Source organism: Glandiceps talaboti, chromosome 15, assembly GCF_964340395.1.
Source record: "Glandiceps talaboti chromosome 15, keGlaTala1.1, whole genome shotgun sequence".
NCBI classification, from domain to species: Eukaryota; Metazoa; Hemichordata; class Enteropneusta; family Spengelidae; genus Glandiceps; species Glandiceps talaboti.
This window is the reverse complement of record NC_135563.1, coordinates 5,050,564-5,122,652: the sequence shown is the minus strand read 5'-3', so window position 1 is coordinate 5,122,652 and position 72,089 is coordinate 5,050,564. Positions and strand designations below refer to the sequence as shown.

At 36.2% G+C, this 72,089-nt stretch overlaps 2 protein-coding genes across 3 annotated transcripts in view; both read right to left on the bottom strand.

Annotated features, from left to right (window-relative positions):
- The window catches only part of LOC144446136 (peroxisome proliferator-activated receptor delta-like), a 93,751-nt gene extending 75,700 nt beyond the window's left edge, over nt 1-18,051 (bottom strand). The window contains exons 1-2 of the mRNA XM_078135855.1: nt 17,940-18,051; nt 11,826-12,018 (exon numbers count right to left, since the gene is read on the bottom strand). Of these exons, the coding sequence (XP_077991981.1) occupies nt 11,826-12,018; nt 17,940-18,023 (277 nt within the window). The 5' untranslated portion in view covers nt 18,024-18,051. The remainder of the gene's footprint in view (nt 1-11,825; nt 12,019-17,939) is intronic.
- Nucleotides 18,052-25,429: 7,378 nt separating this feature from the next.
- On the bottom strand, nt 25,430-42,613 carry LOC144446675 (uncharacterized). Of its 2 annotated transcripts, none has more exons than XM_078136494.1 (7): nt 42,348-42,613; nt 33,012-33,357; nt 32,527-32,583; nt 31,947-32,090; nt 31,267-31,395; nt 30,295-30,427; nt 25,430-26,851 (listed from the first exon to the last, which is right to left on the bottom strand). In XM_078136494.1, exons 2-7 carry the CDS (start codon nt 33,333-33,335, stop codon nt 26,217-26,219), a joined length of 1,422 nt encoding a protein of 473 aa, XP_077992620.1. In that variant the 5' UTR covers nt 33,336-33,357; nt 42,348-42,613; the 3' UTR covers nt 25,430-26,216. The 2 variants fall into 2 exon arrangements, with proteins under 2 accessions (XP_077992620.1, XP_077992619.1); XM_078136493.1 differs by lacking the exon at nt 42,348-42,613 and adding an exon at nt 41,841-41,853.
- Between the last annotated feature and the right edge of the window lie 29,476 nt (nt 42,614-72,089).

The window sequence follows — 72,089 nt, the reverse complement described above, 5'->3', positions numbered from 1 at the left end:
GATATGACAATGAAAACATACCTAACTCTTTTTTATCTTGCTTGCAGTAATTTACAAGATGAATTCTATGTATCCATGTAGGTCAGGACATAGTGGTTCACTAGTTCTTTTTCGTTGTGGTATTTTTAACTGGTCACAGGAGTGTCGCAATTTGATTTGAAACTCCAATGTACATGTACATGTATACTGTACATGTACATGTATGTGGTTCACCAGTTCTTTTCTGTTAGTAGCTACATGTATTTTTGACAAAGAGATTGTCACAAGAATATCACTTTGAAACCTGAATTTTCATGTACATGTAAAATGTACTTTGTGATTTACCAACACTTCTTTTCTGTCGTCCCGTTTTGACCAAAAGAGAGGTCACACAAAAATCAAAATTGATTTCATACAATAGTCTATTGTAACTTAATTCTGTACAATGATTCACTGTGGAAAACCAGTCATTTTCCTGTTTTGTGGTATACATGTACATTTTTGTATCTCAATATCACATACATGTTGTAAATTGTATGTTTGCATGAAATTTATTTTTTGAGGCCATTGACCTAGTTTGCCTCCCAGATCAAACACATTGTTGACAGTTGTCATGGCCATCATGGTTGATGTTAAAAAGGGAGATTGTACACATGCATGCTAAACATCAAAGTTTGCACCTTTAACACACATGAACTTGCTCCAATAGATCAAAGTTTGCACCTTACACACATGAACTTGCACCAATAGATCTACATGTATTTCATCAAAACATAACCACTCCAGAATGAAAGTTATGTTACTATGTACAATTTCCAAGAGATATTTTGACTCTGTGAGTAGAAATTTCATTACTACATACATTGTATAAGTATATGAACCCAGAGTCCATGAACATTCATTTTATTACATATGCAATATTTATTGACTTCATATCGTACTTAGCAGCGCAATGCTATATTATAATGAAAACGATAATCAAAGCTACATTTTGTACCAGCGGCCGGGGTACCACATTTTATTTAGAACACCACCAGACCCAAGATTCTCACATCCCGGTCTTTACAGGAGATGTTACTGGTCACTAAAGCCACCTTGTGAAAAGAAGTACATGTATCCGAGTGAACGAAGATGTACAAGTAATTATAGACATAAAAGTACAACACTTCACTGTGTAAACTGCATGGACATTTTCAAGTCAAAATACATTGCTAGTTTTGTTCTTGTCAGTTCAAAATATAAACAATTTGAAACAGTACAATGCCACAAAAAACCTTATCCTTTCATTCATTGTTTGGTGTTGGTCAAATAATGTTAGTTTTGTCAACAAATATGACCACTGACTGGCCATAATAGAAAGGAGGCTGAGCGTTATCATTACCACTTACAAAATATAGTGATGTGCATATATTATGTCTCCAATACTGTCTGACATTTGTGCCAAGTTTGGTTGAAATTGAGCTGGATTAATAATACTAGTAGTCATTCCAATAGCCACCTACATGTACATGTATATCATGTCAATACACAACTGCATTCTACATGTAGGATGACCATTTTCTCAGTACCACCTACATGTACATTGTACATTGTAACAATGGTCAAACACACCAGCACTGAGTGATATTTAAACCAAGACTGCAGTGGTATGGCTACCAAAGAAGCAAACAAACGAACCACACAGCCACTGCAAACCCTGAATTGATAGAGTCTGTATTTTTATTAAACCTCAGTGAGCACTATTGTGATTGAGATGCACAGTGTACATAATATACAATCAGCAGGCAATGTATATCATATTGTGGTATGCCAAGTTACACACTTCAATAGGTGTATACTCAAATAGTCAATAAATTGGGGTTCAGCTTTTTAATTACTATGGGATCCTGATTACACAACATTCTTGTTAGGGGTTTCTGAAACCAAGACAGAAAATTAACTTGATAAGGAGAAATCTACTTTGGAACTCAGACAGTCAACTTTGATGTATGCGATTAACATTGTGTATTGTTAGAATTTCCTAAGGTTAACAGATGGATTTAGAATACAGGTAATTACCATTTGGTTACTAAATTTAGAAAAGTGCAACTACAATGTACACCAGCACTACTGTTGAGTCTATTTTACTGATTGTGGTCTGCACAAAAGAAGGAAATTTCAACCTATGATTTTTTTTTCACACTGAAATTTATTCATTTATCATATTTCTTAGGTGACATATTTTAGTTAATCTAGTGCTAATCCCTTTTCATTTACAAGTATATTTTATTCTACATCAAATTTCAGTAACAGCTTATCATAGTACCATTTTTATCCTCATTGCAATAACTTCCCATGAAGGCAATACAAATACATGTAAACTTCGTCATTTTTTAAACTTTGTTGTAAATTTTGAATACTGCCATCAGAACACATATCATACCCTGGTGTATGCAAAACATTGTTTGACATTTGCAACTTGTTTTATTGAAACAGGAATTGTGAGTTTCTAGTAGAGTTTTACTTTCACCCTCTGTACAACTGAGATACATCATTATCCTAACTTAGTTTTGAAACTGACTTAACAAAGGATTCCCACTCCTGACGACAAAAATAACTTCCATCAGACACTTCAACTGTGTGTACTTTATTTCACCAATCATTATTCTTACTTAGTCTATGATGTTGCCAAGAGACAAGACAACCTATTTTAAAGAACTACTTTACAGCATCCTGGTAGCTACCAGTAGTAGCCGAAGATAAAGGTATCATTAACAAACACCTATCAGTATTACCTGTCTATTCAAATTGTTATCTGCTTACTACATGTTTCAGCATATTGTACAGTAATGCAAACAAAACCACTGTCATAGAATAGAAATCCCTCGATGGGATAATTCGATGACGTTTGAGCAATATACAAGAAATTAAGTCACTAATTCAACATAATATCCACATGAGCACAGACAATTGTAGAATACGACTTACATTCTTTTCCTTCTTGGATCATTCATGATACTTTGGATTTTTCATTTACAAAATAGCTTGGCCCCAGGCTATTTCAGTATAACAATGTATTACTACATCATACAGAGATAAATATAATTTCTCTTTTTCTCTAAATATAAACATAAAAAATGCGAATACATATATACTACTTTTCTCTATTATTTCCTCTTTTCTGCAAATACAATTTACAAATTACATGCACAAGTCTCTGTAGTTCCAACATGCTGTGCCAAATGCATGAACAAACTGTACCAAGTGTTATTAATCCAATTTCAACAATTTGTTTAAGTTTTATTTTCTCTGCTTGTAACAAGTATATATGCTTGTAAATGCTTGCCTGTCACTGGTTGTAATAGATACATGAATATGAAGTATTTATAGATACATTCATTACTTGTAGCTTCCATTCTCTTTTCTATAATCTGTATGCACAATAACCATATGAACACAAAGTGTTTATAACTGTATTTTTCGGTTTTCTTTAAATCTAAGCATTAAAAATGTGAACACATATATTTTGTAACTTTCTTCTCTATTTCCTTTTCTTTTGATAACAGCCACATGAACACAAATAAAGGATTTATATATAATATATTTCTTGGAAGCAAATCCCAGATTTTCGCTGACGTTTCATCAGCATTGTCAGGAGGTTTATACTACAATGGGCTGGGAAGATGCTGATGAGACATCAGCGAACATTTGGGATTCACTTCAATTTTTTGACTCTGTGAGTAGAAATTTTTATTCCTAAGTATGAAGCTGAAGTACAATGAACATTCAGTCTTGTATTTATAGATATACAAAATGTACATTACTTGTAGCCACTATTCTCATTTCCATAATCTACATTGTGTATATGTACATGCATAATAACCATTATTACATACATGTATGTACCACAGATTACTTGCACTGGTGTGTGCGCATACTAGTGGTATTTGTGATGTGCAATACCAAAAACATTATTGCATACCTGAATGCAAATGATATGCAAACAAGGACGAGATAGTTCACTACAAACGAAATCGCATCATCACACTGTATGATTTTTATGGAAAATTGCCGTTTCAGATAAACATATATAATAATAACAGAACCCTTTGATACGTGAGTTCCAGCGTGGGTACTCACGGATATTTGCACTCGTACTTGCAGTGTTTTCAACTTGCTAAGCTCATGAATTTACGAATGCAAAGAACACTGCAAGCACTCATGCAAATACCTCAAGTACGTCACACTTGCGCTCACGTGTCAAGGGATTCTGTCATATACATGTGCATACATGTATGACTACAAAGTATCTATTTTCCAAATTTTTATCTCTACCCATGACAATCATGTGAACACACATACTGAAACTGTCTTTCTGTTGATAATAGCCATGTGAATACAAATAACGTATATTTATATATACATTACTTGTAGCTGCTATTCTCGTATGCATAATAACCATGTGAACACAAAGTGTTTATAACCATGATAATCATGTGAACACATAACTGTCAATTCCCCTATTTTTCTCTTATCACGATGATAACCACATGAACACAAAACATTTGAAGTATTTATAGCTGCCATTCTCTTTTCTAAAGTGTCAATAACTGTCAATCTCTATTTCCTCTGATGTATGGAAACCATGTGTAAAGTCTATAACAACAATTGACTTGTACATGTATAATACCAAAATGAAGTGATTCCAAAATGTGACAAATAGAATTTCTGCTAGCATGTACATGTATATGTTCCTGTGTACATGTACAGGTGTGTATACCAGTTCAAGTTGACAGAATTTTTCTCATTTTGTCATCAATAAATTGAATTTACATGTAGTATAATGCATGTGAATGCTTTCAAATTGTCTTCATGAAGTACATGTATATGTAGAGCTCTGCATTACATGTAGTAGTAACTGTACATATGACATGAAGTTGTTGAGGAACTGTTAGGAAACATAAACAACTGATGCAAACATACATGTACAATGTACATTTATGCTGGCTGGTGTAAACATATGGAAATAAAAAAAAACCTACATAATGTACATGTATGCACATATATGTACTACATGTATATCAAAAATGCATAATTTGTTATAATCATATGAAGTCACTTTGGAGACTGTTACATGTACAAAATGTACATGCAGTCACGTAACTTGTTATCAGCTCTAAACTAAACTTTTACCCGAGAGATCAACACACATTTTACATTCTATATGGAGAATGGGATTCTGACAGTGTCCCTCAGAGAAAGAAGAGGCCGCAGGAAAGAGGGGCACTGTCAGAATTGCCTCTGGATTTACTCCATCTGCGAGCAAGACTACATTTTGTATCACCCACAGAATTGTCTTGGTGTTAGTCTCAAGAATTTCTCCATAGTACTTCTAGAAGAATAGTAACACCAAGACAACTCTCTTGGCCATATTTTGTCTAACACAGGGCCAACCACATTTCCCCCTAACATGTTGCTGAAGGGTCACTGTCAATTATTTTATGCTGATACAGCATTTACCCAATCAAGTATGGTAAATTATTCACTGGCCTCAACTATAATTACACACAGCTATAAATGTTCTTACATTTATGGCTCCCCACAGCCCAATCCTGAACTGAACTTTACGACTAGCATTTCTAGACTTTTCTAAATACTGCAATAATGAATAGTTAACTTTCATAATGTTTGAATGATACAGGCACATTGGCTCCCCAGTGTGTGATTAATTTCCTAGGTTAAAAAGTCAGATGAAATATACACACTGCCAGTACAGGGCAGCTACAACAATGTAAATTGTACAGCATACTCTAAATTACCACATGCCAGTATGCAAAGATCACTGACAGTGATAACGAGATTGAAATGTGCAAGACTTATCAATAAAATGCTTTGTCATTTAATATAACAGTACATCATGTAAACAGGTACATGTATACATGTTGTATATTACGGTAGCAGTCCTTTTTCTGTGGCCTTTCACTTTAGTGGCCTTTGTCAAACAGTCATCCCCACAAGAAAGTAGTCAATCCAGGAACATGAGATTCAAATATTGAGTTTTAACATTTTATGATTCAAGTACACTAGCTAAGTTATAAATGAGTTTTATACGTACTCCTCTATTAATTATTAATATACATATACATGTAGTGGTCATATCGCCAAAGACTGTTCTTTATTAATATACATATACATGTAGTGGTCATATCGCCAAAGACTGTTCTTAGAATACCTGTACATTGTATGCAAATCATTGAATAATGTTAACATAGATTATCATATACTTATTAAGCAACTTTGTATTTATGTTGCTTCATTTGAATACTGTGATGTAATGTAAAGTGCAATTTGTTTTGACATCAATTTCTGGCAATTTTTACATAATTTGGGATTTTTAAAATATGTATCTATATATTAGAGGCATTGGTAAAAGCATGCTGTTATGGAATCACCATCCATGTCAGTGCACCACCAAAATCCTGACAGAACTGTGAATATAGCTGAGCTGTGTAGGCATTGAGGACTGACAACCAGTATGGAGTTACCCTTTCATAACCTATCACATACATTGTAATGTGACATATCCACTGGCAATACAGTACTAACTTTTTTCAAGATCAATTTGAAACAAAATGCAAACACCGGAAAATTGACACCATCGTACAGGTACATTGTATGATGGTGATTAACATTCCATTTTTTAAGATATTTGTGATATGTTTGTTAAATCTGAAATTACTTCTCGGTACCTGCAATACATGTAGCTTTCACCTCATGCTAGAGGGTCAAGATAAAACAAGCAGGTTGACTAATTTTCACGCACACCTATAGTAATGCATGTGGAATGCGTGCAGCGGAAGTTATGGTCTTGACCAAGAAATTGAATGTTCGTAATTTTTATGATGCACCTAGGGAGTAATATCCTATTTCAAGTACAGAAAACTCATATTCTATAGAGTAAATGATAATAGTAGAAACTGTGATAATACAATGTACTACACCATACATGTAGTTTACAATTAACATCATACAATACAATGTTACAAAACTTTCAGACATTGCCATTAAGAATGATATTAGATTATTTCAACTTTCATTCTTAACAGCTTTTTAGATTCATACATTGTTTCAAGACAAAACATTGAAGTTTCCAAATAACACATTTCTAACTGCATATTCATTATAGTTATCGCTAATAGTACTGTCAACCTGGAAATTTTTGCTAAAGATTTATTTTTGCTTATTTTGATGGATAGCAAAAAAAACACAAAAATAAGTAGTGACTGAATGCCTTCTTGTACCAAGTTGGTAATTAGTCTTTGAGAACTACTGACTAAAAACGCAAAATATTTTAGTGGCAAAAATATCAAAGTTTATGGTAATCTGCTTTGATGTCTTTTATTTGGTAATATGGTGTTCACAATATGTGAACAACAGATGGTTTATAACAATTTCAATATTCTAGCCAAAGTGACCATGACTAAGCATATTATGAGACATTGCAATCCCAGAAGTATTATTAATATCACTATCAGTGTATTCATCCTCTGACAAACAATATTACTAATTTTAAATTGCATATCACTGGATAATTGTGACACCACTTAACACAAAATGTACATGTACAATTAACAAAGCTGCAGGTACCACTTCTTTGGAATAAGGGTACATTTGTAATTACGTGAAGTGCCAGGGAAATGTGTCTATGCAATATTTTTGAAACCCAACTCCCATCCTTATTACCAACTAACTGGTGATGAAGTAAACCGACACCACTTTCACTTGGACCACTTCATTATTCAATATTCTCATTCTCTGAAAATAAAAGTACCACTCCCTTAAAATGCTATGAATACAGTGTTGGAGAATGCACGGTGCAAACACCATCCTTGCCATCTAGGCCGCCATGCTTGGCAGGTTTCTATCGTGCTTCAAAAGTCTCAAAATGACAAAATCATAATAATACTTTCACATGAAGAGAAATGGTTGATCCCCAATGTACATGTGAGTATGTGTTAAAATAAACATGTCAGAGTTTGTTCCAGTGTTGAAGTTATACATATGCTGATCACTATGCAACCCCATATGCAAATTACCACATCATTTATACATGTAAATTCATATGCAAATAAGCCACATCCTTGCTATCAATGCTGGGGAGAACACTGGATTATGATTTCATTTGCAATTAACAATTGTTGCTGGTGCCATTTCTTTGTATAAAGTACATGCCAGTCTCTCCTGAAAAGTGTGGTGGGAAACTTAGCTATTAATGTCTTATTTTGGGAACAAAAAATGAAATCACTTAGAGTGGCATAGTTTGCTAACCCGGCCATATTTTCAGCTCCAATCAAAGTACAGGGTTTGATATACTCATAAATAATTTGTACTATTTAACTGCCAGTTTTATTAAAAAGTGAGACTTTTATTCCCTCTCGTCTTATAAATGGTCACACTTATATTTGCAAAAACTGAACACTTAGTTCTTTAGTGCATTATAGTGTATGTAATGAGCCTAGACTATGTACACATGTACCTTATTTGATATCATGACTCAAGAACATTCAGCTCATTTTGGTATGCTAACAGTTCCACAAGACCACATTTTGCACACTCTGGTGTGTACAAAGTGATTAGGTTTGTTTGTCGGTGTGTCTGTGTGTTTTTTTCCTTCTGCCTTAGCCCACAATCCACTTTTGCTTTTGCCCTACCACATCTGGCATTTCGCTAGCATCTATTTTTGGCCATAAAGAAGGGGCAAAATTCATATTGGGTTTTTAATTTTTCCCACTGTGAAGTCATCAATAGCATAACCACATGCTTAGATGCAACCATCGACAGGGAGGAATTTCTTCCGTATCTGTAGGCCAAACTCAGAGGGTTGATTTCTAAGATGTACAAATTATTACCATATTCAAATCATTATCAATACAGGAAATCATAATCTAATTTTAAGTTTGAATAAAAAGCTACTAGCAAAATACCAGGCGTGATAGCACAAAGCAAGAAATCCCTGCACGACTGGATTCTACGCTATTTCCTCCTAGATTTCCATGAAAATCTATCTTGGGACACTTTTACAGTATGTTACCTTTACATATGTCGAGTGAAAAGTATGTGAACTGACTATTACAGTTTGCTATGGCCTATACACTGTACATTGTATGTCTAAAGTTGAAACTATGCATTTGACGTCAGCTAATACTATATATTATCTTATCGTTTCTCATACACATTTCGTTCTATGTTACACTTTTGAGGTCATTTGGGGGTCACTTCGACAGTTTCATTGCAGGCACTTTGATTGACATGTTGATGCCTGAATGGTTGTAAGTGTTTGCTTTCTTTTTACTTGTTGTCACAAAACTTTGAACTGGGTTACAAGTTTCTGGGTCACTTTGATTGCAACGCCATGATTGGGAGTTGAAACATAAACACCTGCGATGCAAAGGACTTTGGAACAAGTACATTGTAGTACTAAGAAGTGAAGTCTATTTTACACAAGTACCATTAGTTAGTAATTGTCAATGAACCTGCTACTACCGGGGTACTCCTGTTTAAATCAATGAGTTGCAAGTGTACACACAGTACAATTCACTACCCTATTCCTACTGCCAGTCTGGTCACTTGTTTGCTAAAGTTTTGACTTTGTATATACTACACAAAACTGCAAATAATGAAATCCCCAGGCTTGCACAGCAATATCCACAATACATTTTGGGGTACACCTCCAGTTTCAATCAGAAATTGTTACTTTTTCCAATAATGTCCATTTCCCAGTGAGGCTAAACCATGGAAGTATCACCAACACTTCCATGGCTAAACGTTTCACAGAATATTAGTAATTGAACAAAACAAACGAAAATCCTTTGGACAACACCCAACTATAATTAATATTTTAAAACAATAATCTGAATTAGAATATTCATTCATCATATTAACATTCTCTTTTTTCAAGTATTCAGATGTTTTCTCATTTTATCAAAAATAATAAAAGTGGTACTTTTGTTTATTTGTTTTACAAGATCACCATTTATTTGCACGATCAGTGCTCTGCATGCCGCTCTTATTTGTTTGTAAATTGGTATCTATGTAACAAAAGGTGAAATTTAAAAAAAAAACAAAAAAAAAACATACAAACAAAGCTTTTTGTAGTGATTTGAAAAGTCTTTGATGTGGTTTACACCACCAACAAACAGTAACTACTTGATACTGAAGTTACTTATTTTGTTCTACTTGTCAAATCTACCTTTGAACTTTTACTAAATAAAGATGAAGTTTACTTCTTCTTTTTTAATTATTTGCACTCGACTCCTTGTGGCGACTCTTTCTACATTATGTAAGTATATTCTTGTAAAATTAGTGGAAATATTATCAATGCTGAACCGTATGCATAACCATAAACAAAAGATGAAGTTTTCTGCGGTTTTTTAAAAAAAGGAGAGTTTAATTGTAATGATTAGAAAACTCTTTGATGGGATTCTCACCACCAACAATACAATTACTTGGTTCTGAAGTTGACTGTTTTTATTGTACTAGAAATCTAACTTTGAACTTATACTTAAAATAAAACAAAAACAAATGAATGCAACTCCAATGCCTAGACACTGCCCTGCTAAGATACATGTTAAGAGGGGTAGCAGAAAAAAACAAGGGAATCTGAATTTCTGTCTGTTGTTTTCAATTCAATTCACCTCAAAATATTACATAATACCGGTGCTTTACCTAGTGGATGTTTTGATCAACCCTTTGTTTGTGTTCAAATGTAAATTGAAAACTAAACTACCACAGAAAAGACCTAAGAAGTTTGTCAAATACAAGTTAATGTGCTTTACTGCCATAAAGTCAATAGAAATCACCCTCTGTAGGCAAATTATTTACATACTAAACACAAGTTATGGGCCAACATGACATCACTAACAAGTTATGTTATGTAACTTACATATTGTGTTGATAGGAAACCACCCACCAATCTCTTTTCACTTTTCTTTTCACAAGTGTTCAATACATACATGTAGGTCAGTCTGTCCTTGGACATGCTAAGTTAATTGTTTAGAACAGTTACTTTCATTTAAACTCCAGGAATGTACACAAATTGTCACATGGTGGTCAGGTCTGAGTGAAAGGGAAAGTGTCGCTAAAGTAAAAGCATGACGAAATGTCAACGGAAATGGCCAAGATCCCGGAAATCGTTTCCAAACTGTCGCAGTTTGTACGAAATTCTGATGTATCGAGTTCCTCGTCATGATCTCAGATCAATATGACCAACTTCGAAACATAATTACATGCAGCCACACTCGTAATGTGGAGTTCATGAACTGACGACGAAGGAAACGGCGACAAATTTGGCTGACAATCCCGGAAACCATTTACTGTGTTTCTGGAAACATCGCCTGTGAATGTGTGAACTGTCTTGTAATAATGTATCATTCGAGCATCACCCACCCGTAGGTGTGAGCGAAAAGCAAAACCCTGTCAATCTAAAATACTATAATATATTGTATGCTAGTCACGCTATATATTACTAGTGTGATCATCAATGTTTTCGATATCGCCAAGGAATGATCCATTTCTTAAAAATAAACCACTTTCCCAACAATGCAAGTACGTAATCAATGCCTTCAAATGTACACATTTGTCTGCAGGGGTTGCGAAGCAGTCGTACGATTACAGGGGCCCTATGCGTTCACGTTCTATTTCAACTGTACGTACCTCTTACACACAATAATATCATAAACAAACTCCAAAAGTCGTCTCCCTGTAAGTCTTCTACCCTGGGAGGACGGTAAAAGTAGTTACACACCATAAAGCAAACTCAAATGCCAATTTATATTCAGAGATTCCAGACATAAATGAGAACCACATACCACATGTTTGTTCGTCTGTCCCATTCACTTCGGCGTCTTGGTCTGCGGAGTTCGGCGTTTTCTCTTCGTACAAATCGTCCTCACTGTCGGCAGTATCGCCGTCCAAATCGAACTCACTCGCCAGTTGCTGCCGAGCAGCTGCTTCAACTTCTTCCATCATCTTTCTTGGCCACTCAGTCCATGAGCTATGACACTTAGCAAGAAAAAGATGACAAAGTCGTTAGTGCAATGAAAGCGTGGGTACGGGGCAATCGAAGACGTGTTGTTGTGTCACTGTGAAATGCAAACAAGCGAAGTTGAACTCGCACCGCCTTCTGCCAGGTACGCCGCCATTTTGAAAGAGACAACGAAGGGGGCGCACTAGCTGCTAGAACTTAGAAGAGAAATTGACTTGCACTCGATCGTCCTTGCATTCACTCAATACATCTTTGCACTCAACGACTCGTCGAGACTCCTCGTCGCGACTCTTTCTACTTTAATATTCAAGTAGATTCTTGTAAAGTTAGTGGAAATATTATCAATGCTGAACCGTAAGCGTCAGACAACTGATAAACAGCAACATTAAATTGGAAAAACGTGCCGAAAATAATCGAAAGTTCCACGAAATAAATTTACTATGATAAGCTTATATAAAGCGAGATGCATCTCGTAGAGATAAGCTTAACGTAGACTCATGTGTTGTTGTTGCTGTTGTTGTTGTTGTTGTTGTTGTTGTTGTTGTTGTTTTGTTTTTGTTTTTGTTTTTTTTCCTTAGAACAAAACTGCCGTACGCGTGAATATAATGTAGTGGTCTATATCCATCAATCTGCATATACCATATATTCCACTGAGCTTTGACTGCACTGACCCCGGTAAGCTTACGGATTTTGATTGTTGGACTTGTAAATAACACAGCCATAAATATAACTAAATACAACGATTCACTGCATCGGTCGTGCTGTAATGATAGTATTTCAATGTTTCTTTGATATGTCCCTGAATGCGAAGGCTGATATATATAGAAGAAGAAAAAAGTTGCCGCTGATGCTGGCCAGTTTCATGATGCGGATGTAATCGGCAATCCTTTAGCTATAGTGTAACTAAGTACACTGTGTGTGTGACACTAATTGACACGGAGGCTGAGATGGGCCAGGGGTAACTTGTCTCAGAGAGTGGTTGGGTGAGGGATCAAATACATTTAGTCGGAATGTCATCATTTTTGATAGCGCTAAACGATGGAAATCCACAACTTTTTTTTCCGACAATAGGGCATGTATTTAACATTCCATTTCGATAAATTATGTTTGGAGCTAAAACGCCCACCATGGCGGATAAGGGAGCGCTGTTAGTGTCACTGCAAATATCCCGACCCCCGGGGTAATTGGTATATCATGTATATGAAAGTACAGTAGGTCCACAATGGGGTTTAAATTTATCTGGAACACGGACCACTCTTACCCCTGGTCAGGCTCTCACTTTACACACACAGGTTTTCGTTTGATTTACAAAACACTCCAAGGATATTGACCCGATTGGTATGTATTGATAAAAAGTTTATTGAAAGATTATCAGGGTGCCTAGGAAAAGATAGTGCAATTTACTATGGTGAAATTCAAGGGCTAGCCATAACGTCTTCACGTGAGATGCCGAGCAAGCGTAAAACCCGACAGTATACTCGGGTACATTACGGTCTGTGATTGTGTATAAAAACAATGATATGATTAAAAGGTAAGATAGCATCTCCCAAACACTATGACATTAACACCAGTACTTCACTACATAATTTTGAATGCTAGTGAAATTTTCATTGTATGACTAATTATCTTTATTTTTTTTAGCTATATTTGCATAACACTGGTAACTTCAACATCAGATTTACTAAAAAATGATTAATTTAGAAGTTTCTTTCTACCTAGGTATTGTAGCACAACAATCGAAAATAATGTATAATGTCTCAATTCGGCGATTTCTGGAGTCTTTGTCCTCCCGATTTTGATAGTTCCAAAACGTGCAATTTTTGACATTTAAATGATAACGTCATCACCAAATTTTGCATACAGAAAAAATTTCACTAGCATTCAAAAGAATATTATGTAGTGAAGTACTGGTGTTAATGTCATAGTGTTTGGGAGATGCTATCTTACCTTTTATCCATATCATTGTTTTTATACACAATCACAGACCGTAGTGTACCCGAGTAGTAAAACTTGACAAAAACGAATTGGCGAAGCGGAGCGAATCCGACTCACGACGGAATCGCAAATTTTGGGACAGAGGGAGAATCGTTCTAAAATTGTATTCAACATGTAGCACAACACTATACTCGACATTTCTAAAACGTATTTCACTCAATCTTCTATTTCAGTTTTGCGAACGAGGTGGTAAACCTTAGATATTTTCAAATTCGTGTCTTAACTATCGATTCTTCGATCATGAGGAAGAAGTCAACTCACAGCCACAATTTTATGTCACAAGATATAGTTTCCAAGCACATAGGGAGTAGGCCCTAATTTGATCATTTCAAATGACTGTTGACAGCTAGAGTCCACTCCATCAAACGCCCCCACCCCCACCCCCACCCCCACGACAGAAATTTGAGTCTTCAAGTTTAAGATTGGGATTACAAACACGGAGTTGCCGATGATGTTAAAGGCGATTGAATTGCGTGATGATCGTATAAAGCGCGCCATCAATTTTTTCTAGTGAAAACCATAATTTTGTAACATAAGTTTGTCGATGTGCAAGTATTTCCTGATTCCATTTCTGTGGAAATTTTTAGTCATTGGTATTCAAACGCATATTCTAATCACTGCTTTCTGCAACGTTGTGAAACGAAACACTTCATGATTGAATAGTATTAAACTGTCCAAGAAATTGTATGTACATAATTGAATGAATTCAATTTTTGTCTATACGCCATATTTATGCACTTTAAAAACATGCTTTCTAAAACTGAGTTTACTGTACCAGTAAATGGGTCGGTCACAATTCGTGGCGTCGAGTCTTAAATAGCAACACCACTGCAGAAGTTGACTGTAATACTCAGTGAATTCCTATTTATCTGTACGCCAAAAGTGATTTTATTTCATTCTCATCTGAACCGTTGTCGCCAAGGTATACTGTCGACAGTCGCTCGCGCCTTTTTTCCTACGTTTGATCTAAACTTAAGTCGTCGCCGTGCTCCGATCCGGCGCAATACTACTATAATCGCATACTGATATCGAGGGCCGAAGGCCCGAGCCCAAGTCAGTAAGTCAGTAAGTAAGTAAGTAAGTAAGTAAGTAAGTAAGTAAGTAAGTAAGTAAGTAAGTAAGTAAGTAAGTAAGTAAGTAAGTAAGTAAGTAAGTAAGTAAGTAAGTAAGTAAGTAAGTAAGTAAGTAAGTAAGTAAGTAAGTAAGTAAGTAAGTTACGTGGGTAGGTAGGTACGTCAGTCAATCAGTAGGTAGGTAGCTAGATAGATAGATAGATAGATAGATAGATAGATAGATAGATAGATAGATAGATAGATAGATAGATAGATAGATAGATAGATAGATAGGTAGGTAGATAGATAGGTAGGTAGGTAGGTAGGTAGGTAGGTAGGTAGGTAGGTAGGTAGGTAGGTAGGTAGGTAGGTAGGTAGGTAGGTAGGTAGGTAGGTAGGTAGGTAGGTAGGTAGGTAGGTGAGTAGGTAGGTAGGTGAGTAGGTAGGTAGGTGAGTAGGTAGGTAGGTAGGTAGGTAGGTAGGTGGGTAGGTAGGTAGATAGGTAGGTGAGTAGGTAGGTAGGTAGGTAGGTAAGTAGGTCAGTCAGTTAGTCAGGCAGTCAGTCAGTCAGTCAGTCAGTCAATCAGTCAGTCTGTCAGTCAGTCAGTCAGTCAGTCAGTCCGTCAGTCAGTCAGTCAATAATTAAGTAATTGTGTAAACTGTTGCTCCCATGATATGAAGGCAATGCGACAAGAATTTAAAATTAACTGTACATCGCCACAGTAGCAGAGAGTCACAGATTGACCTGTTCTTCGTCATGTGCCGTCGTGTCACATATAGTACAATCCAGCAATTATTATTAGCTTGAAGTAATACCCAAGTATTCTATGTATTTTCCTCCATCTTCACAGCATTCGCTTATTCGAATGGGAGGTATGTTCGCTTGCAGTTGGGATCAAGAAACACTGAGATATATAGTTCTGCGTCTGCGCTTAGCTTGGGTCAAATAAAGTTTAACCCTTTATTTGGAAATTAATTAAATTCATTTCAAGTTAAATTAGAAATCACATGTATACCTGGCGTGTAAACTTAGCGCCCCTAACTTTGTGGTTAATTAGAGTGACACTTGTTGATGCTTGGCATCGATGACAACAAACTCCCACGCATCATGCTATCCATTAGCACTGTGACAGGAAATGTAGTTTTTATGTCGTGATAAGATTACTCTAGTTCGATAACAATCGTGGGTTCAGTGATCACGATATATCTGTCAGACATGCTGCTCAGGCTCAGACAACCAACACTCAGTGTATCAAACACAACTTTCTTCAATGAAATGTTTCACCTCCGATGACAATACGACTAGCATTACAAAGTTAACGTTAATTTTTCGTCCCTCGAGTATCGTTTAACGTAGCTTAAAATCATCATCAAACTTGTTGAGTGATCTAGACAGTATGTCGTTGAAACCTCCCCCACCCCCAACCCCACCCCACATAAACGATACTGTCAAGCAACAACTGTTACAGGTTCTAAGTTACATCATTCTTCATATGACAAGGAAAAAACTTTTCAGTGATCAGAAGTATGTAATGTACAGTGCCGTTACGCGGCCGACAGATGGGACAAGCATGCACATGTATCGGACCCAGGTGTCTACGTACTGGTACAGTGGTAATGTTCATTTATTTTCGCCATCGAGTCACATTAGATATTATTGCCGAACTTTTTAGCAATCGGGTAACATCATCAGGCGCGGTTAGAGTTCATTATCATAATTATTTCATCATTGGTAACATTGGCCACTTGTAAACAGGGTAAATAGCTGTTTTATCAATCCATTTTTCGACTACGTTTCATAATTATTTAATCATGACGGTTAGTAGAGTTTGCAGGTCCAAACGACTAACGTGTGTATGATTACGACGAGAACAATATATAGACAATCCCTAATACAATGTACTTTACACGGGAATTTCACCATCTTGGGGGACAAATAGACCTACCGCTTTGACATGTTATAGGTACATACAATGTCCGATGTGAAATTGCGTGAATAATTCTCGCAAGGAATTACTAAATATGGTATCGTATGTTCCTGAAAATGGTGCAAAGGTGTGCGTGTGCGTGTGTTTTCTAGTCGAGAATGATATTATACTCTTTATCAGGAACACTGCGTATTTGCTGTACACTAGATATTCATGCCAGAACGTAAACGGTCCCTGCTTGTTGGAGGCTCAGTATATATGTAAGCTTATATAGCGCGATACCACAGTCACTTGTGAACTAATATGCCATTCCAGGATGGTAAAATATTCTAGTCTTGGATCATCATAATACAAAATAATGACGTTATCGTAGGTATTTACGATACGATACCGTTATGGGTCACTGTTTCTCACCCGAAACAGTGACCCGTAACAGTATTTTCTGAATATCGTAAATACCTATAATAAAGTCACTATCTGAATTATATTATGATCATCCTAGACTAGAATATCACCATCCTGGAATGGAATATTACATGTAGTTCACAAGCGACTGTGTGCGATACCGTAACATAGCTGAATTTGAATTACCATGCATATGTCGTCTGCCTGTACCGTACGGTCAAAATGAGTGTCACCGTGTTAGTCTAATGATAACAGTGGCATCTCCATTGTCATGTGTGTTGCCTAATGAACTACTGAAACTCGTTGGGTAATTTGACAAGGAAAGGTGCTTCGTTCACTCAGCGTTATTTTGGGAAGAGGCGGAATGAATGACATTAGCTAGAACTCGAGGTCGATCAAGAAACACCGTCTGACGTGGACATTTGTAAACACCGTACATACATGCCGTCACTTCCCGCAGTCGACGGAGTTGTTTGGTTACATCATGCAATATGGCCAACACTCACGGTCAACAAAACACAACGTTTTTCTCTCCTCTCACACATCTTTGTCACTCACCTGGTCACTCATAGGTGTCCCCGACAGTCGACTGGCGCTATCACCATTGAAGAATTTCCCCTTTCCTGGTAGTGTTTGCGGCATTTTTGGAGGTGAATGGTGGACGGACGTGCCGAGAGCAACAATGTACAACGATTGGGTCAGTAACTACGGGTCAAAAGTTATATTGACTTAGGATTGGAGTTACGCGTTTAGTGTTTATATTATTATATTTGCGATCTACATGTTCCAACACTGTAGAGATATTCCCAGTTAAGCTTCGTCCTCAGTACGGAAACTCTTAATATGGAATCAGTCATAGAACAGAAAACCATGGCTTTCCCTAATTACTAATTTATATATAAGTACGCTTGCAGTTAAATCATAAAAAGTGCATTGCGTACAATACTTGACTGGGTGTCCGTCTCTTTATTTTTACAACATGTCATAAATAACAGTGACAGATGTCAAAAACTGATACTGATATTCTCAAGGTATATATGATAACCATTCACGTGTTACATGTGATATGAAAATAATGGTTCACGCGACAACCTAAAATTATTTTCATAATAACCTACTTATCGGAATTATCGCTTTTACCGCCAATGTAAACAGAGCTTTGAGTCGAAGAAAATAATTTGCCGCCATCAAATTGAAATAAAAAAGAACAGAAGGTCGCCACAACTACAAAAAAAATCTGCGTCAGCAATCTCCAGCTGTTTCTCAAGATACCCCAAAACTTACCTGTGAACATTTTTGGGCCACTTTACGGAAATTAAGTGAATACTGGGAAAATAACATAGATGTTGTTGTTTTATTTGATTTATTTATTTACAATCATAATGAAGGATCCTAAACGTAGAGTTTGGTATTGAATATAAAGCTGATTAACTCCAATACGTCGAACAATCAACGATAAACGTTATATTCTTGTATGCATCGAGTGACATGAATTCTATATCATGTCTATTGTAGTCTAGTCCATATACACTATCGTTACGATTTATACCTTCACTCACAGTTGGCATTCAGACTATGTCTACTTCCATGTATTGATATGATAACGGGAATTTTGGATATAAACCCGCCACGTCTTGTGTTGGTTGTCTGAGGTTTCGCTACTATCTGCACTGAGGTATGCACAGATAAGGCAATCATGTGCTAGTATTGACTTAATAGAGTTTCTATAGTAATCAACAACAGACGGTGTTATTAGGATCTGGTGTGATTCTTTAATTCTTTACACAGACTTCAAGTTAATACAGGTACTGCCATTCCCATACATAGTACATAGTGAAGAGGTAGGCATGAGACGGTTTATAGGTAATTAACACGATTACTGTTCGATCTAATCACATCTCTAGATATCAGACACTTGGCATGCAGTAATCACTTTGATTATGGCTTCTATAATGAATACTATAGCATTTCCATATAGCTCTTTTTAAGTACATAATCCAATATATATATATATATATATATATATATATATATATATATATATATATATATATATATATACACACACACACACAACTCTCTCTCTCCTCTCTCTCTCTCTCTCTCTCTCTCTCTCTCTCTCTCTCTCTCTCTCTCTCTCTCTCTCTCTCTCTCTCTCTCTCTCTCTCTCTCTCTCTCTCTCTCTCTCTCTCTCTCTCTCTCTCTCTTCTCTCTCTCTCTCTCTCTCTCTCCCCATCCGGCTCCAATCTCGCCCCTCTATTACCCTAATGTGGTGTGAATTTCCCGACTCACACTCTCTATATATCCCCTCTATTTCTGTGTGTTTCGTTATTTCCCTGAGACTCCGTCAATCTGTGTACTATGTGTATCTGTCTGAACATGTTAAAAACTGTTTCATTATGTAAAGGTACTCGTAGAAAATATAGCAATGATTTATTGCACATCGCTTAAGCTTGACCAATATATTCAGAACAAGTCTAATATTATAGTAATTTATCACTTTTGAAAACGAGTCCACAAGATTGCTCTATTCGGACATTAACCTACCTAACCTCTGTAACCCCTGTCTTTGTATCCATTTTATATCAGTCTGTCTGTCTGTCTGTCTGTCTGTCTGTCTGTCTGTCTGTATATGTCTGTCTGTATGTCTGTCTGTATGTCTGTCTCTCGCTCTGTATGTCCCTGTTACTCACCCAGTCTAACCTCTCTCTCTCTCTCTCTCTCTCTCTCTCTCTCTCTCTCTCTCTCTCTCTCTCTCTCTCTCTCTCTCTCTCTCTCTCTCTCTCTCTCTCTCTCTCTCTCTCTCTCTCTCTCTCTCTCTCTCATGTTAATATAAATCGTCCAAGGCCACTATGACATTGTAACTCACTGCTAGTGTTATCATGAAGTGGATATCATGTGATATTTGTCAAGTGTCGGCTAAATGCAAAGGAGTGCCGTCGTAATTTAATGCATTCCTTTGTAGAATACGTGTACATGTTTGCCTATTAGATTAGTCTCAAACACAGCTTTTTTATCTGTGACTCCGTTGCTCCTATCTTTCAGAATAGACCCCAGACCACTACACAACTGCAACAAAAACCAGACTGACAGTATATTGGTTTTCCTCAAATTAAGTTATCAAATTAACCAATGTCATCGATTTTTGACGTAAAAACATTGAAACCACTATCATAGTCACAGACCAAGTAAATTTGTACATTTTTTACCAATGGGCATTGCTTTGGACGTACGTACACGTGCATATCAAATCCCTTTCAATTGTCAGCTTATACATCAAACTCGTCTGGCCAGTCGTCTTAACTGGTGACCGGTTTTATGATGTTGATGTTTATCAACTATACTGGTGTCCTCACAAATGACGTCATTGATCTCCACCATCAGGAAGACATCCATAAAATTCGATTAACATGTCATAACTGATGATGACAAGAGAGGAAATATGTTTACCATGATAACGGTTTCTTCAATAGTTTTTGATAGCATTGAATTGCAATATGTTTGTACATCGTTGCCGAAAAAGTGCCTGGCTCTTACTCCCATTTTCTTTCTTTCCTTCTTTTCAATTGTTTCTTCCTCTGTATGCCAATATAATTTTGTCATAATCGTTAATTTTTAACGTCGGATATTTTCTGCCTTCTATTAATCTGAGTGCTACAAGTAGTCGGCAAATGAACGTACACCTGTTAATAGTATTTCCTTATGATTTATGATAAGCCGGATTTGGCAGTATAGGCCTACTACAAATCTAGAAAGACTATAGAGTTTCAATTAGGCGGGAAGATGTTTTTTTATTACTAATTACATAAACAAAACACAGACACTGATAGGGTGCATACACATGGAATGTTACATTTTGTCTCACTGTGAACACGAAATAAAAAAAAATGTGTTCGTTTTATATGACAGTGATGTTGATTTATGTCCACAGTGAGATACAATGTATCATTTTATGCTTGTGTGCTATCTGATCAGTATCTGTATTTCAAATAATGTAATTTTGTGTGAGAAGTAAACAAAAACAACGTGCTGCCTTATTGGTATTCTATATAGTCACTCTGGTTTGGTAGTAACAGGATATTATGCCGGTGGAATTTCAAAATGATTCGATCAGGTCTTTGCCAAATTTCAAACTCAATATCCAAGGAACTCGATTTTTTTCTATGGCGGACTTTACTATCATCTTAAACGTTCCATTTTCCATTATTGGAGCGCATTTTCTCCTTCAATTTATTAAATGTTTCAAACTTTCCTTTGAGCGAGAACTGTAGACATTCAAATCGTCGCTGGCGCACTTACATATCATCGTTGCTCTGTTACTCAAAACCTGCAGCTGCCTCCTATAGAGTCCCTATAGCTATACACACACGCATGCGTCCTTATAAATGTTTTAACAAACATCAAACTTTTCGGAATAGTTTCGTCCAGCAAATATAAATGTGCTGTATACGTATATATTCTCCCTGGCCTTATTTTCCGTTAATTATCAGAAGAATGATATTCACATCCCTTTTTCTTTTTCTTCTCTACTGTAATGTATTTTTTGTGTGCGATGGACTGAGGCCTTAGCATTTGTTTGACATAAACATATGTAAATGTTTTAACGTACCCTGTTATAATACAATGCAAGGGAATAACAGTGGGATTCTATGCCAAAAACCACAGATGGACCTCGTGTGATTACTGTTCAAACCACAGGTCGTTGGGCATAAAACGAAAGATATGTGATATCCCGTCACTAGGGGAAGTCACTCCGTCATCATTTTGTTCAGCCGTGTTAGGCCTAAGAGGTTAGACACTATTATAATATGCTGGTATAACTGGTATAAGCAGTAAATAGCAGTAAATTACAATGATGGCGTTGTAAGGTTAAAAACCAGTACATTTAAATGCTGCCAATTCAGTTTGATTAGGCCATAAATCCCTATTTTCTAACTTTGAGGTCAAAAGGTCAAGAGTCTGTATGTGTAGTCGTTATATTGTGACCAGTAGTAGCGAGTAAAACGAACTGGTCGAAACTTGAGTTAAAATCGAGTACTGCAAAGAGTCAACATAGACGGTTAGTCTGCAATGTTTTATCTGACCAATAAGATACTAGGTCTCGTGTCACCCTTTGGGTCAACGAGGTCATCCTTTGGGTCAAAGTTGTCACGCAATAAAGTATTATATTATATTAAATTATTTGGACGTACTGTGGATTAAAACAGGAGTTCTAACGTCGTACATTTTATGAACACTTATAAAACACACTTTAATCATGATTGATTCTGGTTGATACTCCACTGATGTTTAATAGAAACACTAGAGCTGATCTAAATTCTCGCTAGCCAGAGCAGAATTTTTCCGGCGCTGGCGGTGCGAAATTCACCAGTCGATGCCGCTAAGAGGTCTGAGAATTTTACGATGATGTCATGGTGTTGTTAATGACATTTTAATCCGAAAGTCAATAAATTGTGCAATATGAGTATCGTTTATCTATATATTTATTTATTTTGATTTAAAAAAAAACGTGTCTGTGGTAAACTTTGGATCCTTAGAGCGAACTGTGTCGTGATAATTACCCGATAATCTTGAAAGTAAGTAGTTCGGGGCAATTAATTTGTTTAAATTCCGCAGGTCACTTATATTGTCGTTAGTTGTTCGATTTGATCATACATGTATTACCTTACCTTTATTTGTTTTTCTTTGTGATCCGTCTTCTTCATTACACCTCGGCCGTCTCGCTTCTGTGTAATGCAGTTAGGGGCGAGATCAAGAGTTCAGTGTAGGGGGGGGGGGGGTCCTGAGGCCTAACTAAAAGAATTTAATTTTTTATCCTACATTGAACTATTGATCTCGCTCCAAAGTGTATTACACTTGGCATAGATTAGCAAAGAGCTGGCATATCTTAGTTGTCTTAGTACTATCAATCGGTAGTAGCACTTTATCTTAACTTCACGTGTAATTAAGGTACTGTGTAACATTTAGAGATATCCAAGGTGTAGGAATGGATCAACCGTAACGCCCCCATCAAAAACGATTACAATCTGTCGTGACGAATTCTTACAATTAACTCAATGTTCAAGTTGAAATCATGAAGTATAATGGTGTTGTTATCCAGAACAGACAGCGCTCTTTGACAAAGCGAAAAATAGTTTGGTAACTTTAAATCAATGCATCTGTAAGCTTACAATGAGACATATTTACTTCCTTCCAAACACACGGCTGCTGGCTCAGATAATGACGAATGTAACTAGCAAAGCCATATATATTTAATAAATTTGTCATATGAAAACATTACATCTATCAAATGAACTATATAGCCCTTGTCAGGGAAACACAAATCTTCGAGAGTAAGGCAGACACGAATTCGGCGCAGACTGACACCTGTTGCTGTTTTGAGCTGGTTGATGGATAGCGCCACCTATCGTTTCTGCAAGTGATAGCAGTAACTACGAATTTATTCTTTTATATGCAATGAAAAAAGTTTGTTTCCGACATAAATATGACTTCAGAAAATAGGGTAGGTAGGTCGGGAATTTCTTTCTTTTACATTTTAGTAACTTGGACCCAAAGACAAGATACTAGTTGGTTACAATGCTTTCATAACAGTTGATGAGGTGTAAAAGAAGTAAATGAACAATTGTGATTCAGAAGTAGACAAACACAATATGCAGACTTTTCTGTTATAGGCTGAAATGACAACGTGATTTTTAAAAAAGTAACCAAAGGTACTTTGGCAAGAAAACCTACATGTGTTTTATTAAACGAGAATCAAATGAAAACAAGAAACACGTGTTGAGGTCAATTGATTTATGAGACAACATGATAAGTCGGGTCATGTTGTTCTATGTCATTATGTAGAGGTCACGGGTCATGTTGTTCTATGTCATTATGTAGAGGTCACGGGTCATGTTGTTCTATGTCATTATGTAGAGGTCACCAGTGTCAAATTAAGTGATAAATTATACAACTTAGATGTTATCAACCGCTGTATTGATATGGGTGTTATTAAGCTCTTGTTTTCTGAATCTAATTAACTGTATTTTATAAACATTTTCCTAAATTGGGATTCAAAGGGATTGCTTATTAACCATATAGGGGGTTCACACTGGGATAGTATTTATGTATTATGGAAAGAGATTCTGTTTTTAGATTTGACTAAAATGTGGAATTTAGATAAACACGAGGCTAGTTTTATTTTGGTCAGACATGATCAGACTTGGAAGGAGGCTGTTGGAATGAGCTCCTTGGTAACAAAGAGGCGACCAGGGCAAATTCACATACGAAAGAGAGCATTGGTATTTGACTGTAAGTAACTTGAAGAACTGAACTGAAACTCTCTCGTGATCTAGTCTGTGTATATTTACTCCCATCAAACGTAAATCTTGAGTTGTAGTGAGTTTTTCCCCAGGTCCTAATGAAGATTCCGGTACCGAGAGTGTGGAATTCAGTGTGGAATGTGAACGTTTATTATTGGTATGGACAAGCTTAGGCGAGCCTAGACCAACATCCACTAATAATGGGTTTGAAGTCGGTGGCATACATAGTACTAAGAAAACAAGAGTCAAAAGTCTACAAGAGTCGAAAAGGGGGGGGGGGTCAAAACCCTTACTATTTGAGCACCCCTCGCCGGGCCTAATGACGTATATGATAAAAGAGAGTGAAACAAAATTGTAAAGCTAAGATTGTAGTGCATTGTATCGCTCAGTCGACGTCGCCCTCAATTGAAATGGGTTAGCCAATCCGTGAGGGCGCCCCAACGACACGGTCACCTTACAAACTAAGCATAGTTTGATCATTGGAAACTTTTCATTCCTCCGTCTTAGTTGTGGCGGGCTATAAGTTATATAGTTGTCAATACATAGTTACAGTGGCACAGTCTAGTCACGACAATAGACTGGTCTACAGAAAGATTTCAGAAAAAATATACTCTTTGGGTGACCATAAAAAACGTTCTGCAGTAAACATTATATACATTTATTTGATACATTTTAGAAAAATAGAAGCCGAATATACAGGTGTATTATTGTAAATTTGTATTGAAGAAAATTGCTGAATGTTCGCCATCTTCGATTCTTCAAGATGTTATTTTTTTCTGAGTAACAGAAATAAAATGTTATTGATGTATGATATGGACAATTATATTGTATGTCATCAGTTCTTGGTTATATTGCTTGGCTAGTTCATACTAGCCAGTACTTCCAATATTTAGTCCCCAACTACAGTCTGACGCGCACGGTTCCGGCTACAGTTACCTACTGTAGCTATTCACCTATTATGTTATTTTTGGAAACGGGGTCGAGTGTCGTCAAATTTTGCGAGATCTAAATACTACCCGTTTCATGTTTGTGTTCACTGGCTATTGAGCCACACACAGAAACCAACAAATTTACACATGATACAAAACCAGTTCTTTTGCGACATTTTGTCTAAATGATATGAATTAATGTGATACCATACCATGCAGACATCAGCAAATGCAGACATCTAAACATTGACGCCAGATTGTCTGCAACTAGTTACTGTCTTGCACAGTGTAGAATATGTAGTTTTACAGTTATTGGTGTCTGCGTGGTTGTATGAAACAGATATCCGGTTAACACTATTATGAAAGCGGTGGTACATGATATTCGATATGCATTATTTGGATAGGCAGTTCAGACATTCAAGTATTCCTCACGTGCACCCGTCCACTGTTTTCTTTTAGTACTTGAAGTCCTCGTTGCTGTTATCATCATCGAAGTGTTGTTGCTGGGATCATAGTCGATTAATTTTCCGTCTGATTTGCTTGAAAAGTTGACCGAGTAAATAATAACATTATGCACTACAATTTGACCTTCCCCGTCTAATTCTCTACACCAGTTCCTGTTCGTCTAGCAGTGATGCCTTCATATCAGTTGTTACCACTCTCACCGGTTCGGTGGCTGTATCGTCGCTTGAGGGCGTACTTGTCTCTCCGACGATGCTATCGTCATTTGGAATGTCTTGATCAGTTTGGGAACCCCGACAGTAGTCCGAGGAAGATATGTAGTTTGGTAAGTCCACATCGACATTTTGCGAGCTTTCAACTGTAGAAATTTGCACATTGCTCAATACATCGAATTCATCGGCAGATGTGTTTTGAGATTGTGGTATTTGTGGTCTCCCACTCAATTCTTCAACGTCTACTTGTGATGAATCTGTAATCTCTTCCCTCGTATCGTCACCAATCTCAAAAACTTCATCAAATTGACAATGGTCGTATTCATTTGTTTCGTTCCGTTCGTCTCCATCTTGTTCCGAGTCCGTCGTTACTGATGAATTCCTACCCCTTTGTCTGGCATCACTGTTTCCCAGGAGGCAATGCGCTGGCAGCAGACCTGTGTCATCTACAGCTGGTGGTGAAGTACTTGAAAGTGGTGGAGTGTGAGGCTGCGATCGTCGAGAGTTCAATGCCGACATTGTAATATCAGGAGCAAATCCTTCTTGCGTACTTGAAGTTGGTAGTACTATTCAATACAAATGCAAAGAAACACGTATTACAGCCAAGATCTATCAATACACCGGTAAGGGAGCGATCAGTTTTTACGGCCGGGGTGGGCCGGTGACTTTTTGTTCATGTTATACTTAAAAATAGTGACCCCCTGCAATTCATCCATAAAACAATCCACCCCCTCTGACAAATAAAAAAACCCACAATGACCCCCCATCTGTTGACAAGAAACACTCTTTTTGTTCTTGCAAAAGACACTCTATTCCCAAAGCATAATACCGCACACTGCATAGTTAATTTTACATGTTACATTTTCAGTAATTTTAAGTGTATCTGGCAAATTGCTAACCAAATTCCATTGCTTCACATGTATAAAGCTCTTTAGATAGGAACCCTATGAGAAGTTTGATTGTCTGTTCACGGACATACAAAATATTCATGGTTTAGTAACCAAAGTTCTAGGATATCTCTTAGATTGAGTGAACTATTAATATTGATTAATTCAGCTAATTATCAAGTATAATATTATAAATTGAATTAATATACTTGTAAACCCATGTCAATAATTACATAATGGTGTACTTGCATCATATAATGAACTGTTTGCATCATATAAAGATATGTTCACATCATATAGTTAATATATTGTTTTCTTTAGACTTAAACACAACTGCGGCTTTCCACACATGTACACGTTTGCACTCTCAAGGCACTTGTTTGTCCTGTTCATAATTGTTCAGTTTAATCATGGCACTGATTCAACCCCCCCCCCCCATTCATTGACCACTCTGCTAATTTTAACCAAAATATTTGTGAAATGTTTTGAATAATGAAATGTGATAACTGTCATTGGTTTCAAAATAAAAATTAAAAAATGTCATAAAAATGTTTTCTGTACTACAGCAGTTTCTAAACTAGATTACTAATTCAATTCACTTACTACTGGCCGCTGAGTTTCTAAACTAGATTGCTAATTCAATTCACTTACTACTGGCTATGTTGCTGACAACATTATAGCGTTGAAAATAAATACATTCTAATACCAAGGAAATGTAATATTATGATCTGCTGACAAAATTTTACTCGCAGTATACAGTCACTAAATGTGAATACTAGATATTCCAGGGGAGATGTAAAATCTAATTTTCCTCATAACTTTGCACCATGTCAGTACTATAGAAGTCCTGGCTACAGTATGTAGCCCTTTACTAGATCATCATCAAACAAGTCTGTGTTTATAACTTTGTTTATCAGTCATTCACATAATATATATTCTCTGAGAATCCAATTAATATTGTGTTCACCTTGGAATATATTTCTTTTTTGATAGTTTATGGTGTAAAACAATAGCAAGACAAACGGGGGTTTCACATATAACCTGTAACATGTATTAAACTTGGTGATGGTCACAGGTATCAGAGAAGAAGTGGAACACAAGCATAGAAAAGTAATTTTTGATAAGACATGTAGTTCGTACTATAGCCATGCCAAGTAACAGTTCAGTAGTTTGTATATGTATGATAAATCAACACATTAGGGGTGAGATCAGTAGGTAAAAAAACTAATTCTTTTAGTAAGGCCTCAGAACCCCTTCCCCACCCCTTTCTAACTAAATTGGTAAAATTGTTGCACACAGCACAATCAATTTCAAATCGGTATGTAGTATTATGTAGTGCTATGAATACAAAGCCAGTATGTAGTGAGGAAAGAATAGTTTTTTTTTATTGGCATATTAAATGAATTTTAGTACCATGCATAACAATTTTTTCCCCATTTTTCAATCTGACTTTTTTTAGAAATGTTTGTATTGGGGTACAAAACAGATTTCATTATAAAATACCTCCTCTCACCCCACCCCACACTGAAAGAATTTAGTTTTTATCCTACATTGAACTATTGATCTCAACCATAAATCAATTTGGGACTTCTAATGGAGATGATTGTAGTTATCATACATTAGATTACAAAAATATATAGGAACTAGACTAACTATATACATGGACATTGAATATCCAATATCTAGACACAGGCTGGGTCAGGCACTTTCAGTCACAGTGTTTGCCACATATTATTTCAAAGTGTCCTAAATTGGTTATGTTTGTACACAATTGCACATGTTCAGGTCAATAGAGGAACATATTTTAGAGCCATTTCTTGTGTGTTAATGTACAGCTACACATGCGAGTTTTTCTACCACAAGATGACACAATGCAACTCGTGGCGTGCAATAGCGAGAAGTCATTTCTGACAAATAACTGTTGCTTAAAGGTGGCCATGGTGCAGTGTTGTAACGCCATACAATATGTATGGGATGTATCAAGAGACAGAGTTTATGTTATATTTGAATGTATATTTATAGCTGTTTGTTTATGGTTTATTTTATGCACATATATTTTTTTGTTTAATAGCTCACACAGCGCCCGCAAGTGGCAGCATAGTGGCGCAATGACTAATAAGTATGCATGGCATTCTAAATACTATGCGATGTTTTTTTGTGTGTGTGGTTTTACCAAAGGATGCTTTGCGGTACAATGACTACACATGCGCTTTCTAGGTACGATGTGCAATCTCCACGCTGAGGGCGCTATCTATGATATAATCGTGAGGCAGCCGCTTACAAATGAATCTACCCAGTTGTGCGAGCTTAGGGGCTTTGGCCTAGTTGTGATATGTGTATGGACATTTAAGTACAGGAGCGTGGCTCATGATTTTGTTTAGTTGAAAACAAGGTGACAGTTCTCCCCTTTATTCACTTCGTAAAAAGGATGACCCCCTTTCTTTGAGTCCCAAATTAAGGTGCCCCCTCTCTGATTTGCCGCCCCCGGCCGTAAAAACTGTTTGCTCCCTAACTTTGTTTTGCTTTGATTTATTCGTTAGTATATGAAATTGATACAAACAGGAAATTGAGAATACAGCGACCTCATTCAAATTGGGGATATGATCACCTCATTGTTAAGAGCTTATATGTCCCTTGGTATTCTGTAGAAGTGTAAATCAGGGATGTTTTTCACATATATTGTTCAGACATCGAGGAAAGCAGCAGTGTTCTACGATTAACCGAATAACCTATACCATGTATACCCCAAGGCGATCTGCCCAAGGCACACACAGACAGGAAGTAGAGCGCCACCATGCCAATGTTTGGAAAGGCCTATACTACATTTGAAAGACAAATAGTCGAGAGTTTCATAGTTTGTTTCCTCGTTGGACCTGCAATTCCGCTACACAATCTTTCACTCTTCAACGACGAAAGAGGCTAAGCATGCGCAGTGATTGTTTGATATTATATGATATGATATGAATTTACGAAAGCGGGAAAGTAAGACGAACAACAACAGGGAAAATGTGATACTATAGTTCGACACATTGACACTGTCGATTCCTTTAAAACACAATTCACAATGTCATATGACGTCATCATGAACTCAAAAGGCGTTTGGATTTATCCTGAAAACTTACCCGCGGGAAATAATATCAGCCTGTCGTCTTTATTGTTCACTAATGCTTCGTAACTGGGAGGCACTATTAACATAGGTGGATTATCATGATCATAATCATGACTTCGGCCACTTTCGCTACTCAACGTGAATATCTAACCAAAATAAAGAAGTAAAACACAATGTTAAAACACAGGTCCGAAGAATGAGATATCACAATTCCTGTCCTGAAACGAGATTTTACTACAGACTCAGTATTTCAACTTCAACAATACGGCAGATATTCTTCTATTCTCTCGAAGGTTTACATTCTGTATGTCACCGAGGTGTGGAAGTATATGCTCCGATAACTCTATATAACATCTTCGTTAAACTCCACTATGGCCCCTCCTTTTAAAAAAAAACCCGAGACTATTTTTTTCCAAATCACACCGATCCGTGCTTAAGTCTTTGATATAAAAGAAATGTACTTGAATTCATTGAATTTATCCAACGTCTTGCATGCTGTCACTTCTTTTATAGCTTGTCTGCCGTTCGTTCGAACCACGAAACGGACGACTGCAAAATGACTAGTTCAGTATTGCCTAATATTATGTTCCACTTACGCTGCGGTCAAGTCGAAGGAACGTAAATTAGACATTTATATAAATACAGAGTGTATAGGTAGTTATGTTATGTATGTATGTATGTATATATGTATGTATGTATGTATGTATGTATGTATGTATGTACGTATGTATGTATGTATGTATATGTATGTCTCCCCCCCTCTGTCTGTCTGTCTGTCTGTCTGTCTGTCTGTCTCCTCCCCTCTCTGTCTGTCTGTTTCTCCCCCTCTCTCTCTCTCTCTCTCTCTCTCTCTCTCTCTCTCTCTCTCTCTCTCTCTCTCTCTCTCTCTCTCTCTCTCTCTCTCTCTCTCTCTCTCCTCTCCTGGCATATTCTTTCAAGCCATTGGAACTTCAAATTAAACATGTTAAATTAAACTGTTTCTTACCCTTGAATGTTCAGTGTTAGTACAGCAATCACATAGCTTTCGACATGCAAGACCAGAAGTTATGAATGCCACAGTAGTGTAGGAAAACGACACTATAATAATAAAGATATTCACTGCCATTCTTGACCCCTAAATAAAAACAAAATAAACTATTTTAAAACTTAACCACAAATTCGAAAGTTATGTTGCAGACATATCTTTTTTCTATTATATATATATATATATATATATATATATATATATATATATATATATATATATATATATATATATATAACTCGGTGAGTATCAATCTGCTAAGACAGTGCTCTATACCGCAGTGGCAGGGCAGAGTTGTCTGACGATCGCATTATGCGTGAAACTCCGAGTTACAATCAAGAAAGAGTTCCAGTACTACCAAAACTATATATATATATATATATATATATATATATATATATATATATATATATATATATATATATAGGTTCACTGTTTGAACATTCTATATTTTCACATGTCCTTGTCACAGGTATCCATTTAGAACTTCTTTATTACATTCAGGCTACACAAGAATAGAAAAAAACCTTCATGTGTGAAACGATAATTAAATGAAAAAAAAGCCTTAATACGAAATGCAGGTATTTTTGCCTCCTGTGATTGCATAGAGAAGTACAGATGCCATGCATGTATCAACTTACAATAGAGGAACAGGGGTAGTCATTGTAAATGTTACAGTCCTTGGGGTCGAAGTAGGCCTCTTGTGAAGCAGCCAATGAACCGACTACGATGGGAAGCAGTGTTAGACTAGCAGACAAACAACTCAAAACCATCGATATTGTGATCTTAGGGAAAAGAGAAATTAGATAGAATTTACGTTTAAAAAAACATAAGGGATATTCAAAGTAACGCTCCCGGTCTCATGTATCTGCTCGTTTAGTTGTTTTGTCATGATTGTGCGATCAGTTTAGCCCTCATGTGTGCATCCATTTTCCGATTCGGTTGCGCAAAGCTAAGGCGTATTTAAACACAATAACCAGGTCTCATTACAAGAACGATCAGCGCTATAGCAGACACATACAAACTAATTGGTATCGATTTCATCAATTAAAATTACACATAATTTAAGTTGTATTCGTGAAATGATATTAACTATTCGGTACATGGTATCTTCACAAATAACTTTGTTTTAGTTAAGGTAGCAATAATTGAAATTCTCCACCGAGAATTATAGCAAAACTGAAATGTGGCAAAAATACTCTGGTATATACGAATACGTACCCACTTATTGTTCCGTATCTGAACAGCCCCAATACACCCAACGCCAGATATTATGTACTGGAAATTAAAAAAGAAAAGAGAACGTTTGATTGTGCCGTTGAGGGCGCTCCCCAAATGGAATTTGTTTTTAGTGAAAAACGTTTTCTGGTAGGTTATAGAATACATAAAACAATTAATCCCAAACAAAAGAGTGATCCTATCTAATCTATATATGGCTTCACTGATATGATAGAACTAATTCTGTACTTTGGCCACTGGCCTAATTATGATGTTTGAACTTAAATGTGAGAATCGTGGTTCAAGTACATTTGGAGAGTACCCACAACGATGAATATTGTCGTACGCCAAATTATGTAACATTGTCAATGAAAGTGGTTATACATACATACATACATACATACATACATACATACATACATACATACATACATACATACATACATACATACAGTAAAAATGAAATTAGTAACTTGAAGTGTACTCACTAAAACACCACACCAGATCGGTATACACAATTGCCATCCAAAGGTACGTAGAAATACAGTGAGAAAGCCGAGAGCAATGCTGATTGTACCTAGTACTATCTGACTTATGGATAAAAACAGATGTAGACGTTTATTGAAAGATGGTCGCAAAGTATAAGTTGATCTCCTTGGCCGTTCTGGCTGTGTCTGTAATGGTGACGGTGGGTTCTGCCATGGCCCACTGTCGAAATCGTCCGGAAACGGTGGAGGCGCTTCGTTGGGTGTCGTAGCCTGTGGCAATGATTCAGATAAGTGTCTGTGAAGTGATGTTGAGCCGACCTCCATGGCTTTTGAAACTGGTGGAATTCTGGAAAAAAAAGATTTGCCAATAATGAAAAAATCCCAGGGAAACCAAGATAACTATAAAATATGTCACATGTCACTCCTAGGTAGTCTAGTTCCTATACAGTATCGCTACGACCATGGACGTGTACTTCCATGCTAGGGTTTGGGTTAGCAACCAGTCTGGTCATCCAGACTACTCTTAGGCCACTGTATCGACCTTTGGGTAGTTTTTTATTTATTTTTGTCGCACCTGCCGGTTATAACAATAATTCACATAATAACCAACCGTTAGTAGTCACCGTATAGTTTTATCAAGGAAGCTTTTATGGCTTGAAATTAATCTTGTAAGATTTTCCAAGTCGAGAAATCGTTATTCCATAGGATAACAGGAAATCACCTTGACCTATTATCACAAATATATTCTTGTATGTACAAATAAATCTTTACTTCTCATTTCCTCATTATGGTGCATTATACTTCCAGAATATTGAATATTATGTAGCATGCTATTAACTTCTCTTTTTTGTCGATGACTGCAAACATTAAAGTGTTCTACAGTAGGGCTAGTTTTATATTGTTACTCGTTGTAGACACCAGATATTCATTATAACACGTTACACGAGAACTATATATACCTTGGATATCTCTTAGTTCGGCGTCCTTAGTCAAGTTTTGTTATATATATGATGTGCATTTTTGCTGTAAAGAGACAACTGAAATTGTACACCTTCAACCATCATCAATCGAGTGCATAAAACACATGTAATAAAAACCATTTTACTACACACAAAAAGATGACGTTGTACTCTTCAGACTTTCCATCAATACATAACTTCAAGTTCGAATCCCAATATTACTACATTAATACTACCACGTGGCCGGAGTGGGAGTTGGAGGGAGAGGGTTAGAGGGAGGGCGTCCTCCCATAGAAACGTACAACTAGCGCATATGCCGCCCAAATGGGCCACTTTTTCACGAATAAATCTTAAACATGGGTCGATTTTTTATCAGAAAATTTCTCACGCGGTTGTTACCATCGGTAACGTCTCCACGCTCTAGAAATATCTTCACCACAGTATCAGAATGGTGGTAATTGACCCGTGATGACTGAATGAAAATCCCTAACAATGGACATATTTTTGGATCATATACCACATGGGTAGATGTTTTGAACAAGGACGGCGCATCCTGTCTGAAAATTAGAGGTGTAACCCCCCCCCCCCCGAATACCACCGACCTTCATACATTTACATTGTATTCTAGGTTGTTATGAAGAACTAGTCAGAAGTACTAATAAATATGGCTGTTAGGCCAAATATATATATATATATATCTGGTTCTGGTCAGCGCGCGCGTGCCCTGAATACCCTCGCGTCGATCCTTTTTTTTTCGATAATTTTTGCTTTCCCAATTCTTATTTATTCCTGATATCACTGAGGAGAACAAGCAGCTGAAATCTACTCTACATGCAAAGACTGCTTAAATACAAAGCCTAAACTGCTTCGAAGAAAAGGGAAGTTTTTCAAGAGATAAATATGATAGAACCGAGTATTTAAAGTGTCAAAAAATGTGTATTTACTAATTTGCAAAAAAAAATATAAAAAAAATTAGGAAAAAAAAAATTGGCGTCGTCGCACCAGTTTAGAAAGTTTACCCTGACCAGAACCAGATATTTTTTTGGCCTTATAGGTATCAAATGCCCCCCGCCCCCATTGTGACAATTGGTTCACTTTGTCTCTAAAAGAGGAGGTTCATGCAAGAGAGATCGCCGTGTTGTTTCCCCCCATAAAATATCGGCCGTGTTTGGACAACACTTACATAAACTTTAGTGACTTGTATACTTTATACGTAGGTGTGATGATGACGTCATTAATTGTATGTAGACCCATTTCAGTTGTTTTATTGGTCCGGGCATAAAATTGTTATCACCATTGTGTGTACATTAACACATTCAGTACTCTTTCTCATAAACACGAAAATCAAGAAAGTTGATCATTTTACGGGCAATATTCTATTCCTTTCAAAACAACCCCCAATAGTTTCAAGAAAAGTCTCCTAAAGCCGAGACAGTCTTCATCAGGGCATGAGTCGACGAGAAAGTGAGGGATCGATGTGGAGTAAGAAATGGATACTCAAAGTTGTGTCCTGCATTCTTAGATGAGACATACGACTGCAGCGAACTAATAGCCAGGCGCACACAAGAGCACGTTAGATATTTGGCTCACGGCCACGAATGACCAAAATCTCATGACAATTTGCCCGCACACGAGAGGAACCGGCGTGAGGAAATTGCAACAAGTGAAATTTTGCTCAGCTGATTGCTCTAGTGTCCGTCTAGTGTGCGCCTGGCTTAAGATAGACACAAGCTACAACTATATTGCTGTAACACTTACATGGATTTTCTAGACTGATTACACCAGTCTTACACTGTATAACATTGAATGTGGTTGCGGCCACTTGAGGAAAACTTGCCATCAGAGACGTCAACCTCCTGTGAGTGTAATGACACACATCAATAGCTTATACCAGTGTGTTGCAACAATAATTTTAGTACTACCATGGGCTTCTAAGTATACAATAAACTCATGTTGTAATTATAAGGTCATCAGGAATAGTATGACCACTGATAGTATCTCGAAGTGGCGTAGTACAACACACACATCATGTATTTAATACTATCTGTTGACCTGAATTGCTTTATTTGAATGATTCTATTAGCATTCTTATTTCCACAGTAGTCTAGCTGTTAGAACTTCGGACTTTCTTTTGATATTATGAGCGACCGAGAAGGTTGCAATCGAGGGTGTTTACGCTGTGCACCTGGCGTACTCTCCACCCTCGACTTTTGTTCGGCAAGTTTCGGAGCTCATAACCGAGACCTTATTACACGATTTTGATGTCGAGGTGCTAGTGTTTTTTTGTTAGCTATTTGGTATCACCCTATCGTGGACCTCTTCGCTTGGTTGATTTCAGCTCTGTCCTCATAACATATAAAAAAATATAGACAGGATATGTAGGCCATGGGCTACTCGTGAGTTTGATCATGAAAATCCCTATACCAATTACCATGGTGTCAATTTTTTCATTGTAGACACAGTTTCGTTTAAATGTAATTCTAGGTGTTTTCACATTGATCTTTGTATTGTAACTGCAATTTTACATTGTCACAAACCAGACCTGTTATTTCTTCCGCGACACGGCTTGGACGGTGACGTAAAAGAGGCTGTGATTTACGACGATGCAATTTTGCCGCCGGGTTGTCTTTTATTCCTATGTATATTTGCTTTGGGGTCCTTGTTTATAGGTGTTCGTCACCTGTGTGGACTGCCTGATTACATACATACATACATACATACATACATACATACATACATACATACATACATGCGTACGTACGTACGGTACGGTACAGTTCGTGTACATACATACATACATACATACATACATACATACATACATACATACACACACACACATACATACATACATACATACATACATACATACATACATACATACATACATAAAATGAAATATATAGCTGTAGCGTTATTTCTGTTCGTGAACTTTTTATTGTAACAGGGTTTGCGCTCATAAACTAACCCCAAAGCGATAAAGAGCTCAAAACACTGCAATTATTGCAGTTAGAGAGAACATGGCCGAAATCAACGAAGCGAAGGGTCTATGAGCTGCTGAGGCAGTCGTGGCATTGTTCGAAGTCGGAATTTGACATATTTGCATAATAAAAAAAATGATAATGAAAGACAAGTGTCAACTAGTGTAAGACACGAGGAAGTTGTGTGTTGACATCGGTAACCTTTGACCCTTACAAAATTATTAATTGAATCGCCCTATGATTGATGGGCAATGATTGTTTACCCAACGTCTTAACTCAAACCAGCACAATTGAAGTAGCTGCCATTACTTGGCAATGTTTCCCCATTCCATCCGGTCCAAATGTGAACAAAGTGCACCACACGATATGCCACCCTAACGGATCACACAGTCAAAATGGAGACACGTTCCTGGAATTCGAAGAATTGATTAAAGAAAAGTCCACAGCGCTAGCCAAGTTTTTCCGCAATTCAGATACATGTAACTATTTGCAAATTACATGAGCATAACCCAAAGCAAATGAGTAGGGTGTATGATAGTTACTTTGGAGGGCGGGAGGGTGACTACTAGGGAGGTGTTGTTTTTCCCTGATATAGTATACACTTATTCAAGTCTCGCTCATTACAGAAATAATAAAATATTCAAAATATTCATATCGTGAGATCATAATTCCCTTCCGGTAGCTAGTGCAGTGGCGTGATCTTGTCAACTGCCAACGAAAATAAATTAAAGAGCGTGCATTTGTGTTGTTAAGAGGGTTATAGATCAACTCGTCAAAGCTGTTAACACAATATTCGATAGCAGATTCAATAAAAGTTTATTATATTCGTGATATATTGAAATAGATTTCTACAAATATGACTTTATTAATATTGTTCAAAGAATGTCGTGTTTCGAAAGTTGTGATTCCTTGTATAGGGGCCCTAAAGCACGTTTGGATTGATTTCAACAACGTAGTCATATCATCTCATTGGACAACCAAAATGTCGATGACCTCTCTGAAATGGGGAAATTGGGTAGGATTAATTGCTCTGGATATTGTTCAACAATCCTAAGAACTTCGTAAAAATGCGGGCATTCTACATACATGCATTTAGTACACTGTATCAAAACTGATTGACTTATATGGAACTGTATTTGACAAAACACACACACACACACACACACACACACACACACACACACACACACACACACACATATATATATATATATATATATATATATATATATATATATATATATATATATATATATATATATATATATATATATATATAACATGCGAGCATAAAATATTTCTATTACAATTACAGTAGGTTGTGTATACTACATCTTCGGTAAGTGTTTTCCCCTTAGATTGTAGTACATGGGGGCAAATTGAAATGAAATGAAATTCATTCTCAACGTATGTTGACATAAAAAGTTTGCATAAAAACGCTCTTCAAAATCGATACCCTGTGACCTGCACCTTCCTAAACTACCAGTCAAGGCCCAGAGCATCTCAAACTGACTAACGCCCTACGAAGCTTTAGATCCATATTTAAAGTCAGTTAGTCTTAATCGTAAGCTTAAAACTTGGAGAAATACGGAGTTTATCGTTAGAACACGTTTCTGGTCATTATTTTAGTTTAAACATAATTTGCCTCGGTCATGATTTGACAGGTATCAAAGTCACCGGGTCCTACAAAAAAACATTAGTACTTCTCCGAACCCATGTTTAAATACTTTTGACATGACTCACCCAAGATTCCCTCTTGTTGTTGTCGAGTGTAACTGCCATATCGTAACTTTAATTAGCTACTAACTCTGTTTTGTGACATTTTACCTAAGAGAGCGTTTTAACCAATGTGTTACTAATTTTTTGACAGTGTGTATGTAGATTGGACATTTTTTCACAATCGCCGATTAAAAACGCACACACACATCAGGCGATGTTGACTTAATAACACAAATGAATCTTTTACAGTATTTAAGTTGTATTCCGAGTGATACTGATTATAACCCCAATTTTCTGCACCATAGGTAATTAATAATAACGGTAAAATTATTGTATCAATTTTTGCATGGCAAAGCAGTCGTAATCTGACCATACAAAAGATATTACCCATGGCTTTCCTGGCTTGATCTGAGTGTTGACACTGCTTTGCTCCAAGTATTTCTACTTGACAACATCAGACCAAGATATTTATATTAACTAACTGTTTTCATTCGTTCCCCTTTGAATACCAACTTTTTTGATCGTTGTAAATTAAACCAACTGGTGAATCACTAAAAATGGTTACATCGTCTGCATAAAGAAGTGAAAATAAATCATACGTATTTGAATACTTTGGTATCTTGAATTGGTTAACATACTATTTAATTCATTTATGAAGAGAGAAAATAAGCATGCACATCGCCGTTGTACTCCGATGGAGCACTGGAAGTAATCAGTAATACCTCCGTCGTGGCTTCACACAGGAGTTGACCTCTGTATACATTGAATTTAAAATACAGAACATCTTTCCCCCGATCCCCTCTACAAGCAAAGCGTATACAACAACAGATTATGATTTACCGAATCGAAAGCCTTACTAAAATCGACAAAATACAGTACAAATTGATAGATTTATTAAAAGTTAATAATTTGGGTCTGTATGCAGAAAGACATGATTCCAAATCCCAAGAGGGTTCTTAGACATTCTTAAATTTCATTTTGACCAACATATAGTACAGGTATGTGGTATTGAAGATACTATACTTCAAATTCCAACAATGTAATCAACTGTATATGGATGATCGCAATCATCCAGGTATGAAGTTAATAATGAAGTAATTACAATCCATCCCAGGGCCATTGGACTTGGTGTTGTTTCGAATGTCAACAGTTTCTCGTCCTATCCTGGACGCTTCTTCTTGCCGACTGATGATAGGAGGTGAAAATGTTGTCATTCAAAACAACACCAAGTCCAGTAGGATATATAGATTGTAATTACGTCTTTATTACACATGTAATATAGTCAGCTAATATTGTTGTCAGAAGCTGAAATCGCAATAGTTCTCCTGTAAAAAGGTCGAATAGGAGCGGAACCATTCGGAAATCCTGCCATGTTGGTTAATCACGATACATTTAAGAATCCAAAAATATCTTCACGGTACATAGGGTAGAGAAACCAACGTATATGTCAAAAATATTGTCCCGGCCAGAACACACTGTGCATCCGCTGATGCAATGAAAACGTACGCTAGTTTAATAGCTAGCCTCAAAATGACAGCAATGTCGACCATGGTTGCAAGGGACGACAAAGAATGTATACAGGCCTTGCTACAAAGGAATATTTATAGCGAGAACAACATTACTATATGCATGATATGTGGTGAGTATTATACGTTTAAAAACTACACTAATCGGAAAACCCCATTGAGTAATGGTCTGCATGTTTAATCTCTTAAGCAACTTTGGGAATTGTTCTCAATTACGGATGTTATTTCAGTGGTGGATTTCATGATGGGGTGATTTCTGTTTTCCAAGCATACTTGAGTATTGTCATTTTATCTTTCTGTGCATAGCTGTGTTGTGAAACAAATAGTTTGTCCATTTTTGTATTGCAGCAGTAAACTACAGTAATTGCTCATGGAGAAGCTCACTGTTTGACTGTGTTATGCAAGGTCGAATAGTGATCATGACGGCTAGTACTTGTATGCTTGTCTGTGCTTTTAACAAAGTTAACGCGCTTGCTTGCATATACTGATCAACACACACACATACATACATACATACATACATACATACATACATACATACATACATACATACATACATACATACATAATATATAATGGCATTGTTTCGGATATATTCTAGTGTTTACGTAATATGTCTTGCCTATAAATACCTTGATAAAGAATTTTTATTCGAAACGTTGGATTTTACATCTATTTATTCGGATTGTCTCACAAGTTCCTATTTCTACATAGTATACATACATACATACATACATACATACATACATACATACATACAGACAGACAGACAGACAGACAGACAGACAGACATACATACATACATACATACAGAAAATACATACATACATACATACATACATACATACATACATACATGTACATACATACATACATACATACATACATACATACATACATACATACATACATACACAAAGACACACACACACAGTACATACACACGTGCGCGTGCTCCCGCAGCATACTCATCGCCTCTGATGATGATAATGAATTAGAACACCATATAATGCCATCGTAATTTGAGTGCACACAATACTATCATTAAAACTATGTACACAGTTTAGTATCTATGGACAGGTCAGCATGACAGTATCTTACCATGTGATAAACATCATTAGTACGACATGTTTATAATAAGCATAATATATGAGTGAAATCAACACTGTAACCGGATATTCCCTATTAAGTTACTGAGTATAGACAGACATTGAAACCACGGACGTTATTACAGATATATACTTAGAATAAACTCACAACTCGACTGATTTATCGACAAATAGTTTACATCTACTAGAGTGTATGTATGTATGTATGTATGTATGTATGTATGTATGTATGTATGTATGTATGTATGTATGTATGTATGTGTGTGTGTGTGTGTATGTTTGTATGTTTGTATGTATGTATGTATGTATGTATGTATGTATGTATGTATGTATGTATGTATATATGTATGTATGTATGTATGTATGTATGTATGTGATGGAGTGATTGATTATCATTGATGGAAAACTTGAAATGACAACGTTCTGACTGCTAAAATTGGTAGGCTAGCCGAATTGTCGATTATCACGCACATAAAAACTGACAAAACTGACGGAAAAGCAGTCAACCTATCAACCAAACATGGCCAGTACTTACGTTTTCATTCCAAAGCCTGTATAAAGGGTGAGGAGGGGGCGTAGACAGGACTTGTATGTTTTTCGTTACTTTTACCAATTACGTGACCGAAATGTAAAAATCGTTTGTAGGGGTGTCTATAAAACTACAATATAAATGGAAGGTAAGCCCACATGGTTCCATGCCGTCATCGACAATGGTCGCCACGTCTCGCGCAATCCATAACGCACCCCGTCCATATTCCTAAACATATTGAAACTGGACGCCACAGGGCATATGAAAAACAGACCAGACATTATTAGGTATTAAGAATGACAACAATGGACACACTTGGATCTAGAGTCACTGTTTGTTTTGTTTTGAAATGCGCATAAGGGCAGAGGTTACTTCCTTGTTCTCCACATAAGTTTATATGTAAAATGGTTATTGTTTCTGATCACGATGTTTCAGATCCATAAGGGGTTATAAAACCACAGTTAACACGTACAAGACATAAATACAATATATGCATGTATCAGAATTACTTACTTATTGAAGTTTGTATAGAGCGCTGTGAGATACTTTGAGATACGTCGGGGTCCATACACTGCATGTAGGCTATTTTGTTCTTCAGTTCGCGCAGTTTTTAAGTACGTTTACATTCTGGCTTTGATTATGCCCTCCACTTGGTGTTTTCACGCCGTAACTTACAAAGTCTGCTATTGTCCTCTTTTATTGCCTTCTCCAAAAAATGGCTGTCGCGGTAAACCGCATTCATGTGACTGTCCAAAGTCCCGTAACACAAATATGAAAGAGCTCGAGACCTCGGTAAGTGACCTCAGTTTTAAGGTGACGCACTGACCTTTGAACTTTCCTTCTGATCGCTGTTTTTGACAAAGGTGAGTCGTTGTTAGCTTCTTTGCATATATGAACCGACGTCACATGAACGCCCTCAATACATTAGCTGCAATAATACTCTGTATTCAAATTTATACTGAGCTGGTCAAGAAGATGGTAAGGTGACAGACCTAAGCTCGTCTGTTAACAAAGAGTTTCAGCTAAATTTTCCTAATAATAATTCTGTAACTCAGACCACTATACATTACCAAATGGCGGTGTAGTAAGAATTTAGTTATAAATACCCGTGTGACAAGTTCCTCAAGATAACACGATTGAATATGGTATGTAAGTATGTAATGAAATACGGATTGTTGAAAAATATGCAATACTTTGAATTCATCTCATTTCTCTCAGAAAAAATAACGTATATAATATGACATGATATGATATGATATTACAACTTTTGGTTTGTTACAGGATGTACATATATTGGCATGAACGACCCGGAGGAACAACTGAATGAGAAAGTCTAGTGAATATTATTTTTGCGTTGGCGTATATGTGTTGTGTTGTGTTGTGTTGTGTTGTGTTGTGTTGTGTTGTGTTGTGTTGTGTTGTGTTGTGTTGTGTTGTGTTGTGTTGTGTTGTATTTTCGAGTAAAACGATTTGTAAGAGTATTGTCGAAATAGCCGAAAATCAAGCCTGATCTCTTGCATAAAATGTGATCCTCCACCGCTTCCGTTTGTCTAAAACATTCCTATGAAATTTCATGATTACCATGATTTCATGATTCGAAATAACAGCTGATGGTTTACAAACAGAATGTGTTATCAACTTAACACCACATACATACATACATACATGCATGCATATATACATACATACATACATACATACATACATACATACATACATACACACACACACATACATACATACATACATACATACATACATACATACATACATACATACATACATACATACATTGCAATAAAAGAAAAGTGAAAATGCCATGAACACGTGTACGTGAGCAACTATCTTTAGCTTCCGTTATATTATGCATGGCTAGTATACTAAACTATGTTTCAATGTACAGTATATGTTACATGTTTCGATGTTTCGTAAGCTTATATATATAACTTAGTCACGTGATCGTTTAGAGTACAGGCCGGGCCGTATGTACATGAAGTGTAGCCTTAAGTAGTGTAACTCTTTGGCCACCAATGTCTAATACTTTCCGATCTTGTCAATCTGTGTAACCCTTCGATAACATACGATTCTAAACTAAGACCAGTACAACGTCATATAAAACTATGTCGTCATATTGCTATAGTATTGTATGATTTACAGTCACGTGATATAAAAGTGGTGACTATATCAATAGATCATAAAATAATGACGTTATGTATATTCATATGATTTAGTAATTTAAGTATAGTTATGATTTTATATTTTAAGTATTTTCACTCAAACAGCTTATTAACTCAGCTTGTGACATTGTAAAGCCAGTTATAAAAATGCACCGGTTTATTACCTTGCATCAGTACACTTACAAGAAATATTTACAAACGTTCTCACATGTCATCGGTCATTACTGTTTAATGTTTGGTTGGACGGTAAATTTATTATTCGAACCATTCAAGTCATCACTACAGTAATCTGAGATTATCCTGGAGAGTAAATAATTGAAACTTTTGTAACCTCTCACAAATCGGAATTTCTATAATATAAGAAATTTTGTTGAATAACAGTAATTGTATGAATTTACATGTCACATGTGCAATGTACAACTACCGACATCAGACTTTGGACGAACGGAACCTGTTACAAACAAGGAAAGTAAACAAATGAATTGGATTAAAAATACTTGGCTCAGCATGTTGGAAGTACAGAGACTTGTATTACATTTCATGGTTTGATAAGAACAGTTTTATGGCCTCTTTATGTGTACATAAAATGCCAGGGGAACAGGACATTTGTTAGACTGTCGACAGTCGCTCGCGCCTTTTTTCCCTACGTTTTATCTAAACTTAAGTCGTTGCGGCACTCCGATCCGGCACAATACTACTATAATCGCATACTGATATCGAGGGCCGAAGGCCTGAGCTATCAGTATGCGATTATAGTAGTGTTGCGCCGGATCGGATCGCGGCGACGACTTAAGTTTAGATAAAACGTAGGAAAAAAAGGCGCGAGCGACTGTTGACAGTCTAGACATTTGTTTGTGAATGTGAACTGTTATGTAAAGAGGCTATACAGCTGTTCTTATCAAATGATGAAATGTAATAAGTCTATGTACTTCCAACTGTGCCAAGTGTTATTAATCCAATTCAGTCGTTTAATTTCTCTGTTTTTGTAACAGGTTCCGTTCCTCCACGATCTGATGTCGACAGTTGTGATATATTTGTTCATGAATGTGTGCATTAGATAATAGTTGTGTAGAAACATTCACCCGTGTTTTCTGTGTTCCAGTCTCACGGAGAACCAGTCTTTCCCTACGACCTTTTTCTTCTCTTCAAATATATGTTGTCATCATATCAGAGCCATCACCACAATGTCGTTCTGAAATAGCGTCTTCAACCTGTTTGAAAGACTGATTAGTTGTTGTAGAATACGTACACTTCAGACCACCAAAAATGTTAGGTGGTCATTGTAATTGTGTGGTGTTCATTACACTTATTTTATAATATCAAAAGAAATTATGATTTTGATGTAAAAACTTTGTTACAAATTGTAATCTTTACTGTGACCTTCTCCCCAATTGTCAAAATTCTTGAAGACAAGTCTCGAGCATATGGCAAACTAAGTTTTTATCTGACGATCATAAAACTACGCACAACCACAGTTGTTCTTTGTAGTGTCTTGTTGTGGACTTATTTTTACCATTGTACTACGCAGTTAATTTTCAAAGTTATCCAACTTCCGATGTGATATCCACCACATCTCCAGGGGCTTTAGCCTGGAATCCATACGGATTGGATTTTTCATTTTTACACTGTCTCGTCTTTCCAAGACGAGTGTACAAAATCCAATCCGCATGGATTCCAGGCTACAGGGGCTTCAAAATGGCCATCTCTTTATGTATTATATTTTTACTAACTGGCCATGGCCATTGCATTTGACTTTAGAAACTAAGTAAACGAGATAGAGGGATGTAATTATCGACAAACGAGGTAACTACTATAACGACCACAGTCCATATTAATATTTTATCTTTCTGCTAACTGAAACGATTGAAGGATCAACCTGACCTGTCAACCTGACTGCATATTCAGGTGCATCACATTTTCCGACCATGAGGGGGCGGGCTTCGATACAATTTCTCTCGTCGGGGGTGGGGTGGGGGGATGGGGTGGAGTGGAGTGGAAACGGACACAAGTCAGTTTTAAGTTTAGATGGGTACATCTTGACTTGGCGGAAGACACGAAGTTATTATATACATCGCTTATTGTTTTGTTTTCATTAACATTGGTTATCACCAATTATTAAAACTCGATTATAATTGTTTTTCAAAAAGCAACAAAGCAACAAAAATAAGATTTAGTATATCATTCCATTATAATATCGCAAATCATTTTTTTTTCATTGAGGAGGATACGAAACCAATAAATAGTTTATATAAAAATATTTGTTGTTCACTTCTGAGTAAATTGAACGGTTATATATTAAATGGCATACTGATAAATATGTATAACTACCACGATAGTCCAAAATATAATGTAGTCTTCCTGATTAATTTGATATCTTAAGCTTGAATACCATGCCAGGTTTGTCATCAGTAACACAATTCATCTCATTGTAACTAAAAGTTGCTAGTCCTCAGACTTACTAGAATAAGCATATATTACTTACTATCAGTATTCCAGGTTTAGGACTGGCTAAGTCATTCATAGACAATGAATAGCTCAGGCGTCTCTACTAGCTACAACAGTATCCATGAAATTTATTTTTAATAAAAATGCATATAAGGGGTAATTAGTTGATTTCAAGGGGGGGGGGGGCTGGAGGATTTGGACCCAACAACATTTTATTTCAACCACCATGAACCACCTAATCTTCCATTAAGTTCTATCTCATAACATTCTCTTTATAGTTCAGGTCAAGTCTTTGCTAATATTAATTTCATGTGACTACATCCCTTAAAAGCCCTTAAGTCTTCCCTGATTTTTAATGAAGACGTCCAGCACAAAATATTGACCTAGGCTATACAGAGTAATAGCGTTTAATATTTGTACATACATACATGATACTTTAGAAGTCAAAGTAGATAAATAACATGTACACGGTAACCTCAAGGCAATGTCAGAATCTCTCTTCTCAATTATAATTCATACCTCTGTTACAGCTGCAGAATGTTACAACAAATAAACTAAAACAAATAGTGCTTACGTGAGAAGAGAACTAATTCAGTGTCAAAGTTAGGAGATAAAGTTAACTTGTTTCGCACTTCTCCTAAATCTACGAACATTAATTAACACTAAAGTCCGAAATAAAAACACTAACCTATGTCTTAACACAACACTTTTACACTTTTCGTCCGGTACATATTTCAGTTTTGTGGCAAGTGATACAATTTCAGCATGTCATCATTCACGGCTATCCAGTGCTGTTTTGAAATGATTGCATGGTTTTGTTTTAGTTTGTTTTGCTTTAAATCAAAGGCTACTTCCCATCCCCGTTATATCCTCGGTTGTTATATATAATTATATTAGCCTATGATATATATTTATGAGATGTTCGGGGTATGTTGAATTCCAAAGAAAACAAACATTTAGTGTATACATTTTGTTACTGTTACAGTTACTATAGTTCAATTTGCTTTACGTTGGTTTGTAAAGCCTTGCTGATGAACTATACCATACGATATACTTGACAGGAATAAATCAAGGACGGTGGATAATAAGAAAAAGAAAAGCGAAGTAATTTTGATAACTAACATTGGGGGCGCTATCATGTACAGGGGCCTGATCTGAGCATAACAAGCGGGTTTATATACCTACCACATCTAATTGTTAATGCACCATAACCAAATGTTGGGTTTGCGTTATGAATACCACGAGATGGTTAAGTTTCCTTGGTAGTATATAGAATACTGTAAGTACCATTTACATGTAATACAAGTCATTATTCATTTCGCTACTGAATACACAACACGATAATTCGGAAAGGTTACCTTTTAATATGGTCTGGTTTTCCTTGAAAAATGTTCCAATATCTTATTTATTTTTCACTAAGCAATCTAGGATTACAAAAAAACAACAACGAAGTTGCGCATATATTTGAGTCGTCAGCGTTGGAATTGTTATTATATCGCCACCTAGCGACAGCCTCAAACACAAATATAGCTATTCGGAATATATCACTTTTGTGGTTCTATAGACACTGAACACATGCCTTCCTATTTCGGCTTGATTTGATAAAACACTAATTATATACGGTACAGTCTAAGTGAAAACTGTAACATCACATACATTGACAGTGTTCTCTCAGATAAAATAGAACCAACGTGGGAAAAATTGTCTTTTAGCTAGTATATTTGAGAGCGAAAATAAATGATATCAAAGTACATACCGCATATTTATATATTATATGTGCACTGTAGGTCTGTGTTCATACATATCTGTGTAACTTACACAGGCTTACGAGACGGGACAGGTCACCAACACCATGGGCACTAATTGGCCGTTCAAAATGCTACAATAATAAATTACAATTGCTCTGAATATATGAAACGACAGTGTATTCTCACTTGTCATATACAAACAGTTGATGCAAAAAATAATTCTTCGTTCAGTACAAAACTTGACTTGCCTTTCAAAAACACCACCGGATCAATTTCAAATCATTTGAATGATTACGAAACGTTCTTCTTTAATGAAATTACGTCTCTTCAAATGCAAAGTATGAATAGTCGATTTAAATCGACTGGATATAAAATGGGACGACTTGTTGTCAAAAATGAACGTTACTGGCAAGTGTAGATAAAGTATACCATGTGTTAAGACCAACATTCTAGATATGATAAATAAAGCTGCCGTGGACATACCGTAAACTGGAATAGAGAAAAGAAAGTTCACGTAGACAAAAATGGAAAAACGCAATTCGCAAATGCTCAAAAAAAATTCACGATAACTTAAAACAAAAACAGCAATAAATTCACAATTCAACGTAGAAATCCCTCGAAGGAGAGTCTTGTCTCTAGTACTAGTACGTGGATTACTCGCACGGCTCCGTAGACCAAGCTGACTGTTTATAGTTAAAAAGACAAACGAATCAAATGTACACCTGGATTGCAAGGGACGGCCTAAATATCAACAGGTGGCGGCTGACAGTCTGGAATAAAAACAAGAGTATAAAGCAGAGACAACTCAGAGGCGCCATACATACCATGGCTGAGTATATATGTATCCATATGGTATACTTGTATATCTTTATTCGGTGTGTATGCACCAATATATACCCACATATTTTCTATGCACCAATATATACCCACATATTTTGTATGCACCAATACATACCCACATATTTTCTACGCACCAATATATACCACATATTTTGTATGCACTAATATATATCCACATATTTTCTATGCACCAATATATACCCACACATTTTGTATGCACCAATATATACTCATATATTTTGTATGCACCAATACATACCCACATATCTGTTCATACATATCGGTATCCCATACTATACCCATATAATTAAAACTTCTACAAGCTAAATAAAAAAATCGTCTTTGTTGGTAATCCAATGTATTACGGTTGTTTCAAACTTGAAATTTGTGACTTGAAATTTTTCGACTGTCTTTGTCTACCATTACTAAATAGAGACGGAAGGCGCAACAAACTTCTAGGCACCTATTATCACGCGCATATAAGGTCACTAGTTCTGAATAATTGCTAACAAATATGTCTGAATTGAAAAAACAGAAAACAAAAACACGTGTACTAACGTGTAGAACATTTGAAACAATATCCATCGGATTAAAATGGTTGATCAACGAGTCACATAATATGAAAGCAGGAAATAGATCCCGACTGAAGTAGGACCCCTCGGTGAAGTTATAGTTTGTCCAATTGTAAGACAGCACCCACAACTTGATGTCTTTCCGTACTTTTTTCCATCACAGTATCCATCAGTGTGTTATCGATGAATATATGTCATGATATCACGAGTTAATAAAAAAGTGATTGAAATATTGATCTTCAATAATAATACGCGTAAGGTCATGATGGGCGAAAGATTAGAGTGGCCGGCTTGGAATCTGCAGGTTGCAGGTTCGAGCCCTTCGATACCGTTTGTTCCTGAGTGGCTAAGATTTGAACCATGACCGTGCCTCAGTCAACCCAGCTGTATAATTGGGACCTGGTAGGATAGAGGTTGCAATGTGAATGCTTTAATCCTATGCCCTTACAAAGGCTGCAATGGATGCTCCCCCAGCAGGGAGTTGAGGAAGTATAAAAGGCCGTTGTGCCGCTATAGATCCGAGCCAGCCAATAATTGTAAAGCGCTTTGAGCACCCAGACTGGGAAAGCGCTATATAAAAACCAACATTATTATTATTATTAATATTGTATGTAAAACCTACCAGTGAGCAAGAACACGATCTCAATGTGTAAATGAGTTAATGAGAGTTACCATCAATACGGGAATACTCATTTCAACGTTTTTTTTAAAAACCCATTTCCCTTTGATATTACACACCAACTTGACATCGAACAACTACTTTTGATTATTCTGTTCTGAAGAAATTTTAAGCCTAGTCTGATGACGTCGGAACAGTTTAAACGTATCTGGTAACTCTATGAATGACTTTACCAAATGTCTGTGCTCCCCTGACTTGGCGTGGAGAACTTCTTGAGGTTGTATTACATTAAGGCAAATAGCATTCTGGGACTGTAAACGTTATCCGCACTTCTGGAATACACACACAAAAAAAAACAGGATATACCCAACTATCTTTATTTTCACGTGAATGTTAATAAAATAGATTTATCGTTTGAACTTTTTTTTACCTTAAAAAAAGTTGTATAGACCCTGTTTGGGTGACCCTAGTTATTGTTATGTTTCTCATCGTAACATCTCAAAATGATAGATCAGTCGAAGAGGGCGTTGTTTAAAAAATAGTTTGTGGGACAGAACTGGAAGGCATATACAAATCAAACCACAGGGGGCATGAAAACATATTCGAAGATGTACGTTTGAGACGACTTTAAATGTTCAATACAATTGATACCACAAGGGTAAGGAAACATTGTGTGAAGATTTGAATTGTTTTCATTCTAATAATAAATATAGAATTTATATTATACTATGAGATTATATGTTGAGTGCATTTTATGTCCAATGCTTATCTCAAAAGCTGTCATCAGCTGATTTTCAAAGCTTGCATGTACCTGAGGTGTTAATTGTTCTGCCACACACCCATCCCTTCTATAAGCATTCGCAATCTAATTCGTGGTAAGCAAAAGGCAAATGTTTTACAGAAGGGAATAGCATGTTAAAAAGCAATCAATGCTTCTTCGTACTCGAGAATTGGCTGATAACAGTTAACCCGATATGCATTGGGAATCAAACTTAACACCTATAGAATTATCTTTACTGAACATAAAAAAAAGTAAAAACATGTAAACGTTTTAGTGTATATTTCTCAGTTATATAAGGCCTAATAAAAACAAAATTGTGTGGTTCCGGTTACCTAGTTTTACCCTGTCGACCCTAAACTTTTTCTTTTTACATATACGAGAAAAAAATAATAAAATCGTGAAAATTGTGAAGTCTCGCTAGAAACAGTGTATGCGGAAACTGGCATCAACTTAAAAAGACACTATAACACTGTTCTTCCAATCTGTAATGGCTGTAGATCGGATGGGAAGAAAACAATAACACGTACAGAGACCATTTTGAAAACAAAGAAAAACATAACTACCTGAACTAGACACTCGCACATGAAAAGAAATACAATAAAATACAATAAAAAAAACTACCTACCCCACCTATTCTAAAATTGAGCGTAATCGGAGCCACACAATTTGTTGTTATTATGCCTGAAATCAATAAAAACAATTTTGTGGCATGTTTAGGGCGATCAATAGTAAAATGTAGGATAAAATTATTTTAGTTAGGCCTAAATAAATTGACCAAAACTGAAAATGTTTTCAAACAATAAACCAATTGCATATATGTGTACTAGTATGTAGTGCTATGAATACAAAGCCAGTATGTAGTGAGCTTTTTTATTTACACTTTACTGTATTTTAGTGACATGCATTTACCATAGCGAACATTTTTCCATTTCACAATTTGACGAAATATTTTAAAGAAAATATTTGTATTTAGAGGAAAAAGACAGATCCATAAAGCAAAATCATTGCTTATGGATTTGGACTTTGTAGAAGTCTGCGTCGACCTTGCTGTATACTCTACTATACTATACTATGTGAAATCATGACCTAAAATTATAATTAAAAAATCACCTAAAAATCATAACTATTACAAATGTAGCAAATAGTTTTAAAGTCAAGATTTACTTTAAAGTTGTCAATATTTGTTGCAAGGCCTGTTTCAAGTTTCGGCGGTCCCTTAGAACTGCATTATTAGTAACTTTGATTACTTACATTTTATAGCTGACAGGATTGTGTGAACGTATACAGTGTGTGATGTTACCGACAATTTCTCGCTTCTCATACAATATTCTTTGTGATTTTGTTACTTGCAATATCCTCGGGAATCCAATTAGCCGCTGTCGAAGTAAACAGACAAAGTTCAAACTGTCGATCTCACATGTTTGGGAGCCATACCTGAACGAATAATATTACACTTGAATTATGATATTTTTTTTACCTAAAACTAACACCTTCAGCAAAAAGTCACATCAGCAAACAGATGACACTTTTATCAAATTATATATAATTATGACGGTGAAAATGAAAAAAAAAATATTTACATTCCGAATGACCCACTACAACATTATATAGGAATGAAGTCAGGAAAAGAGACCATCTGCTTTCAAAATGACAGCTACAGACAGCTTAGGTGAAACGACGAGACATTGGATTTCGATTGAACGGGCGGGAAAGGCGACTGAAGCATGAACATTTAATTGAAGGACACCTTTTATTTAGATGTTGTCCAATGCCATTCAATGTGCAGCCACATAACAGACACAAAAAGGACTTTGTCTGAGGCACAACACAAGAATACGAACCAGGAAGTCAACACCTTTAGGGAGTTATCATGGTGGTAATGATGACTGAACGATGATTATGAAAAACCCTGAAGTTAATTGGTTTCGTCACTCTAATGAATAGAAATCGCAAATCCAAGCTTTCATTCTCAGTACGTCTAACGGTTGGACAGATAAACAGATTCAATCGTAAACATTTTTTTGTTTGCATTTATTTCGAAATGATCATCCGGTATAAGCTAGCGTTCATTATATTTTGCGGATTTAGAAATCTATAGAATTATAGAAGTGTTCGAGAAAAATGAACTTTTATGTGGTCGCTATACAGATAGCATCCCCCTCCACACTTTCGCAAAACAAGTATAAACAGATACAAACAAGAAAGTCACCCATATAGCATGATTTACATAGTTTACACACCAAATTCGGGTTAATAATTTTAAAATAACTGTAATTTAGCTTTTGATATGTCAGCGGTTACTCAATGGAGATTCAATTGACCTTTGCATTACCTATGCTTAGCCATAGACATTGCGGAGAGGGGTTTCGAAAACAAAGGAAAGCTATTTCTACCATATACATTGGAGAGAGACGTTTACGTTTCTATCAACCTATTCCTGTTTGTATGGCGGGTCCGTGGCTCAATTTGGACTGTTGTCACTCAACCCATGTGTGGAGAGTCCAACGTTGACTACAGTCATACAAGTAGGGCTACTGCCAACCGAGACACTTGAATCTCTGTTCTCAAACAATGCTGGGATATTGTTTCAAGTTGCGTGAACGTTCTAAGTTTGCTTTTTTAACGTAATAATTCAATCCAATGTATAACAGGCCTCATCAACGCCAGAGTCACCTATTTTTACATCGTATCCCGTAAGGGGGAGGTTATGTTATGCTTTCGTCTGTCTGTCTGTCTGTCTGTCTGTCTGTCTGTCTGTCTGCCATGTGTTTGAATGTGTGTAATGCCAGGGGGGGGGGAGTACTCCTAATTTTTTCATACGGGATTGTGCGCCCAAGTTGAAAACATTTACCATGATTAGGGAATTTTCAGACGATAAGTTGACCCATGTTTAGGGATTTTCACATAGGAATGTACGTCACCAGTTGCCATGTTACGGCCATCCATCCAGTGGGGTCACCAACCTTATTAGTTAGCTTGCTAGTGAAGTATGGCGTTCCCCCGGGTTGCATCGCCTACATATCACTGATTGTCGTGAGAAAAAAAATGTTGGTCTTCTGGTCATTTACCTATATTCCGTTGAAGTGAACATTTTTCTAAAGCATGGAGAAGTTTCCTATATTATTGACCCATGATTTGAGAATTTTAAGATGGAAGGTGGACGCATGTTTAGGTATTTTTTCATGGCGGCACATACCCGTACACCTTTCTATGGAAGTACACCCCTGGGGAGAGTGTAATATGTGTGTGTGTGGGGGGGGGGGGGCACGCGTATGTGTGTATGTGTCTGCCTGTCTCTCTGTAGACATTATATCTCAAAAACCACTGCATTGATTCTAATTGCTATACATCTTCATATGCTAATCACAAGAACTGATTAGATTTTGGTAAACAGCCAATGAACATTAATGACTCATTTGCACAATTAATTATTTGCAGTAAATAGGCTGTATCTTAAAAATGCACACTCACATTCTGAAACATTTGGTACATACGTCAACCATAACAAAGCACACACATCCTAAACAGCTAGTTGGTGTAGTTTTAGTTAATAGGTAATTGGCTTATTAATGATTTTCAGTAATTAAGCCATATCTAAATAATAAACTTCAAATTCCGCAACATTTGGTACATATATCAACCATAATAAATACAATTGTCCTATAAAGCCTGTGCACATAGCTTTTAGTTTTTAATGTGTAATTTGCATAATTAATGATATTTGGCAATTAAGCCATATCTATAGAATGCAGCTTCATATTGAATATGATTTGGTACATTTATCAACCAAATCAATGCACACATATCCGTTTGCATAGCTTTTAGTTTTAATGGGTAATTTGCATAATTAATGATGTTCGATAATTAATCCATATCTTATACGATATTTGGGCAATATTTTAACTGTGCAACCTTCAAATTTTATAAAGTTTCATATAATTTATATTCCAATAAGGGGGTACATCATGTATAATACCTATAGCTCAGAATTTTGCATTCCAACAATGTGTGTATTTATTTATTTGTATATTTGCTGCGGTATTAAGAATATAACTTGAACTTGGAAATCTATAGTTGGAATATGCCTGTACAATATTTTTTTGCTATGACAATGACGAACACTTAGCTGATGAAAATCGGCCTTGAATGAATGATTTGACGTTGGGGGATGAATAGATACGGCAGACGTACATTAAAACTGTATGAATCTTAGCTTCTAGATTAAGCACTGGTGAATAGAAAGACCGTCAAATGGAAGTAACCATTTCTCGAACATACAAGCACTTTCAAAATTAAGAGAAATGAACGCCTGTGGGATTTGTGATTGAGGCACGTCTTAACACAAAAGATGAATATTTGCAGAAGACAGGCATATGTTTTCACGTTTGTAAAGCTGTTTTTCTTTCTTTCGGTTGATTACATGTAACGACTACGTACCTTTACATGTACTAGTTACAACGCTCAAATACTGTTGTCTACGAAGCGTTTTTTAAAGAAAAGAAAAGAAAAAGATCTACAGGTGTTGATTGTTGTGTGAAGATATGTGCCTAGATACGTTTCTCCACCTAAAATGTGAGTCACTGAGACGACTCTTAGAAGTACACACATCTGTAGAAATGATATCGCCACCTAAAATGTGTGTCACTTAGACGAAAGCAGATCTACCTTGGTCTCTTTAAAAGCCAAGTTTGAATAGTTAACATTTAGGTGTGAAAAAAACAATTGTCTGGCTGAGCTACTGCCCACATCATGTTAACGTTCACTGGCTTTGTTTGACATAACCACACAGATATGATATGATATGTGATATAATGTGATATGATGTGATATGATATGATATGATATATGATGAGATGTGATGTGATGTGATGTGATGTGCTGTGATGTGATGTGATGTGATATATGGTATGACATATGATATGATATGATATGATATATACGTTATGATATATCATTATAATCACATCATATCACATCACATCATATCATATCATATATCATATCATATATCATGCCATATCATATCCTATCCTATCCTATCCTATCCTATCATATCATATATCAACCACTGTGACGCGGTATTATCTAAAACCCAAGTTAACTATCCTAAGACCAGTTGTCTTATCGGAATTCTATTAGACTGTATAGGAGGTATTGTTCCTGTATTGTTAAACCATATACGACTATTTAATAAAATAAAAACGTACAGAATCTGTACTTAGGTCTAGAATTTTCCCAGCAAAAATTGTTTGATTTCAGTTACCCGACCCCATCTAGTTTTTCACAACCGATTCTAAACTTCTTTCTTTTCTCTTTTTATACATATTTTAGGTCTTATGAGTAAGAATTCTGAGGGAGTAAAAACTCTTCAAGATGACGCTACAGATTGTACGAGCAGAGAACAATGACTGGTGACATTTTAAGGTGTCGCATAGCACGTGCTATGATAAGATTCCACCATACTCCAGAGCGCAATCAACTACCGTGTTCTGAAAACTCACCTCGTCTCGGCTTTAGATATAAAGTTAATATCCATTCTACCCACGCACACGTAGATGTAGCTCGTTTGACTTGATCTACTCAAAGGTTTTCTTCACAAGAACCGGATATTAACTGATTAGTGGCAAAAAGTTATTTTATTGCACATGATCTTACTACTCGCTGTTAATTGAGAGATCTTCATGCCCCAAAATAAAATAGCCGAATGGGTCAATCTTCAATTCAATCTGTCGGTCCCCTGTTATGGAACAGAATAACAAATGATATAAGAAGTATCTCCGACAGTGCTAAGTTTAAAACTGAATATAACTGGATTCTAAGTAAATGTTAAGATAATTAGTTATTTGATAATCATTTTGCTGAGTTATTTTGATTATTCTCACTTGTGGAACGATCCTATCGCCGTAGTGTGTTTATTATTAGTGTTATAATTAATGTCAATATATGTTGTTGTTGTTGTTGTTGTTGTTGTTGTTGTTGTTTGCGTGTTTGTTTTTTCTCTTTAGTAGTTCATGTAAGTAGTGTTCTTTAATTTGAACAACTGCAGTCAACACAATGTGATATACAATTAACATTCATGAAATCGAGTGGCTATGCTCGATTTAGTTTTCTCAAAAATATTTTCTAGTCTCTCATCCACATCTTTAAATCATTTTCTTTTTTGGATGTTAATGTTTACTTATTATTTGTATGTTTATCCGAGTCTTTTTGTGAAAAAAAAAATCAAATCAATTTAAGAAATGAAATAGTTTTATTAATCGTTGTATTTTTTACGGTCTGTAGGCATGTGAGTGATTTTACTGGGCCATGGTATAATTTGTGATGTTCACTTTATAACATAAAGTGATAAAATCCTCATTAGGAAGTCTTCAGTAATTACAGGTGGAGGAAGGCCAGATAATGGGAAGGGGGGGGGGGTCAACATTAATTTCAAGCCTGTTCCTGGGAGAAGGCCACTTTTAAGTAATTGAAATTAGGCTCAGACCACCACAGACAACAGTTTTATATAGTAAGCATTAGGGGAGGGCCACATTTTAATATGACTAATTGCAATATCTAAATTTGTATTGACTTTGGCATTCAACAATGCATTGCCATCTCGATAATGTTGTAGATGTGGGACGTTGACCCCGGTCGAGGGAATGTCTAGTCTTTTGGCCGGACTGGCTTTAAGTTCACCCTTGTCAATTAGATCATTAGTACAGTGCCTTGACGCAAATTCACTAGCAATAGGGGAAACAACCATTGACAATGCCATTAACACTATTGACGTGGCAGAGGTGGTATATAATCACTAACAGTGTAGTGAGTTTCAGACTAAGGTTCTTTTGCATTTCCGACAGCAATTTAAATGCATGTGTTTGATATATTTTAACTTGAACATGTGTTGTGTCATATACTTGAGAAAAGAATTTCAAGGAGGGATTCTGGAATCGGGGAGGATCTCATTGGATGTATCAGACTGTGCTTGCCCCCCCCCCCCCATGTCATTACTAAATGCTTACCTGGGTGTTTTCCAAGTTTTGCACACATTAGTCTACGTGAGGAATTTGAACTGAAATCACCGTGAATTAATTGTCGAATGAATTGGAATTGATGAGGTGGAAAACCTGCAAACTATATATAGACTTATTCCGAGGAATTAGAAGGTCACAAGTCGTTTCTCGAAACTATGACTTGTGACCTCCTAATTCCTTGGATTAAGCCTATCCTGCTCTGTTACTAATATTGCATTGATCACTGTATTGTTCCCCCCAGCTTGGGGTGAGATTAATAGTTATATGTAGGATAAACAACTAAATTCTTACGCTTAGGCCTCAGACCGCCCCCCCCCCACTCCACCCAACCCCCTTCTAACTAAATTGGCCAAAATTAGAAATTGCTTCAAACAGCACAATCAATTTCAAATCAGTATGTAGTAGTATGTAGTGTTATGAGCATAAATCCGGTATGTAGTGTGTAAAGAATAATTCTTTTGGTGACAGGAAAGAGAGGGAAAAAAACGCCAAAATACTGATCTTGGAATTTCATTCAATATCGGTATTCTCTCAAAACGGAAACGAGTCTATGTACGCTGACATGATAGATGACAAGAGGAGTGGTTTCACTGGTCAAACAAATAACAACAGAAAAAAGTTATTTTCTCAGTGGTTGTCTACTTATCCAAACTGACTTATTGAAATGCATAAAATAGCATAAATAAAATCATAAAATAGGAAGAAAAGAGAACCCTTGAATGGGATGGGGGGGGGGGGCGGTATTTGGCAGATGAATAGTTACAGGTTTACCCTTTGAGGACTCAAAACGTAGGCACAAAAGTTACAAATATCCAAAACTACGGGTCAACGTCCGAGACGGCCAATAAGGTTAAAAAGGTCTACATTTCAGCTAGGCATTATGGATTAAAGGTCTGTGTTGGTGCCTACTTTGGTAATATAGCTCAAGTTTGCATAGTTCTGGGTCTGAGAAGCTTAACTCGCCACGCATATAAACCACAGCTGCCATGATCTGAAAATTTAGAAAATCTGCACCTTGGAAACTATGTGGTCATAAGTAATACGTGCATACGAAGAGGAGGGTCAAAGTTCTGCATCATCTAAAGCGAGGTACAGATGTATGAAACATTAAGATGAGAGTACCCTGAAAATGAGGTGTTCGCTAGCCTTCACGATAGGGTCCGATAGATAAAAGGACTGTTTCACGTTCCAACATCCAATACATTCAGCATAAGAGCCATTTTTATCATATACTTCACCCCATAGAAAAAGTAATCTCTGTGTATTACAGATAAGGTTTTGCGCCAGCTAACTCACAACTTTGACAACTGAAATACTCCTGGCGTATCCCGTGTGATAAATTGGTCTTTTTTGAATGTGGAATATCCAGCAACAGTACAGTTTCGAGATAGTACTATTGTTGAGTTTCAAATGCCTGGAGGATAATAATCAAGTGAACCTCTGAAACCAAAGTGCGTTTAATTCACTTTTTTAAAAAGATTATCCGGGGTTATGCTTATCATCATCATACGTCCGTGGGGAGAAAAGTCTGCAAGAGTCTAGGCTACCATGGCAACACAATTGGCAAGAAATATTCCTTGTAGAGATGTGAGTACAATATATATGATTCTTAAAGTTGAATGTACGATTCATTTAATGTTGCAGTTTTGATGTAGTTCTGTGTTCTTGTTATAAATAATTATTTCTTTTATTGATGTATCGGTTTTAATTTCCTTCAGATAAGGTAAACTCTGCACACGAGATCGCCTATAATAACGATATTCACCGCAAAGATATTAGGGAAATACGCCTCAACGGAGTACTGATTAATTTAAAATGAAAATTTTCAATAGATTAAAAGGTCCATTATTAAATAGTCTTCTATGTGTTATCGTCTAACCAGGGCAATCTGAATCGTAGATCTCGGTAATATTTATCGTTCGTCCTTCACCGTGTACTGTGCTTATAAGACAACCGTACTGAGTTTGGGCAATGACGTATGGTATAATTTTCAGAAGGTTAGATTGCTAGAACATTATTCTTACGTGGCATGTGTGTTAAATGTTGTTAGGCATACACGCGTTAATTTCACAATGTCTATCTAAGTAATTATCCATTACTTTTCTCATCTATGTATTAGTCATCATGTTGCTATGGGTGTGGTCCTACTTCCTAGGTAAATCTATATGTTCGTATTTATGTTGCTATGGGTATGGTCCCAATTCCTAGGTAAGTCTATGTGTTCGTATTTATGTTGCTATGGGTGTGGTCCTACTATACTTCCTAGGTAAATCTATGTGTTCGTATTTGAATGTTGACTCACTTTCCTATCGATCCCTGTTGTTATTGTTTCAGTGCACACTGTACTTTGTGTTACTATAATAGTAGCCTTGCTGCTTGGCATAAATGTGTTCATTATTGAATGAGCATACACTTGCCTATCCACCCCCCGCTCTTTTTTTTTTTTTTTTTTTTTTTTTTACAAAATACGCCATAATTTCAAGTTAACTGTTGCTCTGGGTGTGGTATTGTTGCTATATACGTATGTATTTCCATATCACTGATAGGATGAAAAATACTTTATCACATAATTCCCCGTCAAATTTCATAACCAATCTGCCCAGTTGTTTTGACATCCAAACTAACGTTCCAACCGAATAACAAGGAAATCAGTCCAGGTGTTTTTTGACACACACACACACACACACACACACACACACACACACACACTGACACTTCACCTATGTTCAGATGTGCTGAAAACTGTGTTACCAGGCAACTTCAGGGATAGACTAAAATGAACATTTCTCCATCCACACATTCCAAAGAATATCGCCACCAAATTATTTATCGCTAATATATATATATATATAGTTACACCCAAGAAAGAGTTCCAGTACTACCAAAACTATATATATATATATATATATATATATATATATATATATATATATATATATATATATATATATATATATATATAATCAAAGTAGGTTGGTTGGAACTTGAGGTGCTTAGTTGTAACTCCGAGTTTCACGCTCAATGCGTTCATCAGACAACGTTGTCTGATGAACGCATTGAGCGTGAAACTCGGAGTTACAACTAAGCACCTCAAGTTCCAACCAACCTACTTTGATTATTCCCGCCCTGCTTACCCAAGCATCGAGCACTCTATTCTACGAGTTTGATACTATTTACTATATATATATATATATATATATATATATATATATATATATATATATATATATATAGTTGTGGTAGTTCTGGAACTCTTTCTTGGTTGTAACTCGGAGTTTCACGCATAGTGCGATCATCAGACAACTATTCGTGAAACTCCGAGTTACAACCAAGGAAGAGTTCCAGAACTACCAAAAATGTCTTAGCAGATCGATACTCACCGAGTTATATATATATATATAACTATATATAATTATATATATATATGTTGTGTAACACCTGACCCATCGCACACATAATTGACACCTTTTGTACTAACAAAAGCACCACTCAACACCCTAGGTAAATCCCGCCTTACACCACACGATTATACGAGGTATATTCAGTACATCAACATCTCCTGACGAGTGATTTACTCACGAAACAGGCTTGTAGAGACGAAAAACCCGACTTGATTTTCTTCTACCCTCAACATATATATATATATATATATATATATATATATATATATATATATATATATATATATATATATATATATATATATATCCTATTAATCTCTCTCACTCTCTCTCTCTCTCTCTCTCTCTCTCTCTCTCTCTCTCTCTCTCTCTCTCTCTCTCTCTCTCTCTCTCTCTCTCTCTCTCACTCAGTCTCTCTCTATTTAGCAGGTTCATTTGAACATATACAATAAATGGTAAAGTGTTTCTGGCCAAGATGTTTCGCCCAGGCTTTGCTGAGCTTTACCAGTATGCCCAATCCATAGTAATATAAGCACGTGTCTTCCTTAGTGGTTCGTGTTCCTAGAATTTCACTCGTAACAAAAAGAGAAAGAGCAAAACTAAATAAGTTGACATGGAACTCCTAAACAGCTTTTATGTTGACGGCAGGCATTCAGAGTTGTTATGTGTTGAGTTTGTTTTTAAGCTTTCGCGTGTTACACTGTATTATTCTTATGTACCTTTTTATGCCTTTTTTTAAGTCGAGTGGGTGGTTGGCTGAGTTGAAGTGATTTGGTATCGGATCTTTTTGTTTTTATTCCTTAGCATTAACATATGGTTGCGCCTGAGGGTGTTTCCTATTTCTCCAAGATATATTATGCGTCCACACTTCCAATTTGGTTGTTTACGCATATTTTGATGTTTGATTGTCCCTCTATGTCTGCCTGGCTGACGGTGAAAGATAACAATACAACTTAATTAGACATTGATTTATTTTAATTCTGAAATTATGCAATTAAGAAACCCATAGTTCCTTAGCACAATAGTACAATACATTGTTACGATGCAATATTTTGGTACCTTTAGTGAGTTGTTCTTGTATTATTTCACCGTACAGCACATTGAAATGACTTTTTAATCTTTTCTCTCACACTTGTCTTTTATATGTTACATCTTATGGTATATAAAAACATGTACATGTATTAGTTCATCATATATCTCACAGGGCAAATAAAGCATTCGACATCCTCTTTTCAAATTGATTTAATGGCAGTGTAAAGGCGAACGTGGTCTAAGTCTCCTTTACTACTAATAACACCTACGCGGATATTCCGGAAATCATCCACAATTTGTGTAGGACTTGGTAGTGTTTGCCGTCTTCAATGTAACCTAAGTAAGAGAAAGCACTCAAGGCTGGAAATATAATTTAAAATAGAATTGTGGTCGCATGATATCTGAGTCAATTGGATTTACGCTCGTGTATCATGTGTATTTTAATTTATATCTTATGTATAGGTAGATAGGTTATACAGAGTGCATAGGTAGTTAGGTTATGTATGTATGTATGTATGTATGTATGTATGTATGTATGTACGTACGTACGTACGTACGTACGTACGTAAATACGTATGTAAATGCCCATTGAGAAAAGAAAGACATGAAACCACTTATTCATTTATGACTAAGTTATTAAATATTCAACAAAAATCAAGCCATCATTTCAAAGCCCCGTAAGTAGCAACAATTATTGCACATGCTATGTCGTTCAGAGCTGACAGAAGGCCGTTCACTTCAATATCCTTGATTCTGTGATATACTTTAAATATAATCCGAGGTCTGTACTTACGTAAACACATGAATTGAACATGAAGATGAAATAATCAACAAATGCGAGGTGTTGGACCATGACAATTATATGTATGTGTTTTCTAACAAAAACGCTATTGTAGGCTTGTTCATAGCAAAAAGGAGTGACATTTCAACAATCAATGGGTTTTACACAATCAGACATATTTAAATCATAATTGGGTATATAGAAATAGTAGAAATAAATGTTGAGTGCTTATCTCACTTTTACATCTCAAAACACACAAAACAAATTGACAATACTTGAATCTAACATTGGTCACAAAACTACGGATTGTAAAATGTGACTCTCCTCCAAATATTGTAATGCAAAATATGACCCTCCCCCAAGAACAGGTTTGTAAACTGTGACCCACCCCCCCCCCCCCCGATTCCTCTGGCCCTCCCCCATGTAAATACTGCACTTTACGTACAACCGGCTCTATAGGTTTGAAAGGACAAGCGAAAATTCAAAATGGCAGGTAGGCTAGCGGAAATAGCGTTTTACAGCAATAGTCCTTCAAGTCTGACTGGACTTTCCTATAAGCACTAACGTCGTAAGCAAAAACACAGTCTTATTGTTTGCCAGAACATGCGTACCATGAATCAAACATCTAAAAGCTTTTGTGAAAGTTCACAACAATGTTGAGTATACAACTTTGGAAAATCAGTAATGGAGAAACAATGTATACAATAATATCAGTTGGGCAAATTCCCACGTCCTTGTCAATTAAAAGCTTGGTTGAAACGCACAACAATCAATGAAGCGGAGCTCCTTTGGATTATAATCGATGGAGAACGGCAGATATTGGTATTGTTATTCTTTTAAGAAAATGTACTGCATTTTAGTAATTCATTCATTATTTACATGATATATTATCTTGACACCAAATTTCAATATCTTGCAAGTACTGGCTTCCATTTCCTTTTACTAAGTGACGAATGAAAACCTCTCAAACCTTTTCAGCCACCAATTCAAGGTACTACAGAGGCAACATCGTCCCCGACAGCGTCGTGATTAAAATAGAGTTTGTGCTTTGGCAACAGAAACAAGCAGATCTACCGAATAGAACCTAAGTTACATGGTATGAGTGGAAAAATGCTTATTGGAAACTACCGTGATTGTGTATACGTTAGTGGCTGTACGAAAGGCGATGTGTCCAAACGAGCATTTTTTTCATTGTTAACACCTCTCTGATGATGATGATGATGATGTTCGGCAATCTCTGAATTGAACATGAAACCATATTTTCACACGCGTTTTTTATGACCGCCACAGTCATAGTGCTTGATACAAACTATGTTTACAAAGAATGCAACTTAGTTTCGATCACATTACTATACTTCTGACGTCAGAAGTATAGTAATATGAAAGGTATAGATTTCATATTATTGTACTTTGATGACTCACCCTGGAATAAGACGGTCTATGTATAAAATACACATATTCTAATTAGCTTTTGAGATGGCATTGGAGTTGCGCAAAGGCTTAGTTCGAATTAGCATTAAAATGTAAGCATGAAAAATAGTTGTTAGGCAGAGCCATGGAAAATGTTTTGTCCAGAACAAACACAATAGTTCTTGATAGTGTTTACGGCGTCACTGAAAAGTAACAATAATGTGAAATCTTACACTTGAAACCATGGCCCTTAAGGAAGGTTTTCATTATTTATGGAAATTGATACAAAGCACATCCAATCTTTTGAGATGACAATAGCACAGTGAACAAAAAAGCGTAATTGAATAAATTATTGACAGTGATAACAGATTCACACATTTCTTTTACATTCAGTTTGTTGTGTTTTTTGGACATTGTACAACAATATACTCAGTCTGCTTTACAGATAAGTGACTTAATGACTGATTCATTTAAATGCAAACACCCTCACTGTCCACGTCATCAAAATAGATAATGCGCATGTCAAAACCAGGTTATTTCAAAATCACAGCCACATTCACCTGCAAATCCTCGCGGCTTATCGTGTTTTAATATACAAGGTAAGGATGTTTAAATATTCTTTGTGAGCCAATTCTTTTTCTGAAGAAGTTCACAAACTATTTCTGTTCAGTCTTGGAGAATATAACGGTAGTAACTTGGCTACGTACTCCCTATTTTATACATTTCATACCAAGGCGTGTTTTGTCAGTAAAAAGCCTACCCCATTCCAGCGTTAGTGCACGTTGCAGTTATTTATCATTAATATTATGACAAATGTCATACGGTGCCTAGCTTTGTTTCAGTGCAAGGATTCTAATTTCTATGTCTTTGATGAAAAAAGAAATTGATGGAGAGCTGTGTTTATCTAAAAAAATCAATTGCAGGCTGGATTATTCAGCAAAACTTATCGATTTCAAAAGTCTCTTTCTCGAATAAACATGTAACATTACAATGTATAACAAGTGTCTACATCTTAGCAACAAAATACCTGTTATGATATACTTGACTTCCTAGAATTAGATGAAACAGAGAGGAAACAGTGCAAGGATTTAGTTGACCACTTTAAGTGATTATTTGGAGCGTATCAGTTGTGTACATACCCTTTATAGCCCCAGGGTCCCACGCTACGGAAACCGAGTCAGTAACATGGGACACGCTGACAAAACATTGCGAAAACTTGTTACACAATTCGCCCATGTGAATTCTGGCGAAAACAAATGAGCTTAAGTCAGCGTTATAGTCGGAACCTGGGATTGCTAAGACTTTGCATAGTGCATGATTGTAAAATAAGGCAATGCATCATGGTTGACAACAAATAACAAATCTTCATGCGTACGATAGTGGTCATTTCCGGTGAGGGTACCCGGTAACAAGTGAAACCCTTTACATCACATCAACTTACTTGATTGATATTTAGTTGCCTAGGATACAGTCACCAACACTTAAAGGGCCTATTAACTCTACCATAAGGTAGTGGAATATGCCTCAGGGACTAATTTCCTTTAAATCGATTCGATCTCCCAAAACATTCACAAATGTAAGATTGATACTGGTAGTTAGAAATATTAGCAGATATTTTGGGATTCGCCACCTTGTTTTCAATGAAAGTTGAATTTTGTATGAATTTTTCCTGTAAAGATAACGCAGTACTGTATTCGGCGGCCATATTCGATTCTAAAATAGGTTATTTTATTATTATTTTTCATGTTCATTTGACTTTTATTCATAAAACTCTGCACGATAAATCATCATAATTATTCTTGATAAATGAGTCAGAATGCGTTTAGGGTTCGAATATAATTGTTCAATGTAAAACAATTTAAGAGTTTTACTTTATTTTTGTAATTACTAAACAATTTAATATTTTCATTTCATTTTCGCGGTGCGTACAACGTTACCGGAATGACAATGACTTAGAATACAAGTTAGACAACTTGAATTGGTCTCTAGTACACCCAACACCAGGCGACATAAGCCTCAGGGATGTTAATTTTATTAAAAAGATGGAAACCTTATTTTTCATACGGCCTAAAAAATAATTGTTTTGTTCTGGTTACCCGACTCCATCTAGCTTTTAACTGCCGACCCTAATCTATTGTTTTACGTATTCGAGAAAAAAATAATAAAATCGCAAAACTTGTGTGAAGTCTCACGAGAAAGAGTGGATGCGGAAACTGATATCAACTTAAAAAGATGAAGAAATAAACAACACAGAGACCACTTGGAAAACAATGGAAACCCTGAACTAGATCTAGACACTCACACATGAAACAAATAGTTAAAAAAATCTACCTCCACCCACCTATTCTAAAATTGAGCGTAAACGGAACCACACGATTTCGCTTATTCGGCCTAATCACCGTATAAACACATATGAATGTTTTTAAGGAATCCAAAAACCAAATCCGTATGTGCGTGCGTGCAGGCTGGAAAGCACACATACATACATACATACATACATACATACATACATACATACATACATACATGCACATTAACCTATTACCACGGTTTTGACTCATGTAGACTTTCAACTCTTGAATTTTAAGCACCTTGTGGGGGTCTGACTCCCTCTTTGAAAGCACTTACGAGTTTTGTCAACGTAGTAGCATACATTTACATCTTGTGTGATTGTTCAGTTACGTGACACCAGATGTATGTGTGCGCTTTTTTTGTCCAACGAGTTCGTTCATGCTGTACAATGTAAATTGTGATATCATATGAAAATTTGACAACTATATTAATTTACTAATAATATATGACACCATTTCATTTACAGCAGTGCATTACGGCTCGATAGAATTTCATTAACAATACTATCTATGATGTAATCGTTTGGCTTATCGTAATTTTTCTACAGCCTTTTTCATGTTAGTGTTCGGTGGCTCTGTGTGATACAACCAATAAGAAACTACACGTGCTGCACTGCAAAATAACAAGATCGAATAAAGACAGTTTCTTGCTACATTTTGTCTAAATGAAACTAACTAACATGCCACCATGCAGGAATCAAGGCATTGGTACCCGTGTATCTGCGTCTAGTTGTAGTATGTTTACATGGTTTATTTCATTCAGAGAAAAATGTATCAAACAGAGCCAGTGATCGCGTTACTAACATGAAACAGTGGGCTGTAATATTGCCATATTTCACTGTCAGTGAAAAAACAAATCGCACTAATAGTAACATTGTCAAAGATTGCTAAATGTAAATAATTCATTGCTATGAGGGTACTATTGTTTGTAATGTCTAGACTATTCAATACAGAAAGTTGTTACACTGTAAATCATTTGACAGCAATCTGGTACAGGTGAGAACGATAATGATAGCTCTCACATAGAAAATCTTTAAAAGAAAAAACTGTAAAAAGCTGTTTGCAAAGCCAGGCAATGGATATTGAAAGGTGATGGATGCTAAACAGTGTCAGTAAGAATTTTTCGTATCGGTTGCTGAAATTTAGGAATGTCACTTTTATAGAGCTAGAGGACATGCTGTATCTTGTAATATGTTTTCGATTGTAATTCAGTTGTACATTAAATGTGCAACTATCAAGTTTTTTCTCCCTTTTTCTAACTTGATTTTTGAGTCCGCACCCAAAAATCAGTGACCCAAAGAAATCACTATTTTAACTTAACGTACACCTTGTTATATTATATTACTCCCACGGAAAATGTCTGCTTTGAAATATACAAAAAATGACAAACATTATATAAAACACAAATAAACAAAGCAATACTATTGAACCAACTTATTGATACAATCGACTGAATAACGTCTACAATGTCTTCATTTAGGTATTTAAATAATTTTCAGTGAATATAGATAAAGTTGGTTGAGTGACGATTATGATCTATAATTATACAAATGAGTATTACAACTACAAGCTATATTATCAAACTTTAAAATGACACATGCACTTTGTTTTCATCAATGTATGTACCAGATCATATTGCATTTAGAGCGTGTATTCTTAAGATATAACCCAATGAACGGAAACCATTAATTATGTAAATATCTCATTTATTATGTAGATATCTCATTTATTAATTATGTAAGTAGCTCATTTACTAATTATGTAAATAGCTCATTTATTCATGCAATATTTACCAAAACCTACTAGTTCTAGCCATTACCCTTAGGAATATGTGCCATTTTGATATTGCAGTGGCGCGAGCATATTTTCAATTCTTGTGGTAATTAGTGCTCAGCGTCTCGATGTCAATTCGAATGAGAAACTCACGAACTTTGACTAAAATGTCTGTTTGCTTCTTTTTTAAAAAATTTAATTCAGAGTCTTCGTGCTTATTCTACTTTTTTAAGTGGTCACGGTGTTAACTATTAAAAGACCACATATATTGTACCGTCTAAGTGCAAAACCACCAAAGCCAAGGTACAAGCGCCTGAAGTTCATGGTTTATGTCAAATTGGGGTTATTATCAGTACACACTTAATTCCTGCTAAAAAGGCAAAGTACACGTTAGAACATGATAGGATTCCCTGTACGTGTTGGTCCTTTCATCCTTTCATTCCCAGCGGCAGAACACTGAGACCAAACATTATTTGTTAATGGAAATAAGAGAAAATCTCACCACTGTTAGAAAACCATTATAATTTCAAATGAAAATGTTAGTTTTATAAGGTAACAGGAAAACAACAATAATTGTGTACAGATAGGTAATTATGATAGGGAAGAGATTTATAAATGAGCCAATGTTGTTAATGGGTTAATGTTATTCTCAAAACATAGATTCCTAACCGATTCAAGTATTGGTGGATACCCAGTTTTGGTGAACACCAACATTATTAAAACCAAGTCAAGAGCGTACCCTAAATCTGTCAAGTGCAATTAGTTAATTGCTTCAGCTTAGCAAATGAAAGCTTTTTATTTTAAATATGTAAATGAAAACGACTCAATGTAGATGTGAGCAAGCGATACAGGTCGCTCAACTCTCCATCCTTATTTAGTTTACAAATCAAAGTCAAATGACATACTAGTGTTACATTGAAAGACCATGACAATCTATCAAAAGACTACGACTCACTTAGTGAAAATGCCATGAAAATCTATCAAATACCACGGTACTCTATTACCAAGGGATCTAACAATATAGAGAAAGTCCATGCCAATCTGTCAAAAGACCACAACACATTACCAAAAGACCATGACAATTTATCAAGCTACCAAGATACTCTGTTACAAAGGGACCTAACAATACAGTGAAAATCCATGACAATCAGTCAAAAGACCAAGACACTCTATCAAAAGACCATGACAATATGGGCAAATACCATTACACTCTATCTGACAAAAGGAAATAATTTTAACTGTTGAACCACAGTCAAAGTGAAAGGATGGAACTACTATATCACCACATAATAATTCAGTAGGATTCAAATCTAGGTGCAAGAATCGACTGTTCGGCATAGCTACAGAAAAAACTTAGTCCATAACAAAAGAATGACCCCTCTTGTAAACCTTATTACGATAATACTAGTGCGATAACCCAGAACTGAAACATTGCCCTGGCTTAACATTATATTATTAGATGCTAACTAGACTGTCGACAGTCGCTCGCGCCTTTTTCCCTACGTTTTATCTAAACTCCGGTCCGGCGCAACACGAGTAATAGTATAATCGCAAACTGATATCGAGGGCCAGCGAAAAGACTCTGAACCCGGGGCATCTGACCTCCTTCCTGTGAAAACAGGTTGATTCCTATCATTGATTTTGAACCAACTCTCTTATCGGGAGGGGGAAGTGGCTAGCCAGGTGTATACTGAGACACATTACCTATAATAGACCTGTATTAGGTTACACTTAACATTAAAGTACGCTGTAGGAGTAAATGAGTACAAAACAACTTGAATCTCCGACTAGTTTTGCACCACAATGGGCTTAAATTGTCCAAGAAGCTTGAATTGGTTAAATATTTAAATATCGTTAAATATATAAACATGGAAGTATAACCATGAAATATGCACAAGCCACCAGTATGACACACAAGCTGTGGTATAAACCTTTTACGCAAGTGACAATTTCTACTTTGACCCTTAGGGGGGAGGGGGTTATTTAACTATTCTAGCATAGTGTAGATACATGTCTCCTACGATATTCCAAATGTCTTCTTGCATTGTTAGAACAACTGATTTTATGTATGGTAAGCATTTCCCCCCCTCATCATCGATTTATTGATTAGAATCCCCTAATGTCAGGTTTTGAGTTGACAGCTTTAAGTGATGATAACACAATCTTCACTAAAATAGACTTCTGCGAGAGCCTACTTTAATATGTAGCCATACATGTAATCAATTGTGCTAACAATGCTAGAAGACAATTGTAATATCTTAGAAGGCATGCATCAACACTAACTGTATGCTAGAATAGTTAAATAAAGCCCCCCTCTCCATAAGGGTTCATGTAGAAATTTTCACTTGTGTAAAAAGTTTATACCACAGCTCGTGTGTGCCACTTGTGGCTTGTGTCTGTTTAATGTAAACTTCAACGATATTTTTATATATAATCTCCCGGTATTCCGAATGAGTGCTACGTCATCGAGGACGAATGATTCCCCTCATGTCGGCCGAATCCTTCCGAGCCGATAGAGAAGGGTTACAGACGTAGGGGAAGCATGAGTCCGAGATGATGAAGCACGAATGAGAAATACCGGGCGATTATTTATTTATTATATAGTACATAGACCCACTATTTTTTTCTCTTATAATGACAATTTTAAACTAAAATATTAACAAGCGTATTTTAAGTAGTGATGGGGCTACAGCGCTCAGCTGTTATGTTCATTCAGTTTTCAGTAGTCGCCATTGCGACAGCTGCCGTCGCTACTTCTACTAACGTATATGTCGAGATCAGTAAATTTACACCACAGACTTTCAGGTAGGGAACATTTTGCCAGCGTCGGGACGTTTGTCAAGAGCAGTGATTAATTCTTTCTTCTGGACACTTTCATCAGAAAAAATGAGACATATCGAGAGACTGACTAACAAATGGATGCCTACACCGGTTATGCATAGAACTCGGCTCAGAGTCATACGATAAAAACATCAACACTAGCAAGTTAAAATGTCGAAAACATTGTGAAATTTTCAAAAACACTTTGTCAAAAGACGTTCAAAAATTCTATCAATCGATTTCACTGCATTGCGCTATGGCAAGCCATTCAAGCCAAAATTATTATTCTATGTTAGCTGTAGTATTTTATAATGTTCGTAGTTACAAACTAATTTTAACTATTTATGAGTAGTTTTTCGATGGAGTCTACACTAATATTCCACGTTAACATTATCTAATTCAAACAGGTTTTCATTCATTTGAGATTATTGTTTTATTTTTTGTCAACCAGAATGTTTTTAAGGATATTATATATTTATTGAAAGTCAA

Bases quoted from the DNA above. Each gene is read 5' to 3' on its own strand.
- LOC144446675 (XM_078136493.1), bottom strand. The intron at 32,584-33,011 runs GTGAGTACACTT...TTTAATTTCCAG, and splicing joins CGATCTGGTGTGGTGTTTTA to TACATAATATCTGGCGTTGG. The intron at 31,396-31,946 runs GTAAGTTGATAC...GTTTTTATTTAG, and splicing joins ACTACCCCTGTTCCTCTATT to GGGTCAAGAATGGCAGTGAA.